At 42.1% G+C, this 59,595-nt stretch overlaps 2 protein-coding genes across 2 annotated transcripts; one reads left to right on the top strand and one right to left on the bottom strand.

The window, feature by feature from the left end:
• The first annotated feature begins 4,473 nt into the window (after positions 1-4,473).
• On the top strand, positions 4,474-9,328 carry LOC139475091 (LYR motif-containing protein 2-like). Its single transcript, XM_071258338.1, has 3 exons — positions 4,474-4,520; positions 5,755-5,895; positions 8,638-9,328. Exons 1-3 carry the CDS (start codon positions 4,482-4,484, stop codon positions 8,713-8,715), a joined length of 258 nt encoding a protein of 85 aa, XP_071114439.1. The 5' UTR covers positions 4,474-4,481; the 3' UTR covers positions 8,716-9,328.
• A 3,723-nt stretch (positions 9,329-13,051) lies between these two features.
• Positions 13,052-51,553, bottom strand: LOC139474601 (uncharacterized). The gene is made up of 9 exons (XM_071257674.1): positions 50,532-51,553; positions 33,333-33,416; positions 31,168-31,326; positions 27,769-27,889; positions 23,221-23,341; positions 22,845-23,027; positions 21,455-21,578; positions 17,218-17,643; positions 13,052-16,272 (listed from the first exon to the last, which is right to left on the bottom strand). Exons 1-9 carry the CDS (start codon positions 50,695-50,697, stop codon positions 15,746-15,748), a joined length of 1,911 nt encoding a protein of 636 aa, XP_071113775.1. The 5' UTR covers positions 50,698-51,553; the 3' UTR covers positions 13,052-15,745.
• Positions 51,554-59,595: the final 8,042 nt, after the last annotated feature.

Raw genomic sequence — 59,595 nt, 5'->3', positions numbered from 1 at the left:
CAGCAAACTATAGCAACAGGTAGCCTGCTCTCTCGAGCTGTGTCCAATCTCCACCATAACAAATTTATTTCTCACATTGCAGAATCGTGTCTTGACACCTGAAATCTGCCTTACACCATTCCTTGCCATGCCAAGCTGTATTATAGCTAAAATAATTGTCAACTCGATGCGTATGATTCACATATATCTCCTCCATTCATGATATATATTCCAGATGCTATTCAGAACATATCGGGTATTAAAGAGTATGATTGAACACATTTAACTGTATCTTGGGTATATTTTCAGATGAAAGAGATATGAGAATTCAAAAAAAATATTCCTGGGGGATTCTTTGACCGAGGTACTTGCAGTCATACACGCATTCTGATTGGTTTGTCGCATTTTCTCACAAAACATTCATCGTTTGGGGGGCGAGTCTTCTTGCAGGTTACGGAAAGAGGCGAGTGGTGACGAATGGAATGTGTGTTATTGTATTCATAATTTTATTCCGTGAAGTATAAAAGTTTGATATTGATAGAGGAGTAGCAACCTCTATTGTAAATAAACGACAGAAATATGAGTGTTCTGGGTGTGTGTTTTGTGTGTTAATGTTGCACTCCGGGATATCACAAGATCGAGGCGGATACCGATGTCGATTATTTAATTACCATGTGCGACAGACCATGTGATGTTTTGTTGGAAGGAAGAATAAAAATCTATTTATATTTTTCGGAAAAATAGAACCACAACTTTAATTAACTCTTTGAAGTTTTTCTCAAAGACTGTTGCGGAAACTCACAAGAACTGCAATTAATACCGTGGCTCGCTTCGTAAGCAATATGGCGTCACGTATAGCTGAAAGATTGCTGCTGGATTTTTATCAAATCCAGTTTTCAAATGTGTGTTTTCTTCTGCCCGGCAGTTTCAGTCCATATCATCACACATATTTGTTATCAGTCAATTTATATCATCACAGTTTGACCGCCTCCGTGGTCTAATGGTAGAGCGTCCGCCCGGAGAGCGGAAGGTCCGGGGTTCGATCCCCGGCCGCGTCATACCAAAAGACGTTAATAGATGGTACTTGTTGTTACCCTGTTTGGCGCTCGGCATTAAGGAGATAAAACAAGGACTGGTCGGCTCGGAGTCAGTATGCTGTGTCTGAGTGGGATATTCATGTTAAGCTGCGGCATGGTATCTCAGTGAGCTAGCACTATAAATCGGTATCAGTCCGGACTAGTACAAGAAGACACACAAACACACACGTACATGCACGTCGCTATATAAGTGCAATAATCTTGGACGCGACGTTAAACCCCATTTCACCTCACCTCACAGTTATTTTTTACCTCTAAGTATGATATGGCGTGTCACATTTGACCCGACGACACGCATACAATTGTTTTAATAGTTTGTTTGTTTGTTTGTTGTTTAACGCCGCACTCAGCAATATTCCAGCCATATGACGGCGGTCTGTAAATAATGGAGTCTGGACCGGATAGTCCAGTGATTGATGTCATAAGCATCGATTCACGAAACTGGGATACGATGCGTGCATCAACCAAGTCAGCGAGCCTAACTATGCGATCCCGTTCGTCGCCTCTTACTACAAGCAGGGGGCACGCCAGAAATATATGATTGTGGGTTCAAATCCAATCCCGGTTCACCCCGATTATGTTTCTAGGTTTATCAGCACCATACCCGAGCTTGTGGGTTTCACCGAAGTGGTAAACGTCTGAGACCTGCATCATTTCGGGCTTTCCTCCCACAGTGTATGTGTGCACCCTTTGACGTATTTGTTTGTCGTTTAACGCCGCATTCATCAGTATTCCAGCCATTTGACAGCGGTCTGTAAATAATCGAGTTTGGACCAGACAATCTAATGATTGACATGATGAGCAACGATCTACGCAATTGGGACAATATGACACGCATCAACCAAGTCAGCGAGACTGACCACCCGATCCCGTTAAACGCCTCTTACAACAAGCATAGTCGCCATTTACGGCAAGCATGGGTTGCTGAAAAACTATTCTACCCATGATCTTCACGGGTCTTGTTGTATTTAGGCCAGGTGTAGTGAAAAACGCGGTGAATTGTACGTGTGTGGTTACCTCATCTTTGAACTTGGCCATGACCAAGCCTGTCCTGGACGTGTGCATTTATTTATAAAAAACACTCATAAAATCCCACTAGACGTGATGAAAAGTTTCGCTTTTCTAAGCGTCCGACAACATATTTATTTGAGAGTAAAAACACATTATACGCAATTAACATTCAGCAATAATTCTCACATATGTAAATATTTCACTCAAGGCCAGGTAAAACGATGACAACACAAGCAACGACCCACGCCAGTTGTGTTACGATAAGGCAAGCCGCACACTGTTGCCAATCGGTTGTTATTGTAGTCGGACGTTTGGGCACAAGTTACTTATCCTGCCTATAAATATACAAAGTATAGGAAAATAACTGACATAAAGGTAGCAAGATAGTGTTACATTGTCCCCTAGGATAATATCAGGAAATATTGAGGTGGCCCTTGTATAATATCAGGAAATATGGAGGTGACCCAAGGATAATATCAGGAAATATGGAGGTGACCCTAGGATAATATCAGGAAATATGGAGGTGACCCTAGGATAATATCAGGAAATATGGAGGTGGTCCTAGTATAATATCAGGAACTATGGAGGTGACCCAAGGATAATATCAGGAAATATGGAGGTGGTCCTAGTATAATATCAGGAACTATGGAGGTGACCCAAGGATAATATCAGGAAATATGGAGGTGGTCCTAGTATAATATCAGGAAATATGGAGGTGGTCCTAGTATAATATCAGGAACTATGGAGGTGACCCAAGGATAATATCAGGAAATATGAAGGTGGTCCAAGGATAATATCAGGAAATGTGCGATATTTACAATGCACCAAAGTCATTGTGAGAGTGGATATTATAGAAATATCAAGTTCTCGTAGAATTCAAAACAGTGAAGTTTATTTGTGTGATTGGTGTATTTTGAATTTCCTTCAACTTCAAAGTAAGGGTTTAACATCTAGAGACATCCAGGGGGTTAACTCCTGCATATTTTAACAGATTTACACGTGTGTAGTCCAGGCTCAGTTCCACGAAGCAATATTATATTGATATCAATGTCTGAGTTCTGTGCGTTTTCGTTTTCAAACAACCGCAACAGTGTTATGTTACAAATGTTATATTTGGGATAACACGTTCTAAGTAAAGTATACACTCGAGTGCATATTTTTGGTCCATCCTCTCGGCCACCGAGGCTTCCACAAAAATGGAAGTCCGACAGCTGGTATTTTAGATCACGTACTTTTTTTGTACCCATCTGATAACATTTGTTACATTCGAACACTTTCTGAAAGGCATTGTGTATTTATAGCTTTCGGCCTTTGGAGCCGCGCCAATTTACACTTATCAGATGGGTAGGCCATCACAAAACTTGATCACGTGATCTACAACACCAGTTGTCGGACTTCCATTTTTGTGGAAGCATTGTGGGGTGGGTTTGATCACTGACTTTGTGTGCTGGCGATTAGATGCCTCACTCTGAGGTGTGCGTTCGAATCCCGGAATGGATTCAACTAGGGCTGGGACGAGTCCAAATATACTACCCGGGTACCCATCCCCTCTTTTACCCGACCCTACCCGGGTACCCGCTTCAGGCCCAAGAGATGGGTACGAAATGTCTGATTGGGGATAGTTTGACCGTAGCTCTGGATAAATATATTAAGATATACGTATAAAACGATCTGGTCACGCATACACGGAAGTTGACTGAAGTTTTATCTTTATTCAAACAAAGAGTCAGAAGGAATGGGTGCATAGTCTGAAAGAAATGCGAACATCAGTGACTTGTAGTGTAACCATATACAGTTGTACGTCATTTTTGTCATTAAACAATATATCACATGACTGGCCACGGGTCAGGGTAGTCCTGTTGGTACCCGGGTCTCTCAGTACCCACCCGACCCGAGTACCCGAGTTACCCGTACCAGCCCTAGATTCAACCCACAAAAGTACTAGAATGTGTACTATGAAAGTGTTATCCCACATATAACATTAGTTACATTTTACAACTTTCTAAAGTCATTGTGAACAGTATTCACAAACATATAATAAATCATTTGGTGACATATCTTCAACCACAGGAACATGTAACTAATAATAATAACAAACAATCTCGCAGGCGGGGCCGACCTCGTCGGCGAATTTGTTTGTTTTTATATTAATTACTATTTGTTACATGGTCCTGTGTTACAAGAAATATAGATTTAACAATTAATTGACTATATATGTCAAATATTTATTAAAAAAAAGCTGTGCATACCCACTTAAAAAAGTACTGTGCAAAGTGACCCTAGAACCCGTGGGCCAGCAGCATGCGACGACGAAAATATCGACGTCAACTCACTCATACACCCCAATTCCAAAGCGAAGACGAAGTATGTCAAGAGTTATGTCCCTTGGTCATCATGGCTTCAAGACTTGGCAATACAGTCTCATTTAAACGGGTGTGTAAGTTGATATTGCTGTTCAAGCAAAGGGTCCAGTATGCATTCTTAGGACATCAAGTTTAGTTTCAGTAAGTATTTGTCTCTTCTGACAAATGCCCTGGAATATTTGATGGAAAAATAATAATTCAGTTCTCATTGTCCAGTTTTCGATCACTGTACATCTCGTAGGGTGAATATGGAAAGCCATGCATTCAGAGTGTGACGGTCTCCGTGCAACACGACACCTACCGGCCTGTGTTACTAGAACGTTGAGGCAACTCTGTTATTTATAATAACTGTATAATGTTAATGAATCTGAAATCTACCGGTCGCTGATATATCTACTACTACTAGGACTTGGCAGGGCTGGGTAACTTGGGTACTCGGGTCAGGTGGGTCCTGATTATGACCAGGGTACACACACATGATTTCCCGGACCCATGGTTAGTCATGTAAAATAATGGACCACCTCCATATTTCCTGATATTATCCTAGGGTCACCTCCGTATTTCCTGATATTATGCAAGGGTTAGTCATGTAAAAAAATGTTTAATGATGATAACAGTCAAACGCCATGGTTACACAGCAAGTCGCTTTATGTTTGCATTTCTTTCTGTTCATGCACACATTCCTTCTGTTTGAGGAAAGATATAGCTTCTGTCAACTTCATTGTTTGCATGATCAGATTGTTTCATGCGTGTATCTAAGCAGCTTTCACCAGGACTCCAGTAAAATGTAATACCTACAGCGGATACCCGGGTGGGGTCGGGTAATAGAGGGTCGCATAGTAAATTTGGACTCTTCCCAGCCCTAATATCTACAAGTCCTGATCCTTTATACACAAACCTACACCATGTACACTGCAGTAATTGGGTTGAATAACGTTCGAGTCGGGTGCTGATTTTGCCTTGACCATCTCCGCCAGAGTCTTCATTAAACAATGCCATACACATTCTCATACACCCAAGTGAACATGTAAACACAAACAAGCAAACACTGCCTTGCCTGCAGTAAATATTTGTGGAACACAGAGACATGGGAAACTCAACCCGTTTATGCTTACATAAACTAGTGAACACCTTATAGGAAATGCAGGCTCTAAGCCAAACACACTTTGATATAGTAACATGCAATGTAATCACCATGTGCTATAGTTGCGATATAAGTCACTTATACAAAGCAACTACAAATATACTACACCTTTATGTCATGTATAACAAGTAAAGATTTTGTATGATCACATATTTTTCAGTTTATGCTACGAACAGAGGTGCTGAAACTGTACCGTGACATCTTGAGAGCTATTCGGCAGGTGCCCGACCCAGACCACAAACGTGAACTGAAGGAATGGGCCAGACATGACTTCAAGCAGAATAAGCACCACCAAGATGAGGTTAGTTGGCACTCAGTAGTAGTGTTTGTAATACAGTTGACTGTTGATAGGGAGTACAAACCAAGCTGCTGCATGAGGTGCTGTAAGGTTTAGTCACATTACAATCTCATCCTACACACTCCCAGGGTACGGTGCGGTAGGGAAGCCTAGTGGTTAAAGCGTTCACTCGTCATGCCGAAGACCCGGGTTCAATTCCCGACATGGGTACAATGTCTGAAGCTTATTTCTGGTGTCCCCTGACATGATATTGCTGGAATATTGCTAAAAGCGGCGTAAAACTATACTCACTCACTCACTCCCAGGGTACCCAATCACTGCTGGGTGAACAGAGGCATATTTCGAAGAAAGTCTCTTGCTTTAAAGGGCCAGTAGGTCAACCGCTCTGATGCTTTAAATTGTTTGTAAACATAAGCCTTAACCCTTGAGCTTGCTCGGCTCTGCTCACCTTATTCTGCATGGGTGTTTCTGCTCCAGTGACCACAGTCACCACACTGGGGGTGTAGGCTTATCACATGACCGGACTTTTCTCTTGTTTGTAAATAGACACACTTATTTTAAAAAAAGAACAGACAGACCCGGGGCAAGCTTTTTGGTGCGATTTACATACTGTTTTGCATAATTATGTAGATATGCTACTACTTGTACAACTGTGACAGTGACAATATAGCTTTACACATCAAAGTGACCATATCGCTAACTCTCCGGAGGGCAATACTTTCTTGAATGGACTGTGTAAGTTGTGATGATGTGGCAGATGTACTCGGCCGTCCGCAAGAAACTCTGGGTAGGTGAGTGATACCATGGCTTCACGAGGCATTTATTTTGTAATCTGATAAACACTGGCTTCTAATCCCAAAAAGCTGGCAATTGATATTTTGTTACTTTTGTAAAATCAGGAATCTCTCTCTTCAATTTGCCCCTAACGAAGACAAGACTGAAGTGAAATATGCTGCACAGGACTTGCTTGTCGGCTTCTCTGTGCGGGGCTCTATTGTTTTGGTTTGAGAATTGAATTGTACATGCACTAAAGGTGTGACGTCACACTCGGAAGTTAGTTCCTGCATGATATAAGAACACACAGAACCATTGACATACTTCTGTTAACACCACATGTCACCTGACCCGTGAAGATCCGGGGTAGAATAGGTCTTCAGCAACCCATGCTTGCCGTAAAAGGCGACTAACGGGATCGGGTGGTCAGGCTCGCTGACTTGGTTGATGCATGTCATCGATCCCAATTGCGTGGATTGATGCTCATGATATTAATCACTGGATTGTTTGGTCCAGACTCAGACCATTTACAGACCGCCATCATATAGCTGGAATATTGCTGAGTGCGGCGTAAAACAACAAACAAACAAACAAACAAACAAACATGTCACCTGTTTCAATCAGGGGCAGGTCTAGCCTTGCTCTAAGGCTGTGCTGAATGATAATGTCCATCGTGGTGTGGTAAGTCTATCCTTGAAATAGCAGCTCCAGATATATAGACTAAGGAGGCCAGTCTTTAATGGGAACAAAATGTTCTTGCAGTCTATGTAATCTAGGAATTAGGACTAGAACTAATAACTATTGCCTTGGAGACCTGTGCAAGTCATGATTTGTCACCCATTTGTCTCCTCTCTGTGACCAACGTTGCTTGTGTAAATATGATGTGAATATGTAGTATATATATATATGTGATATAGGTGTTTTATATAACTGAGCAGGTTAACTCTTTTTATGGCAATCTGTTACAAAACAACATTATTTCTTTCAACTTCATCATTGTTGATCTGAATAAACTGTACTCATGTGACCTTTTGATGACGACTTCACGTACATGCGCGCACAGAACTCGTGTAGAAGTTTGCGTTCATCTGCTGCAGAATGATTCATGATCAGTCATTAATGGCTTTCTTCACTAAAGTCCCAAGAGAAGTGTTCTGCAGTGTGAATCCTATTGCTTTGTGACTGATGTAAGGGAGATAACTCTATAATTGTTGTCAAGATGGGACATGTAGATCATACAATGTAATTAAAACCAGAGTTTTTGCTTGATATGATACCTCTCAGCATGAAGATCTGACAGTAGCTCCATGGAAGGTCGCATCAGGTCAACCCTGAATGAACTTTGATGGTACAATCTAAATGCAGGATTCATGGATTCTTTAGCCAATCAAATGTCAGCTTTCTAAAATGATTTGGCATCATTTCTGTTCTTCCTCGATTTTGAAATTTTGAGCAAAGCAAGGGAAATCTGACACAGAACATAAATATACACTTTTGGGTGTAGGTGCCATAGTGTTCAGAAATCCACAACAAAATAATAGCGCAGCCTTATTGTTTTTTGCAATCAGAACTCCCTTATTATGTTTGTTTTTCAAGATACAGAAGTCAGATATTCTGGTCTGAATGCTTCACTCATTTCTGCCACCCAGCAGTGAATGGGTACCCGGTAGGATGAGATGGCAATGTGGTTGTCAACCTTCTAGCACCTCACAGGCAGCTTGGGTTGTACACTCCCCAGGAAGTTGAGCGTAATTGTTGAGTGCATACTGATCCAGTGACCGGGGTAATAATAGTGCTTTGAGCATGCCCCTGAGTGGTGGGGAAATATGCGCAAGATAAATGGTCTATTATTATTATTATCCAGTGATTGATGTCATGAGCATCGATCCACACAATTAGATAGGATGACATGAGATTGTATGGGATTGGTAATGTACAGGTACAGACTGTCTTTCTTCATTATCTTTCCAGGAAACCATCAAGATGATGCTGACTAAAGGAAGAATGTCCCTGAAAGAACTAGAAAGTGCCATCCATTTAGCAAGGTGACAGCTAGGAGCTGCCAGTATCCATTTTGTGACCGGACAAGATGATGAATGGTTCGGGACTGGTGTCCATAGAGATCCTTGGATGAGTGGGAGACCTCTTTGTTGTGAGGGACTCCTGAAGCACAAGGCTGATCAGCCTTCGGAATTCCTGCCAGTCCGCTGGCCCGATACTTCTTTGTGTTGCTAAGGACTAGTAAACATCAAATGATGGAAATCTTCATGAAGTAGTAACATTTGAGGTCTATTATTCTGAACCACTTCTCAGTGCTACAGAATGGAACTGAAAAAAACTGACAGAACATGTAAACACTGTGAACACAGCAGATACTTTGTTTCCTTCAGGAGTAGGGCGGTGGGGTAGCCTTTCCGTTAAAGTGTTCGCTTGTCATGCAGAAGACCTGTGATCGATTCCCCACGTGTACTATGTGTGAAGAACATTTTCTGGTGTCTTCCACCGTGATGTTGCTGGAATATTGCTTAAAGTGGCGTTAAACCATACTCACTCACTCCGTCAGGACTAGCTAGAAACTCTTGAGGACTGGTGAAATATGGTCCAATCCCCTGGACAAATCGTGAAAAGACTAGTTTCTTCGGCTGCAGGATGTTTTGGATACCCCGGGAAGGTTCCTGAGTTTGATGTTCAAGATTGGTGGATCCATAAACCAACCTGTGAAAGACACAGTATTTTTAAAAGACCTCATGGCCCACTTGCACAAAGCGATCTTAGCACTAATATGATTGTAACTCCCAGTCTTGTATCATAGTCTTACAATAGTCGTATCGCTAAGATCGCTTTGTGCAAGTGGGCCCATGAGGTCATTTAACAATGCTCTGTCTTTCATAGGTTGGTGTATGGATCCACCGATCTTAAACATCAAACTCAGGAACCTTCCTGGGGTATCCAACACATCCTGCCCTGATCTTAGTGTTCATCCTATTGTGTATCAACAGTGCAGGGAAGTGTATAGATTACAATGTTATTTGGTATATTTGTTCAGGCATCAACTGCAATTCGCTGGCCAGGGATGACAGTCAAGACTGAGACCATGTATACTTTTTCACATGTCACTTTGAGTACACTGCCAAAATATGTTTCAAATTATGTCTGGAGAGAAAGTACTTTTATAAAGATGAGTATTTGGACTCCTGTAAGCTGGGCATGGTTATTATGTTATATTGTGTCATCATGCCCCATCGTGGCTTATGCTATCAACCAAAGGTGTGCCTAGCCCACGTCATTACTTGTCATGACGTCACCTGTCACGACTATGCTGTCAGATTATTATGATGTCACACTGTAACAGTTATTTGCTGATGAACTCCCGGGAGAAGAGAAAGTACTTTGCATATGAGTATTTTGACATCGTAGTTACTTTGTTGTTGTTTTTATTTATGAGATACACGTCAAGGAATATCATATACAGTGTATTTAAACAGGTTTAAACACAGTGATAGGGTGTGTGCGTGTTTAGCCCAGTGGTTAAAGTTCTCGCTCAACATGTTAACAGCCTGGGTTTGATTCTCCACATGTGTACAATGTGTGAAGCCTGTTTCTGATGTGGTATTGCTGGAATGTAGGTAAAAGCAGCCTAAAACCTTGCTCCCTCCCTCCCTCCCCCTCACCCACCCACTCACTCACTCACTCACTCACTCACTCACTCACTCACTCACTCACTGATTTGAAGTTTGAATTATTTTCAAGACAGTCTACTCGTCAGTTTACAAAAAGCAGTAGACTGACCCTAGGGATGAAACTAGTGAACACAAAAATATATAAAACAAACATTGAGTGAGTGAGTATGGTTTTACCCCACTTTTAGCAATATTCCAGCAATTTCATGGCGGGGGACACCAGAAATGGGCTTTACACAATGTACCCATGTCTGGAATCGAACCCTGGTCTTCGGCGTAACGGGTGAACGCTTTTACTACTAGGCTACCCCACCGCCCCTATAAAACAAATAAAAATAACAGAAAGAACAATGAGAATGATAACATTATGTGTAAAAACTATTATGTTGACCCCTATCATTAGTAGGAAGGCAATGTGAGGAGGTTTGACATTTTTACATCGATTGTGCGCCAGCAACATGGGGCTTTGCTCATATCATCAATCACTGGTCTGGTCAAGACTCGATTATTTCCAGGCATCCATCCTGTAGCTAGAATGTTGCTGAATGCCGCGTTGAGCAACAAACAAATAAACGACTCTGAAATCTACTGTAAGACTTGGCGGTAGGGGAGATAACCGAATAATATCTGATGGTCACGTTTCCTGCTTTCGAAGCGCAAGTAAAATTTAACACGCACGCACGCACGCACGAACGCACGCACGCACACACACACCATTATGGCCATGTCCTACTTATAGGAGACGAACTTTCTAATCTGCCAAAGGGAATGGAAGCCTCTTAATTTTCGTTACGAGTGAATCGTTTGACTCAGCATACTAACAGGGAGACATACGGAATCTACACACACTCCCTGATACTAGTATCTGATTTCTGTATCTCTCAGTCATGTGTGTTCCTTATCTGGACAGACCGACCCTCGCTCTAATGGTAGAGCGTCTGCCAGGCGAGCGAAAGGTCGGGGGTTTGATCCCCGGTCGATTCATACCAGAAAACGTTAAAAGATGGTACTTTTTGTTACCCTGCCTTGCGCTCAGCATTACATGTACTGGGCAGTTCGGAGTCCTTATACTGTGTCTGAGTGGGGTATTCAGGTTAAACTGGTATGGTGTGTCAGTGGCTGAGCACTATAAAATCGGTATTAGTCCGGACTACTACAAGCAGCCGCACACAGGTGCATACACTTCTTTATATCAGTGGAATAATCTTGTACTCGACGTTAATCCCGTTTCACCTCCCCTCAACTGACCTATTTGCAGGCTGCGGTGCTACAGTTGGAATATAGCCGAATGTGGCGCAAAACAACATTCACTCACTTACTCATAACTGGGTTAGAACTGGTCTACAGCAACCCATGTTTGTCTTTAGAGGCGACCATGCTTGTCGTAAGAGGCGACAAACAGGATCGGGTGGTCAGGCTCGCTGACTTAGTTGATGCATGTCACCGTATCCCAAGTACGTAGATCGATGCTCATGATGTCAATCACTGGATTGTCTGGCCCTGACTCAATTATTTACAGACCGCTGTCATAGAGCTGGACTATAGCTAAGTGCGGCGTTAAACAACATTCACTCTCTCATACTATTGTCACACAGACAGACACGAACACTTACATATAATGCATAATATTTATTCCAAGGACGATATTGTTCATAAACACATATTCTTCATACATCTCATAGAGATAGATGTCAATGCACAATGGGTTCCCAAAAGAGCAGCTACGAAACACGATGGGACTAAAATGAGACTCAATATGATCTTTGACAATATTTGTAAAGTTAGTTCGATCATGGATAGATGAAGACAAGACATGTAAATAATCAATAAAACGCCGAACGTCTGACGATATTAGTATCTGTATTTCCATGATTTGTGTATATGAAATGACACGATCAATGAAGTATTTACTCGACTACATGGCAGTGTCGTGGATCGGTGCCCCGCTGTTTTGTCCCTTCCAGACTCGACCAGACACCCTGAACGCCACAGCAATGTAATTCGACATTATTTACAACCCTCATCCTCAATTACTATGATCGTTATCCTAGAGCCATTCGCCACCAGGGGGCACGGGTGGCCCAGTCGTCTGAGGCGCCGCGATTCGCTGTGCAGAGTTGCGTCCCTTGGGCACGCCAGAAACCTATGATTGTGGGTTCGAATCCCGGTTCGCCCAGATTATGTTTCTAGGTTTGTCAGCACCATACCCGTGCTCGAGGGTTTCACCGAAGTGGTAAACGTCTGAAACCTGCATCACTTCGGGCTTTCCTCCCACATTAAGCTGACACGCCGCGATATAACTGGAATACTGTTAAAAGCGGCGTTAAACCAAACTCACTCCCTCACTCACTCATTCGCCATCGTTTTTTTGAAGTGACGTCACAAACTTCGCTGGTGTGATTCAGTTTAAAGCCAGTGAAAAAGCCACTTCTAACCTCGACTTCGGCAAAGATCTGTCTCCAAAGTGTATGAACTTTCATCCGAGTACATGTACATAGACAGAGTGAGTGGGTTAGTTTAATGTTTTTACACCGTTTTAACAATATTCCAGCAATATCACGGAGGGGGACACCAGATATGGGCTTCACACATTGTGGCCATGTCGGGAAGCGCACACAGGTCTTCGGGGTGACGAGCGAACGCTTTAACCATTAGGCTACCCGACCATCCCATGTCTTCAGAGACATGCTTGAGGCGATTAAGAGGCGATTAACGGGATCGGGTCGTCAGGCCCGCTGACGTGGTTGATGCATGTCTTCGTATCCCAACTGCGATGGTTATGCTCATGATGTCAATCAGTGGATTGTCTGGTCCAGACTCTGTTATTTACAGACTGCCGTTAACAAGTGTGGCGTTAAACAACAAGTAAACAAAATATTTGAGACGGCACCGAAGTGAGGCCAGTGTTGGTAATATCGTTTCTTGTTTCAATCCCGATAAAACAGTGCAATTTGGTTGGACGGCATTTTATGGCGTCATGGCATTCGAACCGGACTCAACCTAAAATAACATTGTGTTTGTTTGTTTGTTGTTTAACGCACCACTCAGTAATATTCCACCTACATGACGGCGGTATGTAAATAATCGAGTCTTGAACAGACATTCCAGTGACTGACATCATGAGCATCCATCCACGCCAGTGGGATACGATGACATGTATTTCAGCAAGTCAGCGAGCCTGACCACCCGATCCGTTAGTCGCATCTTACGACAAGCAGAGTCGCCTTTTACGGCACAAAGGTATGGTAGTGCATGGTCCCAGGGTATGTAACATAATAGACTGGGCATCTAATACACTGGATAATCGAGGATGCACAGACCATAGCTCACTCACTAGTATCGCAATTGCGTAGATCGATGCTCATGATGTCAATCCCTGGATTGTCTGGTCAAGACTCGATTATTAACAGACCGCCGTCATATAGCGGGAATATTGCTCAGTGCGGTGTTAAATAACAAACAAACAAATAAGCATTGGATCGAGTAATAAACGTACATCAAACTCGTTAACATATCTACGGTTATTTCAATGTTCGCATGATTACGGCAGTGTTGAGTCTTTGACAGGCATAAAGAAGTTGGAAGAACATGAATACATGACACTTTTTGGAGATAGCCACTTCTTTTATTCTTTGTCACGACGTTTCAGAGCTACTTCCTGATCCTTTAGCACTCAACATTCACCCGACGAGGGACCAAGAAGTAGCCCTGAACGTCGCGACAAAGTCAAGTTGCTATCCATAAAAGTGTCATGTATTTATACGGCAGTGTTGAAACGTACATTGAATACTGGAGTAGCTGTTGCAAGGGATGATGCAGCAGAGCGTGTGCCCAAGAATGACCAGGATTCGCGGACGATGCTGGTTGAGATTATGACAATTGTGAGTTTTAGTAATGTGTAGACTTGCACAAGTCCCTAGGGCAATAATGTTTAGTTTAAATCATGATTTATTGATTATGAAAAAAAAACCATGTTGTCCCTATAAAAGACTGTCCACATATCTAGACTTGCCTATTAGGAGGATAGAATTACTACACATCCATGGACGTTTCTTCAGTACAGACTTGGAGCAAGGCTCCACGACGGAACACAGCATTCACTTATTCAGTTTGGGGAAGCAGCTAATGTGGGTGGACGTGTAAGTCCAGGGCGGGCAGAGACATGAAGTGTGTGAAGCCCATTCTCCATACCCCGCTCTATCCCCCGGCGACTGGGAGATCCTACACGCCCACCGCGTCAGTTTGTAAACGATAGCTGGCATGTTAAGTCATATGGTGTGTTTTGTGTACCAAGCTTGAAATGTTAACTACTTTTATATTTTTGTCCAAATATTCCCGTCATAAAAAAAATATTACCCATATACTAATGTCACTATCTCCATATGATTTAACATGTCCACCCACTTAATGAGTCAAGAGTGCCACGATCAGCGGGACCTTGTAGGAGGTGAAACAGCACCAACCACAATTACCGTTACCCATTCTCTGCAGAATACTTACCCAATACCGTCACAATACAATGGCGGTTAGTATCTTTAGTAAACAAAGTTAATTCCTTAAATAGTTCCTGGTAAGATACCTAATGCTTGTGTTTTTCATAAACTCTATATCTCCATCGTGTCTCTACCCTGTTTTCTCCACTTCTGGGGTCCACCTCCGTGGTTATTGGTTAGAGCGTCTGCCCCTCAGAGCGGAAGATCAGGGGATTCGATCCCCGGCCGCATGAAACCGTTAAAAGTTTTTATTATTACCCTGCCTGCATTAAAGGGATTAAGCAAGGACTGTTCGGCTCGGAGCTAGTATATATGTGTGAGTGGAGTATTCATGTGGAACTGTCGCATGTTATCTCAGTGGGCTTGCAGTATAATACCGGCATTAGTCCGGACACGCATAGGTACACGCACACACGCATGCTCATAGCTATATAAAAATATATAGCGACGTTAAACCCCATTTCACTTCTCGGGACATAACTTCACCTTCATCAGTATGCCTGAGTAGGGGTTGGTGACTCTATTAATTTCACTATCGAAAAAATCAGTTACGTAAATCGCAAATGACTCTTTTAAATGTTGTACTTTGTACCCACAAACATCAGATCCGAAGATTCTTTCGACCTATTGTCGGATACTTTCCAATGAGCTGATGTAGAGGTTCTCAATAAATCCTGTACAATGAATCTCACACAACATATCACATGGTTGTTGAGCAAAATGCTTAACATCGCAACAGTCGCTCTTAACACAGTCTTCACAAACACCTTGAGATCGGTCTTAAATGCATGTGTTCCTGAGACGTTTAACAGCACATCAGTCTCACGGAAGCACCGAAGAATGTCGACGACGTAATGCTGAAGTGTGATGCTCAACCATATAACAGAGTATAATTCAAGCTCGGGCTCATTTTCCCGGGCGTTGATTCCTCCTATTTGAATTCCAATCACTTTTAGGTTTGCTGTTCCGGTTGGGTTGAACTCTTTGAGTAGGTTTAGACACAGTCCTCTGCCTTGATCCATGTCGTCTGCTTCCTGGGCGGCGACGCTGGTTCGTCCTTGACCTTTGCCTTGGCCTTTGAGTCGGTCGACGTCGTTGAGCAGGTTTCCTGGTAGGTTTGGGTTTATTTCTGGGATTAACTTCATTTTTCTCCTTTTTCTTTGAACATATTGTGACATCACAGTATTGCCATTGTTTCCTGGACTTCGTGGTGAAGCACCATGGCTTCTTCCGCCTCATGCCGCTAGGGTTCCGGCAGTGATTGTGGTCTCCCAGCCCGTCACTGTCCTCCTGTCTCCCTGATGTCTTAGGCTTGAGTTTGTGGCTGTGGGGGTACTGCTCAGACCATTTCTGACACGTGATGCCGTCCAGGGTGTGGTCAAGTTTGCCTCTGTAGTCGCGACCGTCCTTGTTTCGGCCCTTCACGCACTTTCCTGAAACCATAGCAACATAATTTGTAGGACGATGCTCGGTGCTACGAGACATCATCATCGAGTATCATATGCAAATAAAATCCATTAACATAATACCATGACAGTGGTACAACACACGTGCGTCCTGCTATTATCGACCGCCTCCGTGGTCTAGTGGTAGAGCATCCGCCCGAAGAGCGGAAGGTCCGGAGTTCAAACCCCGGCCGCGTCATACCAAAAGACGTTTGAGAACGCCACTTGTGCTAATCCATGTGTTATTACCAGAGTGCTGAAGGTGAACAAACACCAGCCCCTGCCCCCATCCACTGACGACCGTCCCCAGGGTGGGAACTGACCAGACGCTGGTGACAGTCACGGATGTAATGGCCGTCTAAATGTGGCGTTAGAGATACTCCGTTTTCTCGTGGATTTGATCGATAACGATCCATTTCCATGACGTCAATGGCAGGGGTAATCCACGGGGGGTTGCAAGGGTTTAGAAGCTGGTTCAGCATTTGGTGAGTGAGTGAATATGGTTTTACGACGCTTTTAGGAATATTCCAGTAAGATCCCAGCGGTGGACACCAGAAATAGGCCTCACACATTGCACCCATATGGGGAATCGAACCCAGGCCTATGGCGTGGCAAGCGAACGCTTTAACCACAAGACTACCTCAACGCTCCTTAAGTACCCACTAGTACAGGTATGGTGCTGACAGACACTGAAAACCCTGCCCGTCCTTACGGGTAGAAACACTGATTATCATAAATTACCCTGAAAGTATTATACCGAGACGGTAACAGACCGAGGTATGGTTCTGCAGAACAAAGGTCAGGAATTCGAACCCATGATCCCACAGCTAAAGGATGCGCCAAAGATGACTTTGTATGTCAATCACGTCACATAGTACATGCTTTTTAAAATAGATGACATTTTTTATGTATAAATAAATCTCTTGAACTTACTTCTGGCCCGTTTTTCGCAAATAAAGGGGTATATGTACTTGGGAAGCTGTAAAACCGAGCCGGTCCACACTCCCTGCCAGAGGAACTTCTTGGTGTTCCTGTCCTTCACTAACGCCATGGAGGTGTAGGTGCTCGGCATGCCTTTGCCCCAGTTCGTGTACGTCATCTTCTTCGGCTTCGCCTTGTCGCCCTTGTACCACACCATCGACCCGTTGACCGTCTTACCACCGGTTCTCCAGATGAAGACCCTGGGGAACTTCTTGTTGACGAGCTTCTCCAGGAACCTCTCTTCCCCTTTGGTTTCTATGCTTGTCAGATAGGCATTGTTAGTCTGGCACTCCTTATACGCGGCTGAGAACTGGTGTCTGGGCCTGTCGTGAAGCTTGTAGCAGCTTGTCTTGAACTTCGCCCAATTCTTTGGACAAACTGGAAGGAGAGGTCATGAGTGAGTGAGTGAGTGAGTGAGTGAGTGAATATGATTTTACACCGCTTTTAGCAATGTTCCAGCAATATTTAGTCGGGGAACACCAGAAATGGGCTTCACATATTGTACCCATGTGGGGAATCGAACACGGGTCTTCGGCGTGTCGAGCCGCTTTAACCACTAGGCTACCCCACCGCCCCGAGAGGTCATGAAGTATGGAAGTAGAGAGGGTTGTGTTTTCTGCCCACACTCTCAGAGACTGAAGATGAAAACTATTTCTGACTATTGGTTAATCAGTATTTCGAGCGATATCAAGAGCTTGGGTTAAGTTTTGGTTGGTTCCAAATCAGCCAATCAGCGTCACGGCTTCTATTGTCTTGACAGACGTGAGCAACAATTCGTTTGTTTGTTTGTGAGATTGGCAGATCTTGTGGAATGAAAGTGATTATGATTGTTTGTTTGTTTGATGTTTAACGCTGCACTCAGCAATATTCCAGCTATATGACGGCGGTCTGTAAATAATCGAGTCTGGACCAGACAATCCAGTGATTAATATCATGAGCATCGATCCACACAATTGGGTTAAGTATTCCAGCAAATGGTCTGTATTTGTATGTAAGGAAATGATCATTCCTAATTCTTGCGTCATACAATGACCTCAGTTTAACGGATCATGCAATAAAATGGCTTTAGGACAAAAAGGGAAAGTAACCTTAAGTTATAACTTTCCAAATAATGAATTCGTCGAATGAAACATGGCGCGCGTGCGTGCGAGCGTGTGTCTGTGTGTGTGTGAAATATAACCTACACGGATTATCAATATCTACAAATATTGAACAAATCCTGATAAAATCATTAATATCTACAAATGTTGAAAATATCCTCATAAAATCATTAAGATCTACAAATGTTGAAAATATCCTGATAAAATCATTAAGATCTACGATTGTTGAAAAAATACTGATAAAATCATTAATAACTACAAATGTTGAAGAAATACTGATAAAAGCGCATACCTCACTTTCAAACATTTCAAAATTTATGCCAAAGACCTAAATAAGAGTTATACTTTAGCTTCTATGAAACTAACAAAAAAGCATCACGACAAGAAGGGGTCGCTCTGTAACAGGATGTTATTCCAGCTAAGTGAAATATTATTGTAGACATTAATGTTCCATTTTCAGTGCAACGTTGCACACACTAATTGGTATAGAAAGTTGTTTGTTTCCATTCGTTTTTTTTTAGCAAAATTCCCGTCTTCCTAATAGAGTATTTAACTAGATTTGTTCAGCAAAAAAGTATGTTACATCCATAGACAGATCAACAAAAAAATGGTTTTCAAGGGCAGCTTAATGGATTTGGAGAAAAGGATATTATAAATATCCGTAAATTCAATTGTTTCAATTAAAAGTAGAACTTCAGATGTAGGTTTGTTTGTTGTTTTACGCCGCTACCAGCCATATGACAGCGGCCTGTAAATTATCTAGTATAGACCAGTCAATCCAGTGGTTAATATTATGAGCAACGATCCACGTCATTACGTGTACCAAGTCACCGAGTCTGACCACCCACGACAAGCTTAGGATCCAGTTCTAACCCAGAATTTCCACGAAGAGAACTTGATAATATCAAGCGTGATGCAGATTAGAACATATACACACACATGCGTACTGAGTGACATCAATGTAGGACACACGAATGTAACTATGGGTTGGTTGTGCCGATAGAGTTTTATAGCCATGACATTTTCAATGATGCCATCTTGAATCTGTTGAAAAAGAATCTGGCAGACAGAAGTAAATAAATACCACACATTTGTATCAATATACGCTTGCATATTAACAAGTTTTCAAATACTGCCGTTTTTTACGACGACTCTAATATATGTAAGTACAACACAGTTCAATCTGCTGTAAGCAGGACACTGGTCTAGACGGGCTGATACACATGTTGCCGTCATGTGGGCATCATTAAGTCGGCCCTGGCCCTGTATAGGTAATTAGGACAATATCCTGACATATCCCAGGCGTTCATTGTTCAACGTGGAGGAATGCATTGAGAAAATAAATCCGAACAAATATATTTGAATTATTGTTTACGCTTTTTAACACTCGACTATTTACGTTTCAAATCACAGCAACCGTCTCTGATTAGAACAGCCCATTTGACGACCACATTTCCGCGGAAACTGATATATAAAGCCAGCCGGCTCTTTTTTAGTCATTGTCGGTAGGCATATCGGAATGTTGTCATTAAAACATTTGTTAATGCAGAGCTTTGTTAAACATTCAGTTAAGGGCCTTCAACTCCACCCCGGCACCAAAATACTCCCATGATAATATATACATACATATATGTAGCTACTTCAGTAAGTGACCCGTGAAGATCTCGATGTAGAATAGGTCTTCAGCAACCCATGCTTGTCGTGAAAAGCGACTATGCCTGTCGTAAGAGGCGACTAACGTAATCGGGTGGTCAGGCTCGCTGACTTGGTTGATGTATGTCATCAATCTCAATTGCGTGGAACGATGCTCATGATATCAATCACTGGATTGTCTGGTCCAGACTCGATTATTTACAGACCACAGCCATAAAGCTGGAATATTGCTGAATGCAGCGTTAAACAATAAACCAACCAACCAACTTCAGTAGGTCTTAATTAGTCTATGCATCAGGGGCGGTCGGGTAGCCCAGTGGTTAAAGCGTTCGCTTGTCACGCCGAAGACCCGGGTCCGATTCCCGACATGGGTACATTGTGTGAAGCCCATTTCTGGTGTCCCCCTCTGTGATATTGCTGGTATATTGCTAAAACCGGCGTAAAACCATACTCACTCACTCACTCTATGCATCAACACGACGGCACGGAACGTTGTTATGATATCAACCACTGGTTTGTCTGGGTCAGACTCGATTATTTACAGACCGCTGTGGCACAGCTTGAATGTTGCTGATTACGGCATAAAATCTAGGGTTTTCAAATCTGAGGGTAACAGTCAGCTCTACCTTGAAAACACTGAATGTTTATCACCTCTCCGCTCCGACTACAAAACACTCCCGTTTGTACCACGTGGTAGTAAGGCTGGTCGTACTCAGGACGTACTGCTGCATGTGGTTTCAGTTTTGAATGTTCCATTAGTTCCGGGTTAATAATTCTCCATCTGGGGGAGTTTGTTGAAGCGGGAATATGTGACCCTACTGACCACTGAGGCAGGGACCACGTGACATGTACTGTCAATGATACAGGACACTTTCCCGAAGCATGAGGTTATGCACGCAGCAAATACCCCAGGTAGTCCCGCAGCAAATACCCCAGGTATTTCTGCAGCAAATACCCTACGTAGTTCCGCACCAAATACTCCAGGTTGTTCGCAGCAAATACCCCAGGTAGTTCCGCAGCAAATGCTCCAGGTAGTTCCGCAACAAATACCCCAGGTAGTTCCGCAGCAAATACCCCAGGTTGTTCGCAGCACATACCCCAGCGGTACAAAAAGGCAGTCTGATGGTGCAAAAATACAGGACCGCCTCCGTGGTCTAGTGGTAGAGAGTCTGCCCGGAGAGCGAAAGGTCTTGAGTTCGATCCCCGGCCGCGTTATACCAAAAGAGACATTCAAAGACGGTACATGTTGGTACCCTGTCTGGCGCTCGGCATTAAGGGATAAAATCCTGAGGATAAAACAAGGACTGGTCGGCTCGGAGTCAGAATACTGTGTCTGAGTGGGGTATCCATGTTAAACTGCTTCATGGTATCTCAGTGAGCTTGCACTATATCGCATCAATCTGGACTAGTACTTATAACATCCCAGTGATACTCACACGTGACAGCGCTGTCCTCCTTGTCGTTACAGTGATACATGGCCCTCAGCTGTGCGATGTCGATGGTACTCAGGCCTCGTCTCTGACCAATCTTCAGGTTCAGCTTCTTCCCGATACCTATCACCTGCAGCAGGAAAGATTCTTGTTGGGATGCACGCTTATAGTTATAGGTAGTTGCTGGGGTGTAAGACGTCATCGTGGAACGTCTGACTCCGTGTATGGCGAATGAAGAACTTGGTTTTATTTAGTTAATGATGGAATAGAACGTAACAAACTCATCTGACTTACCCCAGTACTAGACCCATCAAGGTTTATATTTCGATAGCAGGGTCGATTACTTTCGTTATCTTTAAAGGCCCATCATGATTAATTACTTTATTGCGTTTAAAGGCCCATCAGGATAGATACTTCATTAACAGGCCCCCCAGAGCTGATTACTTTAGTTACGTTCAAAGGCGCACCAGGATAGATATTTCAGTAACAGGCCCTCCATAGTTGATTACTATAGTTATGTTTAAAGGAGCATCAGGATAGATATTTTATTAACAGGCTCTTAAGGGTTGATTACTTTAGTTACGTCTAAAGGCCAATCAGGATAGATACTTTATTAACAGGCCCTTAAGGGTTGATTACTTTAGTTACGTCCAAAGGCCAATCAGGATAGATACTTTATTAACAGACCCTTAAGGGTTGATTACTTTAGTTACGTCTAAAGGCCAATCAGGATATATACTTTATTAATAGGCTCTTAAGGGTTGATTACTTTAGTTACGTCTAAAGGCCAATCAGGATAGATACTTTATTAATAGGCCCTTAAGGGTTGATTACTTTAGTTACGTCTAAAGGCCAATCAGGAAAGATACAGTATTAACAGGCCCTTAAGGGTTGAGTACTTTAGTTACGTCTAAAGGCCAGTCAGGATAGATACTTTATTAAAAGACCCTTAAGGGTTGATTACTTAAGCTACGTTTAAAGGCGCATCAGGATAGATATTTCAGTAACAGGCCCTTCAGAGTTGATTACTTTAGCTACGTCTAAAGGCCCATCAGGACAGACACTTTATTAACAGGCCCTTCAGTGTTGATTACTTTAGATACGTCTAAAGGCCAATCAGGATAGATATTTCAGTAACAGACCCTCCAGGGTTGATTACTTTAGATACGTCTAAAGGCCAATCAGGATAGATACTACATTAACTGGTCCTTCGGGGTTTATTTCTTTAGATACGTCTAAAGGCCAATCAGGATAGATATTTCAGTAACAGGCCCCTCAGGGTTGATTACTTTAGATACGTGTACAGGCCAATCAGGATTGATGTAGCCCCAGTAACATGCCCTTCAGTATATTCTGTTTACACATACAGTGTATCATTGATGACTTGATGACATACCTTGATGGTGGGTTCCCCCATCCGCGTGAAGGCCCACTTGTTATAATGCATGATGCTGGAGTAGTCGTAAGGAAAGCCTCTTGACGTTGCCAGCCTCTTGCTGAGCTTCTCAAAATCAGGAAGGAACTTTGGGGAGATATTTTCCTCCACAACTTTGATGTAATCGTCTCGGTCGGGTCGTGCCTTAATCCCAGACAAACATGCAATTAAAACTACATGTATAAGTTGATTTGTAAGATAACTGTACACGCCTTGACAAATGGCTATTTATTCTGTAATTCTCCCTCGCTTTTCTCTTCTTAATATTAATGTAATTTGGTGTTTCCTCGTAGTGATATTTGAAAGTAAGTTGGAGGTGGTAACATATTTCTAATACCTGTTCGTGCCAGACGCCCAAAGCATGACTAGTTTCGTGGATAGCAGTGCCGACATTTTCACAGCCTCTCCCAATGCTGATAAGTTGTGCTCCGCCCCTTTTCCCAACGTTTGACCAGCAACTGCGGATATGAGAGCGAGGAACATATACACGCCGAAGTACATGCTTAATAATGAAATGTGTCGTATCATTGTTACAAAGATTCTTTTTTGTAACATAACCGAGCGAATGAGTGGGATAGCTTAGTCTTTACGCCGCTTTGAACATAGATAGATAGATAGATAGATAGATAGATAGATAGATAGATAGATAGATAGATAGATAGATGTTTCAACAATATAACTATGAACCTATAACAGCAGAGTTGTTGGATTTTATAAGACTGATTATTAACATCTTGTTTGTATGCCTATTGTTAAACATCGGAATATATTTTTCTTTAAGATGTTCATACTTATCACATACTACCTCATCCTCATTCATACTCAATTTCTCCTAATTGACAGTTTTTACAGATACCCATTTCAACGTCCCTTTTTTCACATCTACGTCTAAATTTTATATTGAAATTATGTAATGACACTCTGAATGTACTTAATGCCCTAACAAGCGATTTATCATCTTACATACTTATATACTTCTCTGGTTCTATAGCAGACTTGATATCCTTGTCATGGTTAAGGAAACGAAAGAAAGATAAACTATCATGCCAGTTTTGACTTTACATATCCTGTAACCTTTGTTTAAAAGAGTATAAGAACAAATTTGTATCCCTTACATCTTGGGATATCCACACAAAGGAATAGCCACATGAAAATAATAAATATCTGACATTGGACACCCAATTCGTTTTGCCTTTGTCATCAAGAGCTTTCAGTAGTTTATAACATAGGTAGGGATATCTTTGCGGCTCCATTCTCAGAAAGTTTAACCAATATTTTGTCATTCGATAAATGAATGAGATTACGTCCTGTTTCACCTAAAACAGCTGATGTGAGAGTAAAGTGATACAGGTTTTATTTGGTGAAACCCACAAGGTATGTTGCTGATAAACCTAGAGACATTATCAGTGCCACTGGGATTCGAGCCAGCCATCAAAGGTTGATGTCATGGCAAAGGGACGCAACTTAGCCCACTGGGCTACCCATGCCTCCTTTAACAGCAGGAGATAGTTGTCATTGTAATCCGATAGCACCGTCATGGTGATGTGAGCTGGTCGTCGTAGTGTGATATCATACCCCGACGGCGTGACTACAATCGACCTTACTGGACCATTGGTTTGTCTGTCTCAGTATCAGGACACACGTGACTCTGTGGGATGCTGCAATACTGCTGACTAGACGTAAAACCAAGTTTACTCAAGACATGTATCAACATTCCGCAAGTCTCTTTATTCCAACGCCGTAACCACTCTCGAAATGTTTATGTAATATTATCGTATGGGACCGCCCTAAGCCGTTATTGACTGCTTGTGTGGCTTCTGTAGAAACACTCTCGACGTCAATACGTTATGCATCAAAACAAAAGCACACACCACGCTGATATGAAGTCTACAAGCTACAAGGTAAACAACATAACACGACAACGAGACAAACTTGACTATGCTTATTTTCATTATGTTTTGTTTTGTTTTCGAACTGTGGCACATTGTAAGGTTGGAACACGGAACAGTTTGGTACATGAGGTGAACGTGGAATTCATTAGGCAGTTCAAAGTCTGCGTGTTTCTGTAAAAGGCAGGAGTGTAGAGCCTTTCGTCTTGGCGCTTACTGTGCTAGATATTTGGTGTCGAGAGCCTCGAGAGTCTGAGACCTGCATCACTTCGGGCTTTCCTCCCACATTAAGCTGACACGCCGTGATGTAACTGTACTACTGTTAAAAGCGGTGTTAAACAAAACTCATTCACTTACTCCCTTCCGGAACGTATTCCTCAACTTGCTTCATATGCTGGGGAAGAGTGAGTGAGTATTGTTTTACGCCGCTTTTAGCAATATTCCAGCAATATCACGGCGGGGGACACCAGAAATGGGCTTCACACATTGTACCCATGTCGGGAATCGAACCCGGGTCTTCGGCGTGACGAGCGAACTCTTTAACCACTGGGCTACCCGACCGCCCCGCTGGGGAAGAGGTCCTCGGGACCACTTGGGGAGAATAGCATCACATCATCACATGTGTGTCGTCATCTTCCCGAGGCAAGAGAGTTAACTGACTTTAATAGTCCAGTTTCCACCCTTGAACTAGGATGGAATTCCTGGGCTCGATCGTAGCACCACCAGTGGCTCTTACGAGTTATGTCCTTTCTATGCCTCTCCTATTGACCAATCAGATTCAACCTCTCGTATCACTTGCAGTTGCTTCAAACAAAACGGTGGCGCCCAGTCAAGACGATCTGATTGATTATCAAGATCTATGTTGTGATAAAACGAGTGCATCAACAAGTGCATCAAATCATGTGAGCACCTTGATTAAAAGCATGAAAAGATTTAGAAACTATCTGTTGACAACGAGTTAGCGGTGCACATGCTTTGCAAATCCTGCAGTCGACCGAAATCTGCATGACACTTTACGAACCGGATTGCGATTTCAGTGCGCGATTTTGATTGGACTATGCACAGACTCGTTAGTCCAGCCAAAATGTAACTCCATAATACCAGCTTAGTTCAGCAAGGGTGGAAACTGGACTTTTATAGTCAGTTAACTCACTTGCCTCGGGAACATGGTGTGTCGTAGGACTATAAGGCTCAGGCGGTCAGGCTCAGTAACTTGTAGATTGCTCCCTATTCACAGGTAGCCTTAAAACGGAATGAATATTGATGACTGCCGTGTCAAACTAGATTTATCCGAGAGTTATCCGAGATATTGTAGTTCTTTTTTTACAATAAACATAGAATAACCTATCATAATGAATGTCGATGTCTCGTAGGCTGTGATTGGACGACAATAGATATAGAATAACCTATCATAATGAATGCCGATTTCTCGTAGGCTTTGATTGGACGGCAATAAATATAGAATAACCTGTCATAATGAAAATAAATAATGACTGCGTGAGGTTTGTGAAGTGTAATGTATGAAGTATAGAGCTGCCACCACAATTAACATCAGCAGACCAGCTTGTTAGACTTTTTACCGCCTAAAACAAAATTTCAAGGTGTTCTTTTTCAATCGTATTCAAGGACCGTCCGCGTACCTCCCAATAGCCCGACACCGTACAGATGAACCACATTTTTTGGCCATCGCATGTTGCTGCGCGAACCCACAGTGGAACCAGTTTAACAATGACCGCCCGTTTATAAGCTGGACCCCGTCTCTTCATATCACAATATTAAGTTGACGACCCGCTTAGAGAGCCGGTCACCCGTTCAGGTGTTTTATTCATACTGAACAGCTCAGCTGAGAAGAGCCTTCAAAGTTACATACTTAAGATACTGATGACATACAGACTCCCATGCCATGCCTACAATTGTTATAAGCACGGCGCTAGTTTGGCAGTCTATTTCAACAGATGTGTGGCATTCTTTCGTTTCGCTCTTATTCCTGTTCCTGTTTTTCCAGGTGTAAGTTGGTTTCCGAATTGGAGCAAAGATATTTCCTTTCTATCAACATCCGTGTATTTGTATTGTCATCAAGTTTCAGCTGTTATCAGCTTGTATCGCCTGTATGTTATCTGCCACTCAGGGCACAGTTTGGCGAGAAACATGTTGACATGCATTCGACAAAGTTTATGAATGACAAGAAAGAAAGATTTAAAATGTAAAAAGAAACAACTGGCAATATTAAAAATAGAACATGCTGTACACAAAAATACAAACCGCTTGTTTGAATCTGGGTTCAATTCCTTGAATCGCTTAGAAAAAAAGTAAGCCGGCCCGGGAAATCAGGGGAAATGGAGAAATGTTTCACACTTTTTTTAGAGAACAACGTAAATGACTTGAGGAAAGAGCTGAGACGTGAATGATTTTGTAAACTTATTGAATAGTAACAGAATGAAAGCACACATATTGTGGAATACAAATGTGCCCCAAATTACAAACGAAATAATCTGTAATAGCGAACGGCCAGTAAACTGGTTGGGCCGTTACGGGTGAGGGAGTTCAGGTTTTTCGCAATATTGCGGTCTTATCACGGCGACAGGACACATGGTTCTCAGTGGGGAATCGAACCCGGGACTATCCCACCACCCCTTCCCTTATGGACCCCAATACTTTGTGTTTGTTTGTTTTTTAACGCCGCACTCAGCAATATTCCAGCTATATAACGGCGGTCTGTAAATAATCGAATCTGGTCCAGATAATCAAGTAATTGACATCATGAGCATCGATCCACGCAGTTTGGATACGATGACATGCATCAACCAAGTCAGCGAGCCTGACCACCCGATCCCGTTAGTCGCTTTTTACGAGAAGCAGAGCCGCCTTTTACGGAAAGCATGGGTTGCTGAAGACCTATTCTACCCCGGAGGATGTGACGTTGATCCCGAGCTATTTTCTCTATCTTCGACATTTATCGTTGAAATGAGCAGTGAGTATATGAGTCGTTGACATACCCAGGTTCGCTGATGTAACGCACGTAATCCTTGTCTTTAGACGTCTTTTTCTTAAACTTGATGCACGTGTTCAACTCAATCTGTTTGATGGCACGCTCGATCACGTTCTTGGAGGCGGCACCTGGAAACAGAATGATCGGGAATAGCTTGAATGAATGAATAGTGTTTTTCGCTGCATCAGCAATATTCGAGCTTTTCGCGACATCAGGAATAGCAAGTACCGTACATACCATGAGTTAAGTATACAGGTATATACAGCTTAACATACACTTCGAAGACAATAAACACCGCAAACTATATACACTGCCGGACAAAGTATGCATTCATGTTTGATGGCAGCTCAATATGAAACAAATAAGAAACGGTTATTCGATGGTGATGTATTTGATACGTGTTTGTAAATATCGTTTTTGTCAAATCCAATGTGTATAATTTCTTTTGCCCGACAATTAAGTTCCTTATGAATTAGCCATTTTGATAACATCGTATTCTGTTTACAAAGTGACGTACTGATTCTCATATACAGAAACCTAAGATACTAACGACATGTTTGAACTATTCCATGGCAATATTTATAGGTGAGGTGAGGTGAGGTGAGGTGAGGTGCAAGATTATTGAACTTGCGCGCGTGCGTGCGTGCGTACGTGTGTGTGTGTGTACTAGTCCGGACTGATGCCGATTTTTAGTGCTAGTCAACTGAGATACCATGCTGCAGTTTAACATGAATACCCCACTTAGACCCAGTATACTGACTCCGAGTCGACCAGTCCTTGTTTTAGCCCCTTAATGCCGTACAGGGTAACAGTACTATTTTTAACATCTTTTGGTATGACACGGTCGGGGATCGAACCCCGGACCTTCCGCTCTCCGGGCGGACGCTCTACCACAAGACCACGGAGGAGGTCGGCAATATTGATAGGACTTACCCCTCAGTTCCTTATCTCGTTCTTGCCATCAACATGAGATCAGTGTCGCATGTATATACATGTACACTGCCGAGCAAAAGAAAGTTCACACTTAACATACCCACTTTACTGTGTTCTGTGAAATTTCGACCTCCATGTTCCTTTAGACGTCACGTCTGGTGTGAGATACTCATTGATATGACGTCACGTGCACGTCATCTGGTGTGAGATACTCATTGATATGACGTCATGTGCACGTCATCTGTCGTGAGATACTCATTGATGTGATGTATGTAATATCTCCTATGATCCCCGAATGAAACACGTCACCATCGAATAACCAGTTCTCGTTTGTTTCATTATAGCCACCATCAAACATGGATGTATACTTTCGTTTGACCGATATTTTATTTCCAAAATATGTATGGGCGTTCGAAATATATGAAAATACAGAAAGGATGTTGATTAACGCTTTTTCAGGTGAAAATATAGATTTCCATTGCTAAGTGAATAATTTCGATAACTCTTGGACCCTCATCGCTCATATACTTTACTTGTTTAATACACTCAGACAAAAAGCGATGTCAAGACGGGTGGGTGAATGTTGCGTTACAGCAATATTTATTCTAGGTCATGAGCACGAAGTCGGACATTGTAATCAACCAGCTGGAATATTTGAGTGAGGCCTTAAACAAACACACAAACAAACAAATTATTGAACAAACAATCAAACCTCTGTATTATAGCTACACGTAGTTCAGGGGCGGTCGGGTAGCCTAGTGCTTAAAGCGTTCGCTCGTCACGCCGAAAGCCCGGGTTCGATTCCCCACATGAGAACAATGTGTGAAGCCCATTTCTGGTGTCCCCCGCCGTGATATTGCTGGAATATTGCTAAAAGCGGCGTAAAAACTATACTCACTAACACACACAACACGAAGTTCATTATTCCTTTAAGTGGAATAACAGATCTGATTACTTTATGTTAACAGAAACTTTTCAGTTGCCTGACGGCGCGTACCACATACACATGAAGCAGCTTCTGAATTGTATCATAACAAGGTTTCCACATCTTTTTTCCAACTATCGCTCCCATATATTAGAGTATTCTCAGCGATAAATTAACACGGGTAATCTTATCCTAACAGCACGGTGGCCCAGTGACCACAAGGCGCAATTTCGTATTCACATCCCTTTCCCGTGCCAGGATCCGCTGATCCTGAGTTCGAGTCCGAGATTTTACTCGTTAATGATCCTGTCAGCACAATACCCGTGGTGCAATATTGGTTCATGTGGTTGACACGCCGTGCTTAACTGAAATGCTGTTCAAAGCGTCGTTAAACCAAACTCACTCACTAACTTCGGAGCTTTAGCATTGGACACAGTCAGGCTAAGCTATGGGACAAGGTCAACCCTGAAGTGGGCGGTGGGGTAGCCTAGTGGTTAAAGCGTTCGCACGTCACGCCGAAGACCCGGGTTTGAATCCCCACATGGGTACAATGTGACCATATCTGGTGTCCCCCGGTGTGATATTGCTAGAATATTGCTAAAAGCGGCGTAAAACCAAACTCATTCATTCAGCCCCGAAGTGTCGGCAAAGACATCGATACAGCTTGTCTCAGATTTCTCTGACACCGCCTAAACCTGTCAAAGACTGACGACTCCACACAGCGAAATGTTTCTTCACACTTCCTGTCTTTTTATTTCCATTACATTTAGATCGAGTTACGCATTAATTTGTCTCATTGGAATGTTTACTTGAAGATATGGTTTTAAATTCTCTTAAATGTTGAGCAACATGGTCGGCATGGTGAGGGAAACAATAGTTTTAGAAGCCAATAAACAACTCATCTGGTTGATATAAAGGATGCGCTCAGTTGGCATATACACCCGGTTGAACAAGCTTTGACCGATTTTATTCATAACGCGGATCGGAATCTTAAGTAAATGTAAGTTTTTGTTTTGTTACAGACCACATACTTGGGATAGACCCAGTGCTTCATTTGATGAAACTTTCAGAACGTGTATACTGAAACTTCAAGCATTCAAACACATTCCAAGGTTTGTTTGTTGTTTAACGCCGCACTCAGCAATGTTCAAGTTATATGACGGCGGTCTGTAAATAATCCGGTCATGACCAGACAAGCATAGTCGCCTTTTAAGGCAAGCATGGGTTGCTGAAGACCTTTTCTACCCCGGATCTTTACGGGTAAGGGAAGAAAGCATGACGTTCTCAGTGCTGTACGTATAGTCCTGGACCCACTTGCACAAAGCGATCTTAGCGCTAAGATGATCGTAACTCCCATACTTTTTAACATAGGCTTACAATAGTCTTAGCGCTAAGATCGTTTTGTGCAATTGGCCCCTGGTGTGTCACCGTATACGTCTTTGTCTAAGACCTGCAACGTGTTGGGCTAACCTTCTACATCAAGATAACGTGCCGTTACAAAAGTGAAACAACGGCTTTAAAACCAAACTCGCTTCCTCTCTTACTTACTTATTCCTTCATCCATTTTGTAGGGGATGATCGCGTCCTTCCACAGCTTGTTCCGGAACCTCATTGTGGCGCGTTTCCTCCGTCTCGGGAAGACGGGGTAGATGTAGTTCTCGTCATCCTTCTTCAGGACGATGTCACCCTGGTAGAACGGAGTGCCCGCTGAGGACAGAGGACATTGGGTACTGTAAAGTGGTTGTCGTGAGAGGACAATTGAAATAGTGAACACAAGAAGACAACTGAGATGTTTGACATAAGAGAGTATTTGAAAAAGAACACACATTTGTATTGTTATCATGAAAGAAGTGAGGGAGCATAATTGGACGCTTGAGAGAGTTGACATATGGGGTCAATTGAGATGGCACAGAAATAGGACAATTCAGATGGTTTACAGTATGAGGTGGTTTACAAAACCAGATGGGGACCTCAGAGGACAACTGAGCTAGTTGACATCAGAGAGCAACTAAGATGGTTGTTACACGAAGCGGGCACATGTAAAAATGGTTGATATAGAACAAGTTTAGATTGATGACATCAAAGGACAATTAAGATTGATGACATCAGAGGACAATTGAGATTGATGACATCAGAGGGCAATTGAGATTGATGACATCATTGGACATCAGAGGGCAATTGAGATTGATGACATCAGAGGGTAATTGAGATTGATGACATCAGAGGGCAATTGAGATTGATGACATCATTGGACATCAGAGGGCAATTGAGATTGATGACATCAGATGACATCAGAGGACAATTGAGATGGTTCAAATCAGAGGACAACTGAGATGGTTTACATCAGAGGACAATTGAGATGGTTCACATCAGAGGACAACTGAGATGGTTTACATCAGAGGACAACTGAGATGGTTCAGATCAGAGGACAACTGGGATGGTTCAGATCAGAGGACAACTAAGATGGTTCAGATCAGAGGACAATTGAGATTGATGACATCACAGGACATCAGAGGACAATTGAGATTGATGACATCAGAGGGCAATTGAGATTGATGAAATCACAGGGCAATTGAGATTGATGACATCACAGGGCAATTGAGATTGATGACAACAGAGGACATCAGAGGGCAACTGAGATTGATGACATCAGAGGGTAATTGAGATTGATGACATCACATGACATCAGAGGACAATTGAGATTGATGACATCAGAGGACATCAGAGGGCAATTGAGATTGATGACATCAGAGGGCAATTGAGATTGTTGTAATCAGAGGATAATTGAGATTGTTGACATCAGAAGGCAGTTGAGATGGTTGATGCAATAGGACAGTCGAGATGGTTAAGAAGAAAGGACAAGACGATGTTAGAGAACACTTGAGATGATTGATACAAGAGGACACGTGAAAGAGTTGACTCAGGAGGACAATTGAGATGGTTCACATCAGAGGACAACTGAGATGGTTTACATCAGAGGACAATTAAGATGGTTTACATCAGAGGGCAATTGAGATGGTTCAGATCAGAGGACAACTGAGATGGTTCAGATCAGAGGACAATTGAGACGGTTCAGATCAGAGGACAATTGAGACGGTTCACATCAGAGGACAATTGAGATGGTTCAAATCAGAGGACAACTGAGATGGTTTACATCAGAGGACAATTGAGATGGTTCAGATCAGAGGACAATTGAGATGGTTCAGATCAGAGGACAACTGAGATGGTTTACATCAGAGGACAATTGAGATGGTTCACATCAGAGGACAACTGAGATGGTTCAGATCAGAGGACAATTGAGATAGTTCAAATCAAAGGACAACTGAGATGGTTCACATCAGAGAACAATTGAGACGGTTCAAATCAGAGGACAATTGAGACGGTTCACATCAGAGGACAATTGATATGGTTCACATCAGAGGACAATTGATATGGTTCAAATCAGAGGACAATTGAGATGGTTCAGATCAGAGGACAATTGAGATGATTCAGATCAGAGGACAACTGAGATGGTTTACATCAGAGGACAATTGAGATGGTTCAGATCAGAGGACAATTGAGATGCATTACATAAAGGAAATCGTAACTTACCTTGATTCAAATAATAAATATGAAAAACAAACTGTATTAAACATGTATGTGGCTTCTTCCTTACTCAAGTATCAATGGAAATAAGTCAGAACGTAAAGCGAAGGAAACGGAACCACGCCTACCTGTGCCCCTCGGCCTTTGGGACTGCTCCACTCCCCCGTCTGCCCGGGGGTCGGAAAACGTGCACAAAGACGGTGGACAGACACCTGCAACAAAGACACGTCGACTGGCATTGTTTGTTTGTTGCTAATATTCCAGTTATATAACGTGGGTCTGTAAATAATCAAGTCTGGACCAGACAATCCAATGTTTGACACCATGCGCATCGAACTACGCTATTGGGATACGATGACATGCATCAACCAAGAATTTTTGTTGTTAATGGGTCTGTGTTTATATAACATTCGGAAAAACTTGTTTTTCTATTTGCAATGGTTTCCTGAAACGTCTATCGGATTTATGCGTATCTGAAAAATGGCTTTGTTGGTAAGTGTATAGAAGTATGCATGCCAAGTCACATTTGGTCTAGTAGTTTCGATAGTTTGTTAGTTGTTCATTCTTAGTTATATTAAGACCCTGAAATGCGTGAAATTTTCATAAATTTTATTGCAATAACTGGAGAGTTGTCATGGCTGAATGTGTCCTTTCATGGACAACGTTGACAGATAGTATACACATTCTAAATATGTACAAACAACAGAGTAAGACAATTTTAGTATTCTAACCCTTTGGAAATGTCCATGTAGCCTTTTCTTATCGTTATGGATTGGTTGGTCAGTTTCGGTGAATAGGTTGTTTGCGTACCATTGTACCTCCAAGACGTGGATCGATGCTTCTAGTGTCAATTTCTAGTTTTCCTGGTCAAGGCTCGATTATTTACACAAGAAAAACACGTAGTTGAATACAAAATATATGTTGGATAAAGCTTTGGATTAGTTGGTATGTTACTGAAGAAATTGTGTTGAATTAACATAGCCCCTTACATGTCGGCGAGACGAGCGAACGCTTTAACCACAAGGCTACCCGACCGCCCCATGTTTCTTACAGGTTTAATAAGCCCGAATATATGTACGTCACCCATTTTTGTTGTTTGAAACCCCTAATACGTATTACCTTAATTTTCCATTAACAATTTTTGTAAGTATTTGATGCTGATATCTATACAACAGCGTCCATTTAGTGTACTGTATTTAAGAGTGAGAGTTCCCTTTTAGAGATTTCGAAATTAATCATTTGAATATGTTCATTAAATATTTTGGGGAAATTATTCTATTGTAAATAGAAAATTGACGAACAAAGAGTTTGCCGCAGTGTTGATGCATCGCATCAAATGTTTTCTTGTGTATATTGTGATTAGTGGTGTGTGACGACTGCAGCGTATTCTTAAACCAATTTCAAAAGACACAAAGACTTGGCATAGTGTACAAACACAACGGATGTAATCTCCGCTTTAACTACTTACAAGGGGCCACGGGTGTGTCTTAAGCACATCACCTGTTCTACCTGGTGTATGTAGGTTATACCTCATGTACACGTGTGTCCTCACAATTGTAATTTGACCCCACACATTTGTACAATCATGTTTCAAAGTATGCCACTGGTTGTCTATTTTGAACGAACACATTCCTCCCTGACATCGAATTACACCTAACAGAACTACGTGAAAGGGTATACTATACTCGAATGAGAGCAGCCCAGCTGATAGGGAAGGGACGCTTAATTACCCATGGATAATTGAGGCTAGGTGTGTTGATTCTGGTGAATATGTATTCATTATCCGATTTGTAACAAGTTGAGTCGCATGACTGAAATATTTAGACTTGTAAAGATGTAATTATTGTGGCATTTAAGACATGTTTTTCAAGCCTAATGGATGACAAGGCGTATCTTCAAACATTGTCACACCCATCATATAAATGGGATAATTTCCGTTTTATAAAACGTAAAATTTGAGTGTACTGAATACGTGGTCTGTATGTTATAGAAGTAAATGGTTTTTTTATAAATGTTTTCATGGAAAACAAAACTGCATGACATAGAAGGGACCCAAATTAAGTTATCTTTTCACACACCTTAGTCTGTAACAAGAATTTCTTGTATTTCAAGATTGGGTAATTAGAGGCACTTGAGCTAAAAACATTAGTCACAGTCCCATGACACAATGTACGATAACAATCAACGGGATTAACAAGATGACGAAGATTAAAAGAAATAAACGATTTAAAAACACTGCAGTACTTAAAACATCACAGATCCATTTTCCACCTCCATCGTCAGCCAGCCTCCCCCTTTAGGTAATAGAAGCTGATGGGTATTTAACGCCGTACTGCAATGTGTCGGTCTATCACAAATGGCCATCTACGTAATGGGTGAAAACTGTTATATTGCGTTGCGAGTTTCAAATTACGACTTGTTGAGACACTTGATGGCCTCCCTCCTCAGTAGTCATCATGTATGGTTAATTGTGGAACACTCTTACACACAAGGCTCATAGTTTAAGTTAGACAACACTAAATGAGTTCTTAAGAACATTTCGTTCTTCTTAACCAAGTAGATGTCGCATCGCAGGTTACATTTTAAACTGTTGTAATGGTTTGGAAGTTTGAAATACGTCTGTCTGGAACAGTTGTTGTCAAAAGGCGAGGCTGTCAAGGCTTATAAGCATCAGTTTTAGTGGGAGGGAGTTTAGTTTTACAGAAAATAATCCTTGCGATATAATCAAGTCTACTGTCCGCATATTTGTGTACATACATGTTTTTACTTGCTCTTGTATATACTATTGATGTCCATAAACTACTAGCCGTCGTCGATGGCGCAGTGGTTTGAGGCCCACAAGTCTCTGTGCAATGGGCCAGTTGAACAAAGCGATCTTAGTGCACAATCTATCATAACTACCATACTATAACATTGACTTGTGACAGCAGTAGCGCTGAGATCGCTTCGTGGAATGGGGTCCAGACCTGAATCCCCTAACCTCGGATCTGTTGGTCGGGGTGAAAGTCACAAACTCGCTCTGAATATTATTGCCCATCTTTGTCAGCACTGACCTCAGGCTGGTGGGTCTCCTGACACTGGTCAACGTCCAAAACCTGCGTCATTTTATGTCGTTTGTTTGTTTGTTTGTTGTTTAACGCCGCACTCTGCAATATTCAAGCTTTCTGACGGCGGTCTGTAAATAATCCAGCCTGGACCAGAAAATCCAGTGACTGACATCATGAGCATCGATCCACGCAATTGGGGTTCGATGACATGATTCAATCGAGTCAGCGAGCCTGACCACCCGATCCCGTTAGCCGCCGCTTACGACAAGTATAATCGCCTCTTACAGCAAGCATGGGTTGCTGAAGCTCTATTCTATCCCGGAACTTCGTGGGTCTGGCCTTGTGGGAGCTGTGTTCGTATGTTGGCACTGAGTGGGATAATTTGGTTCAACGCAGAACCCCAATCCAGTTATTGTTCATCATGTCATCTTGACGTGGGATGAAAGCCCACATAAAGACAAGCCTAAGACGTTTATCACTTTTGTGAAACCCACCAGGGCAAATATGGGATATTTTTCGAACCCACAATCTCAGGATTTTGGCACGCCCAAAAGACTCAACTGTGCACATTGCAACGACTTGGCCACCCGTTCGTTCTCCCCTACCTAGACTTGCACAAGTCTCTAAGGCAATACTTATTTGTTTAAATCACAATTTCCTGATTATGTAAATAATTAGAACACATTGTCCCTATATGAGACCGAAGTCCTTACTACTGTCACATATCTAGACTTGCCTATTATGAGGTAAGAATTACTTCACATCCATGGATGTTTCTTTAAGTACAGCCCTGGAGCAAGGCTATCTCCTACCCTACCCAGATACCCAGACAATTACAGTATCGACTGTGTTATAACTGTTCACTCACGGCTTTCTGTTCGCAATATATGCCATGTCTCGAATGTGGAACCTCACCGCAATGCTGAATAAACATAATCAAAATTCCTTTCTGAAAGAGTCTGATGTATGATGTCTCCAGACAACAAAGCAACCACCGAAAGTCAACATTGTGATAACATGCAAGGTCGCCCTTATCCGTTCATCGGATAACTATGTATACACATGGGCACATCGATATGGAGGGCTTAACCTCGATATTACAATAACCCGCACCGGGACCTTTTCACATCTTTATCAAAATAAATTAGGTCGCACAGCCTTTACGGAGTTCAAACCACGGACAAATGACGCTGTCGTTGGTGACACCACTGACGCTGTTTCGACCCTTAATGAAGTTGGGGGTACGGGTGGCCCAGTTGTCTGAGGGAACGACATGCAGAGTTGCGTCCCTTAGGCTTGCAAGAAATATATGATCGTTTGTTCGAATCCCGGTTCGATCTGATACGATATCCGTGCTCGAGGGCTTCACAAGAGTGATAAACATGTAAGACCTGCGTTACTTCCACATTGGCTCGACGAAGATATAACTGAAATACTGTTCAACCCGGCGTTAAGCCAACCTCACTCACTCTTAAAGAGACAGTCACATTCTTAGACCTCGAATTAATTCTCATCGGAATCTTGCTGATCCAACCGGTTCGGATTCATTGGATATCTATTATCTGACGACCGCCTCCGTGGTCTAGTGGATAGAGCGTTTGCCTGGAGAGCCGAAGGCCAGGGTTCGATCCACGGCCGCGTCACATAAACGTTAGAAGAAGGTGTCTGTTGTTACCTTGCTAGGCACCCGGCATTAAGGGGATAAAACAAGGACTTGGACGCTCGCAGACAGATTACTGTGTGTGTGTTAGGTTTTCATGCGCGCGCACGCACACGCGCACGCACGCACACACACACACACACACACACACACACACACACACACACACACACACACACACACACACACACACACACACACACACACACACACACACACACACACACACGTCGCTATCTGAGAGCAATAATCCTGAACGTGACCAACATCTGTTATCTTAAGCAATAATTACTGAGTTGAGCCGGGCGGTATCGACACGCTATATTGATGCCAACACCCAGCTGGTCATATTACAAAGTACTGAACATAGCAGATATGTCTGATGCTAGAAAGCTCCTCGCAATTTAATAGTTTAACAGCCATCGTTTTTAGTTAATATTATTTTAGAGACGCGCCTATTCTTAATATGTTATGCTTCGGGATACTCAGTATTTTCAAGGTTGAACTAAGAGTTGGGTCTGGTTTAGGAAGAATACTTAATTAGTTTTTCACATTTTCCTTACAGCGATGTTCTTCAATTGTTAAAGGCGGACTACGCTCGGCCTAAAGTGTTCCTGTAGGAAGGACATTTCTTCCGTGGTGACGTAATTCTTTCATGTCCCCAGAATAAATAAATTCCAAGTGATTCCGTGGCATTTGGTTGGCAAAGTAAGCAATTTGTTTGGTGTTTATGTTTCCAAGAACCAAAAACAATTAGGCCCGCCCACTAGCGAACAACAGTTTGCTGATTGGCTTGTAGAGCGAGCGGGGGAGTGTTGTATCATAGCGCTGAAAGATTTTTTCTCTGGTAATGATTAGATAAACAATCTGAGAGGTTATCAATGTCGACTTCTTTATTTATGAGAACTGCTTTCAATATTGTGCACACTTTGCTCAATCCGCTCACGCTTTTAGGTTTATACCTCCATAAACTCGCAACATATTGAAATTAGTTCCTCATTGAACAGATCCACGGATCACAACACGAGAATCCGTTAACACTCATATGTACTTGACCGCCTCCGTGGTCTAATGGTAGATCGTCCGCCCGGAGAGCTAAAGGTCCGGGGTTCGATCCCCAGCCGCGTCATACCAAAAGACGTTAAAAGATGGTACTTGTTGTTACCCTGTCTGGCGCTCGACATTAAGGGTCTAAAACAAGGTCTGGTCGGCTCGGAGTCAGTATACTATGTCTGAGTTGGGTATTCATGTTAAACTGCGACGTGGTATCAAATCGGCATCAGTCCGGACTAGTACAAGCAGCCACACATACACGTGCATGCACGTCGCTATATAAGTGCAATAATCTTAGACGCGACGTAAAACCCCATTTCACCTCATTTCACCTCACCTCATACAGTGCTGAACGTTGAAGAGTTATGTACGCAAGGGTAGACTTTGACTACCCACGAACACCGTATGTTGCTGACAGCAGATCCTGGCACAAATAAGGGACGCAAACCATCAACATCGAAATGGCAAGACAGCAATATCATGAAGGTCAAGTAGGTGCACACATGTGATAACTTCTCAATTATTGTTATAAGGATATAAAAAAATGCGGTAAAGAGGGTTTGGGTGATCCTGGCACAGTCAGGCTGGCTAGGCTCAGGGATCATCAGCTCAGGGTCCTTGCTCCCTCTACATGCAGCCCAGAGAGCGAATGGCACTTCTCCAAGGAAGCGATGCCTAGTCAAACCCACAGATGACTTTTCGGAGAATATGAAGACTCCCCAACACTGCAGCCTTCTGCATTACCCAGATTGTCAGAAGGGCTGTATTCCTGGCAACAAACCCGGGTACCCTCCCAATGTCAGTCAATAGATTGGGAGGTACCAAACATAAGGCACGGAGAACAACGGGGAGTCGGACAACTTGGTACTATGGATGAAAGCGTGACATTTCGTAAGCGAGGTCATGATTTATCAAAACGGACAAGGTCAGGCTAGACAGGTCTGAGGCTGTATATGGGCCTATTCCAAAGAATTTCCATTTTCCATGACGCCCTCTACAACTTGTAGGTCGTACCGTGGATGTACAATGGATGGACCTCTGAGTCAAAACCAAAAACATGGCGAAAACAGTAATAAAAATATCGATCCATGACATCATGTCGCTTAGGAAACTGTATTTGTGCAACAGCTTGGCATCCACTGGCAATGTGATGGACAGTCTCATTATTTTTTTAATAATCTACATTTCATATTTACATCTTGATGCAAAATCACACATTGACGGTTTCTGACTGGTCCAGAGCAGCGAACAGAAAGCCTTCTGTTTCACTATTCAGGACAGCCGACTTCATCCAAGCAAAGGACTCTGAAGGGTTGCTTTTCTTCTCAAAACACTGCACATTTACTCGATGCAGTGTTTGATCAGAGAGCCTTCCCTTGAGTCTGGGCCGATTTGATATAGCACTTCGCTTGGTTGACACACATTTCTGTACCGTCCAGCAGTACAGAACCATCAACAAAATCAACATTGACATTGAGATTATGTCCCACATCCTTGGGTTGTTTAAGAAACGTGAAGTGCCTTGTTTTCATTATGAGTCTTGACTTGCTTCACAAGAGGATCAGGCAAATAAATATGTGCAAAGGTTTACAATATAAATATTATTAGTTGTTGTGTACCCCAAATACAGTGGTCATGCCAGGAACACAAATCTCCACGCGCTTGTTGCTAGCCAGACAAACCCCGCGCTGCATGACCCGTTGTCCCGGCCAGGTTATACCCGGTACCCATGTACACGCTGGTCATTGCTCAACCTGATACCTCACACACAGGACATCACACTACTTCCTAGAGGCGCCAATAATGGTACACAACACTATTGTTTACAAGTTCATATATGATAACACTCAGTACCAATTAGCTTATAAGTTAGGGTTTTTCCCGGCGGCTCTTTGTATGGAAGCGTATTAGTGCCACAGCCTAAAAATAAATTATACTTTCATCCACGTAAATGATATTTCTCACATCTTCGTAAAAGATTCTTTCATCTACGTATATGATATAACCTACGTAGAAGAAAGTATCATCTGCTATCGAAGTATCACCCTTTGTAACAATATTTTCTCGAGTAATCTACAATAGTTCCGGGTCAGTTATATATAACCTCTGACTTAATTAATAATGGCCGAAGTGTTTGACTTTCTGCCTTGACTTGTCTTTATTGAGGTACTATCTAAACATGAATCTTCATTTCAATGTGTCCATGTTACCGAAGAATGACAGTACGCACTCTTGTACAGCCATAACAAAGAGAGGAGAGGAGAAACTGTTCTCCAAACTACCAAGAAACAAACACATATAGGTCATTATTCAAATTTTAAGCAAAATTAAATTAACTGTAACATGGTTTAAGTCGGAGTAATCACTCGAATATGTTGAATTTCATGATTTCTCTATTACGGAAATAAGGTTTAACAGGTAAGACGTGAATATGATGGAGTGAGAATCATTCAAACTGTAAAAACTCTATCAGACCAATCCTCGTCATCGTGCTATGGAGCACTGAAGGTACGATTCTGCATTTTGTGTTTTTAACTTTGGGCTGATAGTTTGACCTCAGTATGTTGTAAAATACGGAAACGGCCAAATGAAAATAAACAACCAACATGCTCCCAAACATTTAATTAAATAAACAGAAATTAAGTAATCATCTTTATTTAAAATATAAATGTTTGTTTAAACTAGGATCGCAACTTCACAAGACAATATCACTGTCTGAGTAACGACACGTAAGATTATTAAATAACATATAGTGTATTCTACATGCATGTAGATGAAAGTATCATCTACGAAGATGTAAGTATCATCTACGAAGATGTAAGTATCATCTACGAAGATGTAATTATCATCTACGAAGATGTAAGTATCATCTACGAAGATGTAAGTATCATCTACGAAGATGTAAGTATCATCTACGAAGATGTAATTATCATCTACGAAGATGTAAGTATCATCTACGAAGATGTAAGTTTCATCTACGAAGATGTAAGTATCATCTACGAAGATGTAAGTATCATCTACGAAGATGTAAGTATCATCTACGAAGATGTAAGTATCATCTACGTAGATGTAAGTATCATCTACGAAGATGTAAGTATCATCTACGAAGATGTAAGTATCATCTACGAAGATGTAATTATCATCTACGAAGATGTAAGTATCATCTACGAAGATGTAAGTATCATCTACGTAGATGTAAGCATCATCAACGTAGATGTAAGTATCATCTACGTAGATGTAAGTATCATCTACGAAGATGTAAGTATCATCTACGTAGATAAAAAAAAAGTATGACTGTAGCACTAATACGCTTCCATACTTTTGTTTAGATTAAGGGATGTATGTTTTCAACAACTAGGGTGGCGGTTCGATAGTTTAGTGGGACACGCGTTTGTTCGTTTGGCTGAAGACCTCTGTTTCTTGTACCCATCAAACTGCTATATAGGACGTGAAGACATGTGCGAATTCACACCAAGACATTCCCACATGAATGTACATATAATGTCGGTATGGCTTGTGCACGCTTCATGAACCACTCATCAATAGCGGTTCCGGAGCAGAATGGGTCCCCAAGTGACCCTTTCTTGTCAGCGCTGATTAATGAGGATCGGGGAGTTACAGTGTGGGACCTGGAGGTCATAGGTCAACAAACACTGAACTCAATTGAGCAAAGTGTTACGCTTTAACAAGTCAAACAAATATGCAGCGGTCTGCGACCTTTGAGAAATGGACAAACTTGGGAATGTGCAGTAATCAAGAACTTGCAGAAAAGTGCTTAACACTAAAGGCCATCCATGAAGATATGAGTACAGCATAAGGGAAATCCTTCCTATGCCACCGTAAAGGATTGGGCAGGATTGGTTATTATGGGGCCGCGGTAATATAAGCTGCAACATTACTGGCTGTAGGTTAATTAGTGTCGCTTTTAAAAACATCACAACTGTTTTGATAGTTGTTTAACGCCGCACTCAACAATATTCCAGCTATATGATGGCGGTCTGTAAATAATCAAGCCTCACATCATCACATGTGTGTCGTAGGACTATAAGGCTCAGTCGGTCAGGCTCAGTAACTTGTAGATTGCTCCCTATTCACAGGTCGCCTTAAAACGGAATGCATATTGATGACTGCCGTGTCAAACTAGATTATCCGAGAATTATCTGAGATATTGTAGTTTTTTTGTTTGTTTGTTTGTTGTTGTTTATTGCACTCGGCAATATTCCAGCAATATGGCGGCGGTCTGTAAATAATCGAGTCTGGACCAGACAATCCAGTGATTGACATCATGAGCATCGATCAACGCAATTGGGATACGATGACATGCATGAACCAAGTCAGCGAGCCTGACCACCTGATCCCGTTAGTCGCCTCTTACGACAAGGATAGTCGCCTTTTACGGCAAGCATTAGTTGCTGAAGACCTATTGTAACCCGGATCTTCACGGGTCAAACACAACAACTGGAAACAAAAGAAAAGGACAGCACACACCCAACGCACTAACAACAAGGCTATCACATCGTCCTTTGTGGCCAACCTTTCTCCGTCTTATCAACCTTACAATGTTGATTAATCATTGACTACATCCTTCACATTTCATTTAGACTTCAATATATAGAGTGAGTGAGTGAGTGAGTGAGTGAGTGAGTGAGTTGGGTTTAACGCCGCTTTTAACAGTATTCCAGTTATATCACGGCGTCTCAGCTTTATCTGGGAGGAAAGCCCGAAATGATGCAGCTGACTTCGGTGAAACCAACGAGCACTCGGGGCGACCCGGGATTCGAACCCACAATCATAGGTTTCTGGCGTGGCCAAGGGACGCAACTCTGCACAGCGAATCGCGGCGCCTTAGACGACTGGGCCACCCGTGCCCCCTTTCAATATATAGAGCAATGCCAACAGAAGTTTCTTATCGTTTAGAAGTGTTAACACGAACACGCTCTGATGCCAATGTAAAAGCACAAGAAGCCTTATATCAAACATATAGGATTCCAACTGCGAGAACTGATTTCCCCTGATGGTTGCACTGGCAGACCCAGGGAGACCTAACCCCTGTAGCCATGTGTTACACCAGTTGCCCAGCTGTGTGGAGTTAGCCGGTAGAGTAGGTCGTTGTGCACCCCCAGCCAATGAGGGAGGCAACTAGTTGACCTTTAATTCTCACTCTCTCAAGTAGTTCCTGCTGCTCGGAGGTTTGCTTCTCTCCGTATTGACAAATTCAACCAATTCGAAATTTATATTTTTGAAAAAGAAATATTCGAATTATAGTGAGTGAGTGAGTTAGGTTTAACGCCGCTTTGAACAGTACTTCAGTATATATATAAGCCCGAAGTGATACAGGTCATAGATGTTACCACTTTGGTCAAACCCACCAGAACTGATATGGTGCTGACAAATATAGGAATATAATCCGGTCGAACTGGGATTCGAATGTTCCTCAAAAGGGCACAGCAAACTGTTGTAATTTCAGTGAGTGGGGAAGTGAGTGAGTATTGTTTTGCGCCACTTTTAGCAATATCCAAGCAATATCACGGCGGGGGACACCAATGTCGGGAAACGAACCCGTGTCTTCGGCGAACACTTTGACCTCTAGGCTAACCCACCGCACCTGATACCAGAAACATCTGCCGTCACATGTTGCATGTGGTCGGTGTTCGAGCCTGGAACTGACAACCCAAGTTTGGATGGCGTGAACATCAATACTAGTATTACTGGTACGTGGAGTATGCTCTTTGTTACTATGTTTTAAGTAATATCTCGAAAGGCAACATAAAGAATAGGTTTCACAAAATAATACAAACGTTGGGAATCGAACCTGGGTTGTCGGCGTGCCGAGCAAGCCCTTCAGCCACCAAGCTGAAGGAAAGAAAAGGAGGAGACAACAGTTCCTTTTTAGGTGGCAAAGAAATGGTATTGTTGAAATTATGATCCACAGTTTAACAATCAACAAAATGATCCCCATAATTTACCCGGAACCAGGAGGACTAAGGCGTCGCAATTCGTTAATTAGAATAACGTCCCTTGGGCGTGGCAGGATCCTCTGATCGTGGGTTCGGATCATATATTCGCGAGCTCATAAAGAGCAGTGAATCCATCAACCGCTATTTTTTATACATTTCATAATTACTGTTGCGAATATATAAAGGTTATCACGCTTGTGCGTTTGGGGATCTAATATCCTGTATTAGGAATAAACAATGTATTAAGCTTGCCTTGGCGAGCTAAATTCATAGTGTTTATTCCTAATACAAGATATTTACTAGGGCTGCAACGAATACACTATGAGGCGAATACGATTCATATCACGAATATAGGGTAACGAATACGAATATTAATTCAAAATTACAATAACAGCTCAGCAGTTTATGTATTATTTATTATATTCAGTGAAACAATAACATCATAAATTATTTGACATGGTTTTTTTAATTATTAATAAATTATACATTGATATACTGCACTTATCCAGGTACTAGTATCTGCTCAAATGCGACAATGACCATTGATAACAATACTATCAAATTTTATATTATTAGAGTGTTGTCATTGAAAGAAATCTCATCTTCCCGAGGCAAAGAGTTAACTGACCATAAAAGTTCAGTTTCCACCCTTGCCGAACTAGGCTGGTATTATGGAGTTACATTTTGGCTGGACTAACGAGTCTATGCATAGTCCAATCAAAATCGCGCAACGAAATCGAAATCCGGTTCGTAAACTGTCGCACAGATTTCTGTCGATTGCAGGATTTGCAAAGCATGTGCACCGCCAACTCGTTGTCAACAGATATTTTCCAAACATTTTTATGTTTTTGATAAAGGTGCTCGCGTGATTTGATGCACTTAGCGATGTAAGACTCGTTTTATCACAACATAGATCTTGATTATCGATCAGATCGTCTTGACTGGGCGCCACCGTTTTGTTTGAAACAAATGCAAGTGAAGGAATCTAATTGGTCCACAGGAGAGGCTTAGAAGGGTCATAACTCGTAATAACCACTGGTGGCGCTACGATCGAGCCCAGGAGTTCCAGCTAAGTTCGGCAAGGGTGGAAACTGGACTTTAAAACTCTCTTGCCTTGGGAAGATGAAGAAATCTATGCATATAATATGTTGTTATGGATATTTTTAGGTAAAGGGTATGTAAATATACATGATAGCATATTCATAAATATTCGATTCTAGTGGCCATGAATAACGAATTCAATTCATGAATGGTTGCGGTTCGATTCACCGAATACGCGAGTGAATCGTAACAGCCGTAATATTTACCATCCCCAAACACACAAGCATGATAATCTCTTTATCATATAATGTCACCCTTTAATTCTGTGCTCGAAAATCTCTTCCCATCTCTCACAAACATTACCTAAACATTGCTGTTTGCAAGTTTTCCTGGAATGTGCGCATTAATATATATTAAGTCACAGGGTAAGTGATGTGTCAGTCGGACAGTGGCAGTAGCCAATATAGTTCCAACTGAAACCTGTTTCTTATTCAGTGTCGTAACTATAATATGCAAAACATAGAGTAACGGCCCTTTATGAAAGAAAAGCTACTCTAACCCTAGTCCATGAGACGTCACGGCCACGGTCAGACGTTGTTGACAGTCGGTCTGTCCTGTCATAACGTTAAGAAGTGTAGTCAGATGTACAAACAGCGACAGTACGAAACAAGGTCACAATTCGAACATATTTCAGCCAAATCCGACTGTTTAGGAATAGATTCCAAGCCGCAGAGGTCTACAAGCACAGATATGGCTACTGATCCCGCTTGATTAGTGACCTCGCCAGATCGTTTTTAGATCTCCTGAGTTGCAAAAACTTGTAAAATGCATTAAGCACGTAAAAGTTAGAAACTGGTGTTCAATATATTAGACTATTCTTTTGATAATGATAGCAATTATCCCAGTAGTCTCTTCAGATTCCCGATGGTTAATTCTGACTCGATCGCCGAATGACAAGGGCGACGCCATGTTTGTTTATTAAAACTGAAAGTAATCCCTACTTTGATATTAGCATCTCTATCAGCATATGACCCAACGGATACCGTTTTTATCCGTTCGGTTCATCCTGCCGAGAAACCTATCCATTATATGACAGAACATTCTTACTGTTTGTTTGTTTTGTTTTCTAACTGTGGTGCTGCACGCCATAACACTATGAGTCCATGAATTATTATTACATAAGTATGCGAAAGTCTTACTTAAGATTCCACAACACTTTTTACCATATATTTTAAAGGAGTGTTTGCGTAAGCTCTCGGTGTAAAACCAGTACAAATATAATATTATGCATAACAAGAACCATGATACATGACTCATGTGGATGCACACGGAATTAGACATGGGGCCAACGACGAGAGGGTAAAATGTTTCAGTACGGAAATTTGAGAATTTTTTAAAGAGAATAATGTGTAGGAGACATGCTTTGAGGGTAACTATGAAGCGAGGGCATCTGGGTGCAGGGTGGAAAAACACACAATAACACACTGGCCGAGTAGGGGTCGTGTTTACCTTGCCAGGTGTACATATACATACTAATCGGCTGTCCCGAATACACCAGGAACTCACGGTGACGGGCGGCAAGGGAGCTTAGTGGTTAAAGCTGTTCTCGTCATGCTGGGTTCAATTCCCAACATGGTAAAATCTGTGATACGATTGGAATATTGTTGAAAGAGGCGTACAACTCATCTCATTCCCATAAGTGAATGTTTAAATGTTTTATGACCCAATATCGTGACCATTTAACGGCGGCCTTTGAATATTCGAGTCTGGACCAGGCAAACGGGTGGTTGATAGCATGAACAGACGTCACGCCATTGGTGAGGTGAGGTGAAATGGGGGTTAACGTCGCGTCCAAGATTATTGCACTTATATAGCGACGTGCATTCACGTGTATGTGTGGCTGCTTGTACTAGTCCGGACTGATGCCGATTTATAGTGCTAGCTCACTGAGATACCATGTCGCAGTTTAACATGAATACCCCACTCAGACACAGTATCCTGACTCCGAGCCGACCAGTCCTTGTTTTAGCCCCTTAATGCCGAGCGCCAGGGAGGGTAACAACAAGTACCATCTTTTAACATCTTTTGGTATGACGCAGCCGGGGATGGAACCCCCGACCTTCCGCTCTCCGGGCGGACGCTCTACCACTAGACCATGGAGGCGGTCCACGCCATTGGTACTATGACACACAATCATAATGACCTGATCCTCAAATTAGTATTTTAATTTGGCCGTGAGGAAGTCTAGTGGTGAAAGTGTTCGCTCGTTACGCCCATGGCCCGAGGTCAGGGACAATCAGTGAAGACAATTGGTTGTGCTGCCCGCCGTGATATTCATGGAATGTTGCTAATATATATTGCGGCGTATAACCCTGCCCACTCACTCAATCACTCACTCACTCACTCACTAGTAAAAAATACTTTTGTAATAAACTAAAAAATGCTGAGTGTAGCATAAGATGCAGTTTAACCGACACGACCCACGTGAATGGGAGGTCAGACACAAAACCCGACCCTCAGACCGAAAAAAATAAGATGAGATATCTCACCCCGAGACACACACTACGCACGTGTACATACATACTTTTTTCTGTTTAATTTAATGTTAAGCCAGTTCCCGTGTTATCAACACGTGTGCATCTTGTTATGTCGTCACGGTGTACGGCGCCATAGGTTGCTCATTACCCCCAGTTCTCATGGTGAAGCGTTCACCAGGTCAAGGCCATCTATTAATAATATCACTATGACTGACATCATGAATTAATGCATGTGACCCATATTTCACATTTCAGTGCCGCTATAGAAATCTACATATATTCTGACTTTCATAAATGCATTTTTCGTAATTATTACGTGCAATGACGTTAGATATCATGGTGTTTACGTGTAGTGACGTAGGTTACTGTGTTTACGTGGAACAACGTTAGTTATTGCGTTTACGTGGAACAACGTTAGTTACTGACGTGGGATAAGGCTAGTTACTGTTTACGTGGAATAACGTTGGTTACTGTGTTTACGTGGAACAACGTTAGTTAATATTTACGGGGAATAACGTCAGTTACTGTGTTGACGTGTAATGACGTTAGAGCTGCGTAATATACTGAACCAGCTATGGTGCTTCATATAATGTGATCTCCTGAAATTCTTCGAGAGACAAATCAACACGTATATGTGCTTTGTGACAGACACTGGCCTACTTATCAGACCATTTTTCTGAGGAAATATTGAATTGGTGATTCCGAGACTTATAGATCCTCAGTACATCACACAAGTCGTAAGAGACGAATATAATAAGGATCGGTCGGTGATACGCGACCTGGCTGGTTGTGTGTCATCGTACTCTGGTGTACTCGTACATTTCCTATCACTTCCAAAACATATATAGTTACCGATTTTTATCATTTCGGACAGGGAATAATAATGTGCCCATTGAAACCGGCCGATGGCGAGGGTTACTGAGACAAAATCGTGTCTGTGCACCATGCAATTCATCTTCTGTTGGAGACGAGTTTCACCATCTCTTCTGCGACAACGACTTCTAAATATCCCAAAGAATTGCTTTGTTTTATCTGGCCAAATATATGTACACGACGAAAATATACCCATTTTGAAACATCTGTCCAGATTAATTGTACATTGAACACATATTAAATCACGTATGAAGGCATGATACATTCTACTCCTGAACCACCGTTGGTAATGTTTCAGAGAAAACTAGATACGCTGACGACGTGGATCGTTGTTCATGCCAGTTGACAGGAGCGCTTCCTCGTCGTCTAGAAACATTGCATCTACGTTGAGCAAGTGACGTTAACCGTTATCTCTTTGACTTGCAGATTTACCATTTCTTTTGAGTGAGTGAGTGAGTATAGTTTTACGTCGCTTTTAGCAATATCCGAGCAATCTCACGGCGGGGGACACCAGAAATGAGCCTCACACATTGTACCCATGCCAGGAATCGATCCCGGTTCTTCGGCGTGACGAGCGAACGCTTTAACCACTAGGCTACCCGACCGCCCCCATTTCGTTTGAGATAATCGGAGTCGACTGTATTATTCAAGTACACATGGACATTTAGAAACCCTGCCAAGCGAAGAAAATTATACAGAATATAGAGGCGTTTATAATTGTAGATTTAAAGTTTCCTTTTATGATGTAAATAAGTGCACATTTGACTCAATAGCTTTTTCAAAACACACCCAAAACATAATTTCAAACATTATATAATTGATATGTTCAAGCAGTTCGGAAAAGGTTCTTCAAAGGTTTGCCACTTCAAAGGAATAAAACAACATTAAAACATTAAAACATTACTGCGTGCATCGTTATGCAATCAAAAACAACCCTCTACAGGACCCCGGACCGAGGGCAACGTGCACAACACTCGCAACATACACAACACAACACTCGCAACATACACAGTACTCCCAACATGCAAAACGCAATACCTGCAACAGACACTGTACTCGCAACATACACAACACAATACTCGCATCAGACACTGTACTCGCAACATGTATAAGAATCTCGCAATTTGCACAACAGTTCCGCAATAAGCACAACACTCACGTTTGTTCACCTCCCATGGCTCCCAGAATTCAGCTCTTCGCTTAGACACGTGAACCACGATTCGTGCAGTCGGTAGTCTGTTTGTGGTAAAGGTTGCACAACCCGTGAGAAGAATCACAACAAAGCTCACCAGCCGAACACAGCTGACATCCCTTGAAGACGCCATGTCTCTCTAGATGATGTTTCAGTGGATGTTTGCGAGTAGAAATATCAGTATCCCACTACTCTCGCTCAGCTCCAGCATCTAACAACACATCCCGGCTACTGTTCAGCTATGATGATGCTTCCAATCACATCAATGAAGAGTTTGAATACTTGGAAAATGTGGCGTTAATTTCCAAATTTCCATAGGAATGTAGCACACGTCCTTAAAAACAACGACTATGAAGCGTACCCTCCAATCTGACGTCGTTATATTCACCCCGCCTTCACGTTCAATTCCTTGACAGCATACCTCTCAAATTAAACCAACACCCTCCAATAGCTCGATTCACGGTTTCAAAAACATCCACAGCATACCATCTTCTATACGTACTCCTCGCCTATGTGTAGTACTGTATTCTATCCATCACATTAATGTCTTGTAAAGCTCCCTAGTATTAACTCCAACAAGCGGAGAGCGTATCGTTGACAACATCTTGGCTAGAAAACTCTCGCCAGATTTTCCCAATGACTGGCTTTCTGGGTGCAGCAACTATCACTATGACACTCACCTGTGCTCCAGTAAACACACACCATAGCGTATTGAGATGAAACTACCTTCTACACAGGCCCAGTGTATGGGTGACAGCACCCATCTGACTGACTAGATAGGTAGATCATAGATGTTGATTGTTGATGTAATGTAAATATATTATCCAGGTAAAGTTCCTTCGTTCTTAAAGAACACCTTTGACTACTTGATCTTGTTGCTGATGGTGGATGGATGAACGAGATGCGTCTCGTTTAGAGGTCTGTGTTACACTCTTCCGTATAGGCCCCGACATGCACAGAGATCTTCCCACAACGTGTTCAATGGCTGTGTTTATATATCCCCGCGCTGTTCCATTCATAGCTTCTGAAATCCCAGTTAGTGTAGGTGGTTCCGGGCTCATTCGATTGGAGACGCGAGTCGGGGGTTAACTAATCATGTTTAAGTAGGTGAGTTGTATTACTCGTTACTCATACTTAAAAAACGTGTAGGTATGTGTGTTAGTCGTGAGACACAAATCCATATACATCAAGGTTCAAGAACACTGTTAAGGAAATTGAATTTTATAGTTGAAGTTTATTGTACAAAAACTGTATAATTATTCACAGGGGCTTGTAACGCTAAAATTAGACTAGCATTTAGTCTCTGAAATTTTATATTACGCAATATCCTTCTTGACTCTAAAAATAACAAAAAAAATCCCTATGCTAATTTGTCGAATAGAGCTAGCTAGAGCTGGGTAGACTTGCTTTTGTATGAGTTTCTAGATTATTGTTTCTTCATAAAATAAATATATTCCACGGTCATGGTGCAGGACTACGCGAAAATTAGCAGCAAGATATATACGGTTACTAAAGGGGTCATAGTACTATATAAAAGGATCCTTTTTTGAAACCGTTTATATCCTGCTGGTATTTTTTGCTTTACACGCTCCTGTGTAAGTATTGAGGCTGGGTTCGAACCTGATTAAAGATTCTGCTTAGTTACATGATTAATATATTATCTTATGATAAACAATTGTTTTTACAATTGTTTTAATGACACGTGGGTATATATTATTATATAATTAGTTTACCAAATGTTCATACGCACATGCTGTATTTCCTGCCTGTAAGTTAACCATGGTATCGTATCAACTACCCGAATAAGTTACAATGTCGTCTGTCACGGCAATAACATTAATATGACGTCACTCTCAAGTTAGTATTAGATTGACGTCACTGGCGATAATCGGTCATATTATTTTCCCGTGGACACAGGTAGGTCACAGGCCGTGTGTCACATTCAAACTTTCCTTGAAGGTTACTGACCGAAAGAATCACTTGCTGGACATATTTAAATCATTCACCTAGTTCACTGGCATAGTAGTTGAACATGCTGTTGCCGTAAAGCGAACAAGACTGATCGGGTTTCAACTTTTAATGATGTAATATGGCCACGCTGAGGCGGAACGAGCTCAGGGTGTGTGGGTAGCTGTGGGTGGGTGTGGGTAGGAGTGGATGGGGAGGTGTGAATTGGGGTGGATGGGTCCAGGGAGTCCTTTTGTATAAAGTATTTTTCATCTGTCGATATAGTATATGAAATTTAAACCTTAAATTTGCTTGTTTGTTTTTGTTTACGCCGCACTCAGCAATGCTCTAGCTATATATAACGGCGGATATATAACGGCGGTCTGTAAATAAACGAGTCACGACCAGACAGTCCAGTGACTGACACCCTGAGCATTGATTCACGCGTAGTTTGGTTGGTTGGTTGGTTTGTTGTTTTGAACCAGAAAATCCAGTGATTGATATCATGAGCATCGATCCACGCAATTGGGATCGATGACATGCATCAACCAAGTCAGCAAGCCTGACCACCCGATCCCGTTAGTCGCCTTTTACGACAAACCGAGTCGGCTTTTACGGCAAGAATGGGTTGCTGAAGACCTATTCTACCCCGGATCTTCACGGGTCTCCACGCATAGGATACAATGACGTGTTAAACTAGGGTACCGTGCTTGAGCACCCGGCCCATTTAATCGCCTAGGTTGCTGGGGACCTACATTAACCCAAAGAATGTATATTTTACGCAGTCAGCAATATTCCAGCTATTATTTTAACAAGACCTGGGCCCCGCCTAACAAAGTGATCGTAGCGCTTCGACAGTCGTAAGTATGTTAAAGCATGGGAGTAACGATAGTCTTAGCGCTACTATCGCTTTGAGGAACAGGGCCCTGGCCAGGTAAACCAAAGACTGACAGCATGAACAAATATCAGCGACATGGGAACTGCAATCAACCATGTCACCATATTCTCATTAGTCAGGTCTTTATTCTGGTCCGAAATCCACAAAGGAAACATACATTAATACAGGAGAGCAGATAGACTGATAGATTGAAATATGTTGATAGATAGACAGTTAAAGAGAGGAGGAAAAGGGGGATTATCCATTGAATAGTGTGTGCGGGCAATATGTATTACCAGATTGTATAATTCGTAACACAGTCAAAGAATCCCACCTTTTTGTCTTCCAAGATCAAATATATCAAGACGAGTTGACGAAAGGCGTGCAGGGGATATATTTACTTTTATGGACGAGCTTCATATATTTGAGCTTGGGCTTGAGCGACGCCTTCCCGAGGCAAGGGAGTTAAATAACTATAAAGGTCCAGTTTTTGCCCTTGCCGAACAAGGCTGGAAATCTAGAGTTGTATTTTGGCTGGATCATGGAGTCTATTTAAAGTCCAATCCAATCGCGTAAAGAAATCGACATTAGGTTCATATAAACAACAGGCCGAATGCCGTGCAGATTTCGTTCGATTGCAGGATTTACAGAGCATGGGTAGCGTCAACTGGGCTTCGACAAATAAATTCCATTTTTTTCATGTTTTAATCAAGGTGCAAGGTAGGACCCGTTTTATTTCACTATAGATCTTGATTATCGATCAGATCGTCTTGACTGGGCGCTGCCATTTAGTTTGAAGCAAATGCAAACGATATGAAGGGTGGAATCTGATTGGTCAGTAGCAGTGACATAGAAGGATCATAACTCGTAATAGCTTTGGGGTGCTACGATCGAGCCACGAAATTCCAGCCAAGTTCAGGAAGGGTGGAAACTGGACTTTTAAAGCCAGTTAACTCCCTTGCCTTGGGAGTGAATGAGTACGGTTTTACGCCATGTTTGGGAATATTCCAGCAATATCACGGCAGGGGCTTCACACATTGTACCCTTGTCGGGAGTCGAACCTGGGTCTTCGGCGTGACGAGCGAACGCTTTAACCACTAGGCTACCCGACCGCCCCCTTGCCTTGGAAAGATGCCAGAGTAAGCGTCTATATATTACCCAAAATGATTCTTCCGCCTTTTTCAGTTTTTTAATAGTAATTACCAATGTTTTGAGTGTAAATAGTACAGATAACCGGATTCAGTGGCGGAAACATTAGTGATGTCATGTGATCGTGACGTCATAACCCATGACGCCATAATGGTCTCAAAGCATAGCAATGCCATGTTCTTTGGAAGCCAGTTTGGAACGATACAGACACATAAAACCTTTAAACGCTACAAACCCCCGTCTAGGAACGCAATCATTGACCCTCCCTGACCCCGTGTCAACAGTTGCGTGAACTCCCGGCGTTCCCGCCATTATAGCTGCCACCTGTTCTAAATGTTAACAGTCTGGGAGGGGACGGGGACGCTGCTTCAGAGTGGGGGCACTGGTAGAGTTGGTCACCCCTGGAATGTAAAGTGACGCTTAATTGCTGCTTGGAATGACGAAGTACTGAATGACAGGCGAAGTGTTTCAAAATTACATTGAATGGTAAATAATTTGATAATCGTTAAAATCAAAATATGATATTTGGTAAACCATCGTATTATGGTAATTATTAATAAATGTGTGGAATTTGTGTTTCACGATGGACATGTTAGAAGAGCCACTTTTCACGGAGGTATGGTGTTAACATGTTTTAAAGGGCCTTGGGTAGCTTGCTGGTTAAGTGTTGATTCGTCACACGAAGACCTAGGTTCGAATCCTCAGTGGTACAATGTGTGAAGCCACTTCTTGGTGTCTCCCGCTATGGTATGGCTAGAACATTACTAAAACCAGAGTAAGCCGTTTAAACCGATACTGACTCCCACTGCTAACATGCTGACAAGTCTGTTTACAAGTCATCACGATTTGTTAAAAGCCCCGATATCTAGGTTCATGTTGACGACGTCAGCACGGAAGTCCAGTCATAATTAATGAACCCGGACAACCCAATTATTATTGCACAAAATCAATCTTCAGTGTGTCCTGGTTGTCTAAAAAAACAAGCTTTGGGAAATCAGTTTTTGAGGGTCTCAAAAAAGGTCCCTAAGCTTTGTTTTCAGCAAACTATACGAAAGCAGTTGTGGGAAGATAGTACCGTTGCCAAGTAAACAAACAGCCGTCAACTATTAAATTTAAGATGGCCGAAATTGCCTATACGATATAATAAATAAAAATATTTTGTATCTTATCAAAGTAGGATTCCTAAGAAATGACAATACAGACTAGAATGAAGACTCCAAACAATATTTTTACATGATCTATGCAGCCATGACAAAGGCATTCCTGCTGAAATTTGTCTGAAAAAACAACAACAGACACCACCCCCAGAACCATCCAAATAAAATATATTTCCCCAACCTTTATTTTCTTTGGGTTTTTATGGTGACCAATCACACCCTTCTGGTGAGTGTAAACACAAATCTGTTATCAGAAATGTCCGGGTCTAAAGTAATTTCTACTGGACTACTAGGGTCAACCCAGCGTTACTAATGTAGTTTTAGTGTACAACTCTGGGATGAATTATACGTAGCGTTTTCACTTAACGCTCCCAGGGACAGAGGAGTGTAGCAGGGCTAGGGGAGAGTAGAAGGGTCAGGGGTGTGGAGATACAGCGCCCCACACGGAGAATGCCCACGTCACCTCACCAGGCCACGCGTCACAGTCAACATAATTACTCGTACTCCTGAACACTTTGTCAAATCCAACGTTAATGCGAGTCAAGAGGATGCTTGTCGTGTTGCTAGATCACCATTGTAGTATAGCGACAGACATTTTACGATGACAAACAATCAAGAACGTGATGGATATATCGAATGTGGGAGTGAGTGAGGTTAATACGCCGCTTATCTAATCTTGTAATATCTCGACACCAAGGATGGCCTACACACGTTGTGGGGGCGTGACGAGATGGTGTTTTAAAGATAGTCATCGAATCATGCTTAACGACTGGAAGACATACGTAACACGCGGCCTAAATACGTCACAATGGAAATTCCTTTCGGTTCACGTCATTGGTACAATATCAGGATTAAACTTATTTCGTGAATACAATACAAACAAATTATTAAAATAAAGACTTTTTGTTACTTGAAACCTAGCCCCCAATTAAGTAGGTTAATGAAATAACCGCTCATCCACTACCTTTAACCACTAGGCTAGTGCAACCGCAGTTTGAAAATGTACACATTCGTATCTCTCACGAAACATCGTGTCTCAGGTAAGGACAAGGGCCATCTGATATCACACAAAGGTAAATTTATGTTGTTCTTAACTGGAGTTCGGGGTCACGGTTGGTAGTTTCGAATGACTGTTAATGTAATAAAATGGGACGTTTTATCTACTTTCACGCGGGTATGTGACGATACATTGCATTCAAAAGAAGATGGCCGAATTATAACGTTCAGCTGACATTGTTCTGCATCGCAAGACCTAACATTTCAAACTCTCTTGTTAACAAGGATATATCTCGGTTCACACAGAATGCTGCATCTGTATTCAAATGGTTTCAGATACACTGGTGGCCATATACTTACACGAACACATTGTTATCATCGGACTATTCTACAGGTCTTTCACTAAACTGTTTGACCTTTATTGTCAGCACCAAATGACATTAGGTTTTTGTTCTGGGTTATTAGAGGTTTTCTTGCATAAAGGGGGGTTGGGGTAGGCTGGTCGTTGGAGCGTTCGCTCGTCTCGCCGAAGACAGGGTTTCGATTCTATGCAAATGGCGAAATCCATTCTTGGCGTCCCCGAAGTGAAATTGCTGGAATATTACTGAGAGCGAAGCCAAACCGTACTCACTCCATGCACATACCGACCACATACATGATCATTTAAAATGTAATGGGTTTCTCTGCAGGATAGACCCAACGGATTTGAGGAAGAAACATGGCGTCTATCACCGATGGAGTCACATCTCTGACTGGACACATTGGGACAACCGTTATGGTTATCAAAGTGTTTAAGTGTATAAGTGGTTAAGATAACGAACATCAGTGTCTAACTAGAGCTGAGACCTTTTGCAACTTAGGCAACTTTGGAAAAATAAAATGCGAAGCAATGTTAATTAGCAAGGACGCTAACGGGATCCGTGCCCAGTGTCTGTACCTGTGATTGTAGACCTCCGCGACTTGGGGTCTTTTCCAGTATTTAGCTGATATACTTGACATTGTTTCAGTTTGTCTCGGTGTGGGACATCTGGCTGCCTTTCGTAACGTTATGACAGGCCGGGCAGACTCCATCTTCTCGACTCAAGGGAGTTAATCCACTGTAATAGTCTCCACCCTTGCGGAACTTGGCTGGAATTTCTGGGCTCGGTCGTAGCGCCACCACTTTTACGGGTTATGTCCCTTCTGTGTCCCTCCTACTGACCAATCAGATTCCACCTCTCATATCACTTTTATTTGCTTTAAACAAAATGTCGCCCAGTCCAGACGATCTGTTGATAATCAAGATATGTATAGTAAAAAATCCGGGTCTTACTTCGCGAAGTGCATCAAATCAGGTGAGCATCTTGATGAGAAACATGAAAGGATTTGGAAAATATGAGTTGGCGGTACACATGCTTTACAAATCCGGCAATCGACCGAAATCTGCACGACAGCTGACGAACCGGATGTCGAATTTCTTTGATTGGACTGTGCACAGACTCGTTAGTTCAGCCAAAATATAATTCCATAATTCCTGCCTAGTTCGGCAAGGGTGGAACTCTCTTGCCTCGGGAAGATGGGAAGACTAAACATACGTGACCTCTCAGACTGAGTAGCTTCCCTTTGGCAAAGGATACTTACTCTAGCAAGCGGTATTGCCGCAAAAAACGATCACTGACATTTAAACATTTGATGTGTAAGCGATTGTCTCTTGCCAATATGGTTGTTTCGCCACTGTATAAAAAACCTTGTTTTTGTTTGAACAAAATTAACTGACCAACTGACCAATCACTGACCTTGTCTCGTAACATATTAATACGCACACTCCAGGAAAACTTGCAATGTTTAGGTGTCGTTGGTAAGAAACTAGAATACCTTTTTTCGACGATTGAATTTAAAAATGACATTATATGATAAAGAGGCTATGACGCTTGTGTGTTTTGGGTTTGTAATTATCGTACATTGGGATTAAACACAATATATACAATGTGTATTCCCTATACAGGACATTTACCATCCCCAAACACACTCGCGTGATAACCTTTCCATACGTGGTGATAAATGACTGAACAAATCTTAACTTCAAGAGAAAATCTAAGTAGGACCAATTCCGTGATACAAGATATTTTACCATGTGTTGATACTGTATTTACCTTTATTTTTAGCTCATGTCAGAGGATCGAACACACTAGCCGCAACTATACATGTATATACATTAGTGGTGCAAGTGTTGAAATAAACAAAGCATAATTCTCATTATAAACACATATATATATTTTTTAATTATGCAGATCAAAGGGGCCCTTTTCATGCCTTGCCATTTATATTTTGAATACGTCCTGATCCATGAATGTGAAAAAATATGTTTTTATACACTGCTATCTTAAAACCATTTATCTTTTAAATTCCCACTGAAAGCCTGAAAGATAAGACCCAAAGCTGACCGAGAGGTTCAGCCTGAAATAGACATGGTATGTGTATGGTGTTCACTTCAGTGCCGTCCAACACTGACCAGACCCTCCTTCGGACAGATACTGCCCAGTGGTCATTGTAGGATGTGTGTCAAGTGGGTATGAATTGTGCGGCTCAATAAGCAAGTTCTGAGCAGGGCCTAAATGTTATTAATGGGACATTAAATGTAAATAAAGCTTGTATTTACTCACAGTCTCTGCACGTTGAATCTTTTCACCCAAGGTACACAGGATCCTCACCGGGTTCAGCGTTCGGACATTGACAGAGACTCGAGATATTCGTGGGACCTCAACTCCATAGATATCGAAACAAGATAGTGTTGACGTCATTTAAGGTTTAGTGTATAACTACGCTTGCCATTAACGACATAAAGAAGTTGGATAAATATTTTAATAGTAGGAAAATAACAGCGTGGTTTGTCATTTTTAAAACCTCCATTTGCTATGAAGATATA

This window comes from Haliotis cracherodii, unplaced genomic scaffold, assembly GCF_022045235.1.
Source record: "Haliotis cracherodii isolate W230 unplaced genomic scaffold, xgHalCrac1.p SCAF_3, whole genome shotgun sequence".
Classification (NCBI taxonomy): Eukaryota; Metazoa; Mollusca; class Gastropoda; order Lepetellida; family Haliotidae; genus Haliotis; species Haliotis cracherodii.
This window is presented reverse-complemented; position numbering and strand designations above follow the sequence as displayed.

Coding starts and splice junctions, on each gene's coding strand:
- LOC139474601 (XM_071257674.1), bottom strand. CDS start 50,697: ATGGCGTCTTCAAGGGATGTCAGCTGTGTTCGGCTGGTGAGCTTTGTT. Junction 17,644..21,454: donor GGAGGACAGCGCTGTCACGT/GTGAGTATCACT, acceptor CTCTCCTTCCAG/TTTGTCCAAAGAATTGGGCG. Junction 16,273..17,217: donor TTGCGAAAAACGGGCCAGAA/GTAAGTTCAAGA, acceptor CTATGGTTTCAG/GAAAGTGCGTGAAGGGCCGA.
- LOC139475091 (XM_071258338.1), top strand. CDS start 4,482: ATGGCTTCAAGACTTGGCAATACAGTCTCATTTAAACGG. Junction 4,521..5,754: donor ATACAGTCTCATTTAAACGG/GTGTGTAAGTTG, acceptor CATATTTTTCAG/TTTATGCTACGAACAGAGGT. Junction 5,896..8,637: donor ATAAGCACCACCAAGATGAG/GTTAGTTGGCAC, acceptor TTATCTTTCCAG/GAAACCATCAAGATGATGCT.